This window comes from Chelon labrosus, assembly GCF_963514085.1.
Source record: "Chelon labrosus genome assembly, chromosome: 21".
Classification (NCBI taxonomy): Eukaryota; Metazoa; Chordata; class Actinopteri; order Mugiliformes; family Mugilidae; genus Chelon; species Chelon labrosus.
In genome coordinates this window covers 16,624,873-16,696,961 of record NC_140354.1, presented here as the reverse complement: position 1 = coordinate 16,696,961, position 72,089 = coordinate 16,624,873, and the positions used below count along the sequence as shown (strand labels likewise).

General features: G+C 40.3%; 2 protein-coding genes across 2 annotated transcripts; both read right to left on the bottom strand.

Moving 5' to 3' along the window:
• Positions 1-50,673: 50,673 nt before the first annotated feature.
• coa3b (cytochrome C oxidase assembly factor 3b) lies at positions 50,674-51,782 on the bottom strand. Its single transcript, XM_084569885.1, has 2 exons — positions 51,568-51,782; positions 50,674-50,898 (listed from the first exon to the last, which is right to left on the bottom strand). Exons 1-2 carry the CDS (start codon positions 51,734-51,736, stop codon positions 50,792-50,794), a joined length of 276 nt encoding a protein of 91 aa, XP_084426011.1. The 5' UTR covers positions 51,737-51,782; the 3' UTR covers positions 50,674-50,791.
• A 2,200-nt stretch (positions 51,783-53,982) lies between these two features.
• Positions 53,983-70,889, bottom strand: LOC311506070 (beta-1,4 N-acetylgalactosaminyltransferase 2-like). Its single transcript, XM_084569949.1, has 8 exons — positions 70,860-70,889; positions 58,487-58,553; positions 57,974-58,087; positions 57,678-57,764; positions 56,281-56,462; positions 55,583-55,726; positions 54,870-55,092; positions 53,983-54,777 (listed from the first exon to the last, which is right to left on the bottom strand). Exons 3-8 carry the CDS (start codon positions 58,074-58,076, stop codon positions 54,590-54,592), a joined length of 927 nt encoding a protein of 308 aa, XP_084426075.1. The 5' UTR covers positions 58,077-58,087; positions 58,487-58,553; positions 70,860-70,889; the 3' UTR covers positions 53,983-54,589.
• Positions 70,890-72,089: the final 1,200 nt, after the last annotated feature.

Sequence of the window (72,089 nt, the reverse complement as noted above, 5' to 3'; positions counted from 1 at the left end):
AACAGTACAATAAATGGAGTCCAGAAAAATTGTATTAAATGGCAAAACATGGACATGTTATGGACTTCTAAAGTGCAACATTTACAGTATTTCAAATACAGGAAAAGTATTGAATATTACACTGTGACACGTTTACGCACGTATTTTTGCATGATCATTGCATTTCATAAAATCCATGCTTATTGGGCAAACACTGGTTTTAAAATATGGCTTTCTTTAACAATGAAGAGGAGATGAGCTCCACCAAATGAAACAAAATAATTTATGACTCCACTACAGCTGCATTTTAAATGTATGTAACACTTAAAGTATTGGTAAAGTGATTTCTTGCAACACCTTTTAATTCTATGTATATATATACAGTATAGGCGGCCTACAACCCATTACTCAGTTACACAACTTATGTCAGGAGGAATGGACCAGAATTCCAGCAGACTATTGTGAGAAGCTTGTGAAAGGATACCCAAAAGGTTTGACCTAAGTCATACAGTTTAAAGGCAATGCTACCAAATACTAAGGAAATGTATGTAAACTTCTGACTTTGAAGAAAGTAAAACATTCTATAAGAAAATGTCTCTCTCATTATTGTGGCATTTAGCAAATAGAAATAATTTTGGTAATCCTAACTGACCTCAAACAGGAGAAGTTTAGTCTGATTTAACTTCAGACAGTGGGGAAAAAAGGTTTATGTGTCTTTTAACACAGTGTATGTAAACATTTGGTTTCAACTGTGTATATATATATATACATATATATATGTATAACTTTTAAAAAAACTTAAAAAAAATAAATATATATATATATATATATATATATTTTTTTTTTTTAATTTTTAATTTTCTTTTGCACTGTCTTGCCGTGGTTGCTGATTGCACTTGTCACTTGCACAATGATTAAAACAAATTACTCTGGAAAATGCCATTTGACAACTTTTAATGTATTTGCAAGTTTTCCACATAATACCGTATAACATCAATATGCAGCAGTCTTGAGGTTTGTGCAAAGCGCCAACTAATCACTTACAAATGGTACATGTTTGTTTGTTAAAAATCGTCAAATGAGGGCCACTGTTTCCAACAGCTGCCGCTCTTTAAATCTTCATCTTCTCTCTCCCTTTTTTTTTCCTTTGCCTCTCCCAGCCTGTCTGTGCCTGCCTCCAGCATACCGCAAGTTCCAGCCCACTTCTAACTTCTGATAGTTCCCCCCCCCCCCCCCCCCCCCTCTCTCTCTCTCTCTCTTAATCCATCTGATCTCCTTCCTGTAGGCTTTTTATGTTTTCTTCCCTTTGCAACCCCTCACCTGCCTTTTCTGAATTTATCCCTATTGGCACACATGATGGAAGCAAATTAAAATGATACCGTGAACACAACGACTCTCTGGAAATGGTTGCATTAATTTAAACGTACTTGTTAGACACAAGGCTCTGTGACCACCCAAGCTTTACACACACACACACACACACACACACACACACACCTGTAGACCCATTTAGTTACACTAGTTTGACCTCTGCCTATACAAACACATAAAGACATGCCTGGGCAGGTATGCTTCTGTGGATATAAGGTTTTTGTGTAGGACATGTTGACACAGGACAAGATATTAAGTTATTTAGGAATTTTTGTATTTTTAAATGAATTGAGTTATTCTCTTAAGCAAAAGTGAAGTACAATTCTGATATACCACTTGATAGGAATATATTTTTAGTTTTGATTACTTCGTAGATACAGTCAACATTATGGTGAATTTTATCGGGTTATGCAAAGACTTGGATAATCCCTGGGGACAAACCAACAGGCAAACTGATTCAAAGTAGCCAGAGCTACTAGCTGCAGTAAAAAACAAAAATGCATCATATATAACATATTTTAATCCAGCAATAGCAGTAATTGTGCAGGTGAAATGTCTAACCTATAGAATCAAAGAGCAGCCTGCAGAAAGCAACTTAACCCAGACATGGTCAAAATAGCTGGGTTGGGGATTTCAGTCTCACAGTTACTAAAATAATGGATATCACATTTTTCTCCACTGTTTCTATTTTATTTTTATTTTTTTTGTCTTTAAATAAAGCAGTACAGAAACAGCGGCGGGCCGTGTTACAATCACTCGAATACGAGCACTCGTAAAATCGTGAAATGCATCACTAAGCCTCTGAAATTACTCCTTTTGCTGCAGTAACATTTGGAAAGTCCAGAAAAGCTGTATAATTATTTTAGTTTTAGCCAGCTCACGTGCGCACAGAAGCCAACGGGAAGTTGGCCAGGTCGGCCTGGCCAGGAGTCTCGGAAACTCACTACTGGCAAGTGACAAGTATATTATACGAAACATGCTATACGGCTGGTACAAAAGTCAAACCAAGCACCTCTTCGTGTCTACCGGACAGATGGCAAATGGACCTCCCAAAATGAGATCTGCTCAAGGTTTTCTCCTATTAAAATGGTCTTTTCGTTCCTCTGTCACCTTAGTCTTAGTCTAGTTACTGATGCTTTGTGGATACATTTGATTTGAATTGAATATGGGAAATTTTGTAAACTTTTTATGCATATTTGCAACTGTTCAGTTCTTAATTCGTCCATTGGTGGTCCCCAGAAAAATAATCTTCTTTATATGAAATGTCATAACCAGAACAACTCGCAAAGATGAAAAAAAGGGGGACATCGTGTACCTGGTGGTGGAGTAGTATGGATACAAATAGAGAGAAGACATAGGCTGCCACAAAACCAGGACTATCACAGCAACTCAGTACATGTCTTAAGGTCAGAAAGCTTCACCATCATCACCAAATGTACAAATGAAGGTACAATCAAAGAAGTACATCTCAGAGACTTTTGTTAACATCCTTTTCAAGTCTCTGCATAAGTCAGTAGCCAACAATCTGATGTTACCATTTTCAAGGCAAACTGGTCTCCATGAGGTGAAAGTCCTGCTCATAAACACATTTGACCTGGACCTGGAGCTTCATGGGGTCATTTCCTTCCTTATTTTTTCAAGCAAATCACTCGGGAAATCTGTAAAAAAAAAAAGTTCTCTCCACTTTTGTACCTTGTTTTTTGCTTTATGCACTTTAGATTAGATGTTTTACTCCATACACATACAACTACAAGTCATATAGTTTTCTGTGTTTTCTGTTGTACATTGTGGGCTTTAAAAGAAAGACTGTGAGACCAAGTGGGCATGAGTGGGTGTATCTTAAAGGCCAGGTCTTGCAGCTGGATCGCTCATGGTGACCTCAATGTAAAGCGCCCTCTAGTGGATCACTGCTCACACCCACTGGTATACACGTGTACTGTTTTGTCCAGTTTGGGAAGCAGAAAGCAGCAGAGTTGGCTAACTAGCAGCTGGGTCGCCGCAGAAAGGAGGAGCTGAGAATTATGTGAGCTCCCAACATGGCGGTGGCCGTCTAACCAATCAGGTCACTTGGCAGCAGTCTGACTCTGTTTTCACTGGATGCGTTGTCGACCTCAGCCGTATAAACCCATCCGACTCCAGACCAGCCTCATGTAATTCTATGTTGCAGAAATGAGACACACAGTGAAGTATACTTTCAGTAACATGGAGTTTTAACTCTTGGCTGTGTCTTTATAGCTTTAATCTGGATTCAAATAAAACAACTCCCCTGATTTACAATGGAATAAAAAATGCACCTTCAGAGATTAATGAGAAATGTCATTGATAGTCTGCTATGTTATTGTGAAAAACAGTGGCAGTGGTAGTTTACGTCCTCCTGAAAACTGACTGGCCGCTCCCAGGGCCCACCAAACTAGAGTCAGTTAGTAAAGGAATTTAAATTTTTGTATGTGTATGTTGTAACTGAATAACTTTGTATTAACTACAAAGAGATACAAACAACTACAACGAGATACAAACTGACAACAAAGAGATACAAACAACTACAAAGAGATACAAACAACTACAAAGAGATACAAAATGACAACAAAGAGATACAAACAACTACAAAGAGATACATGATGACAACAAAGAGATACAAACAACTACAAAGGGATACAAACAACTACAAAGAGATACATAATGACAACAAAAAGATACAAACAACTACAAAGAGATACAAAATGACAACAAAGAGATACAAACAACTACAAAGAGATACAAAATTACAACAAAGAGATACAAACAACTACAAAGAGATACATAATGACAACAAAGAGATACAAACAACTACAAAGAGATACAAACAACTACAAAGAGATACATAATGACAACAAAGAGATACAAACAACTACAAAGGGATACAAAATGACAACAAAGAGATACAAGCAACTACAAAGAGATACAAACAACTACAAAGAGATACATAATGACAACAAAAAGATACAAACAACTACAAAGAGATACAAAATGACAACAAAGAGATACAAACAACTACAAAGAGATACAAAATTACAACAAAGAGATACAAACAACTACAAAGAGATACAAAATTACAACAAAGAGATACAAACAACTACAAAGGGATACAAAATGACAACAAAGAGATACAAGCAACTACAAAGAGACACAAAATGATAACAAATAGACACAAATTTCTACAAAGAGATAAAAAAAAAACAACGACAAAAGCTGGCGAAAAGCTGGGACACCAAATACCGCAGAGTGGCAAGCGACAAAAAATACTAAAGCCCATAAACACACGCTTTTGTCTCATAATCTGCCTGTGTCTATTTGTAGTTACAAATAGAAGCTATTTATTATTTCATACTGAAATTTTATATTTATTTGGCATTCATTTCCTGTTTTAAATAACATATGTCACTATTAATAATAATAATTTATCATTTGTCAAGAATCAGGGCTCTAAATATGAGTTCCTTTTTTGAAAACTCATGATTAAAAGTTCATTCCAGTATTTTCTGCAGAGATTTTAATGGACACGGAAAAAGAAATGTGTGTTTCATTCCACTGATGTGTGATTTAAGAGAAGAATCCTAGCACCCTCTGGTGACCATCTTGGAGCTAGTATACCATTTGGTTCCAGCACAACTGCCTTCAGTCAAACGGCTCGAAGACAAAGTGAAAGATAATCCCAAACCGTTGAGTTTTTGCAACAAACAGACAAGGATAGCTGCTGAACATTGTGTTCCTGTTTTATTTTTTTTTATTTTCATTGATACTTTTTTATACAAACTACATCGTATCATGACATCAAGCTACATTACAAGCAAAGTTGAGTGTCTAATGATTCCCTGTTTGCCATCTTCCAGAAATTCTAAATGTCACTTTCACATCTTTGTTGAGCTTTTGTACACTATCCAACTAGGAAAACATGACAAATTCTCAATTCAAATCCTCAACCGGATCTACCATGACCGATAGGGTCAAAAAACAACAATTTTGAGTATAACAACTAACTTTGCAATTGTTACTTCTGTTCTAGAGATGTGAGAAGACTACCTTTCTTGTAAAGTATTGCATCCAAAGAACAGGACCTGCACTGAAAATGTTCCTGTTATCACCCCAAAGCACTAGGACATAATCATGCCAAACCATTCCAATCCAATAGAGACATTCTTGTAACATATGAAGTTTCTTCTTTCGCTGCAGCTTCTTATCCCAAAGGGTGAAGTGCTGCTCTTCTCCAGAACTCCACAGAAACGGTCAGCCTCACAGCTTGGAATATTGTACTGCACCTCTTCTCCACTCACCCACAGCCACTCACTGGCCAGGAAACGCAGGCCCGTCCACACCTAGCAGCATTTACCAGAAACATAAGCATTCATATCAACACAGAGCATGAGTAGCTCAACAACACAAATAGCGGCACAGACAAGGTACCAACCTCGTCAGTGGTAGCTTTTTGCGCTTCATGTCGAACATAGTCGTGGTCAACTTTAGAGATCATTGTGACCAGGTCATAACTGTGGTTCTTATACAGAGAGGCTGGATTATTTGTGTCTGTTCGCTCGAGAGACCTGCAGTGGTCCAACGCCTCCTCCCAAGTCTTATCTTCTTTCACCAGGACCAGCAGCTCATCGTAACAGATAAAAGGAAAGGTATGGTCACAGTTGGCGTTAATCCACTTGGTTGTACCAGCAAACTTTAAAGCACAGTGCTCATGTGATTGTGGTTCTGTAAGAAGTAAAAGAAACAGCGATATGGACGCTCTTCGTCATCATGTTTTCCAATGGAGAATAAATCAGTTGTATTCCACATACAGGTGTCAGTTTAACAGAAAATAATATACTAGTGTTGCTTTAATACTTACCTGAGCTACATGCATCTTACCATTGTTATCCCAGTTGTAGTATTTGGCTATCTCGTCTCCACTGGACCACTTCCATGAACTCTCTGCATCATCTCTGTACAATCCAATCCAGCCGTATACTGACTGGTACTGCTTACTCTCAAGGCCGTTTCTGATTGTGACCAGGTCAGTGAAATGCTTCCTGCAGAAGGCCTGCCCCTGTTTCCAGGTCATCGGGTGAGAGACGGTGTACCCTTTAAATTTTAAGAGTGCATGTCCACACGGAGGGAAAATGAGGAGGAGCAGCAGTGTTGAAATAATGCACACCTTCCTCATCGTGTTTTATTCCAAAGGAGAAGTTACACTGCAAGATCCAAAAAAGAGAAAGAGATGATCAATAAGAGACAAATGGTGTACAAAGGTCTCATTGCATATACAGTAAATCTCTCTGAAGGACTGATTTAAAGTGACCCCGCCACTCGATCAGCTGTTAACACTGGCCATATCTGTATTTGCATTGAGAGACACTCACCTTTTTGAGACAAGAAGAGAGGAAGTCAGCTTAGAAAGTCTTCTCTTCAGCAAAGCCTGTTCAATACTCATTCCACAGACAAACACAGCCTTTTGACTCCAATGTCCAAGTCACAAGATCATGCAAAACCTGCAGCAGGACCATACGAGGTATGACACAGCCTAAGTTGCAAGACTTTACATTTGCTCGATCTCTTCCGAGTCATCTTTCCGGTGTGCCAACAGGTTGTAAAGCTAAATCATGCAAATGCACTGTCATGTGGAGGGAACTGGAGAATTTCATGTTGAAATACTTTTATAAAAGTTACAACACTACACTTTTGAAAAATAGTTTTATATATATATTTTTTTACATAATATTTGTACATTTTATTAGGAAAAACAGATAAACAGGTTTTGATGGAGTGAGTATTTTTAGCTAAATATAACATTGACATTTCCCTTAACCATACGTAAGACATGATCTCTGCGGACAAAAACATTCAAAAGTTCTGAATTCCAAAATGCATCCATTCAAATCCATAAAGCATCAGTGACCGACACAATCTATCTGACAAACAGATGTGTCTTTTCACGTGGTGGCCTTGTGTTGCTCTGCGACATGTTGTGTGTGTTTAAGTGTGTGTGCGGGGACGCCATGCGTCCATACCATAGACTGTATAAAGATGGACGACGGAACAGCTCCTCAGGAGTTTTAGTCAGTCATAGACGCTATAGAAACAGGATGTGACATCATGATGACTGACAGCTGTAGGAGCGTGAGAGTAGGAAAAAAAATAGAAAAATAAATAAATACAGTGTATAATTGCCTTTATTTCGTTATAACTGGTGGAGGTAGACATGAGCGCAGTTAGTTAATTGATAACTCCGCCATCCGTATCTCCCGGGAAAATAGTGTAAATTTGGCCAATTTAAGGGAGTGGGGACGCATGTCCATATTTATACAGTCTATGGTCCATACTCAGGATGGTTTTAGGCTTAGCAGTACATTGAGGATAGGATAAATGTTTCAGTTGTGATGTGCGGTAAAGGTCTAGGGCGGGCAAGACAGAATGCAAATGTATGCAATCTACAGAACGCATTTCTTTTTAGAATTTGAGCTCACGCGAAAGAAGGTCCCTCTCCATGAGGCTACAAGAAAAGACAGACTATTTTAGGTACATGATTGAAACGCAACTATTTTAATATTTGGTACAATTTATTTGCATAAAAATGCATTTTCTATTCCTTTAAACCTAGCGAGAAACATTACTTACAATGCATGACTTTATCTCATCTACCTTCCAGGCCATATCCAAAGCTGCCATGAGACTAGTTACAGTGTCAGGTTAATCAGAGTCACCTCTCTACCTATGTTTCTACACTGGCTTAACATTGCCACCTCTATAATCAGGCACTTTATATAATTTATTGTTTATGTGACAGTCTATTGGTTCACAAACATAACTTTGGATATAACACAACAGTGACAGTGACAACCTTACATGCTAAACCATTCCTATTCTATACAGAGGATTACTTTTTGAAATATGATGGTAGAAGTAATTTGTACTTAATTTCAGTACATTTAGTTACATGTGACTACATGTTTAAGGCTTCTTGTAACATATGAAGTTTCTTCTGTCATTGCAGTTCTTTATCCCAAAGGATGAATTGCTGTTCTTCTCCAGGACTCCACAGAACCGGTCAGCCTCGCAGCTTGAAATATTGTACTGCACCTCTTCTCCACTCACCCACAGCCACTCACCAGCCAGGAAACGCAGGCCCGTCCACACCTAGCAGCATTTATCAGAAACAAAAACATTCATATCAACACAGAGCATGAGTACTTAAATAGTGTTACAGGCAAGATACCAACCTCGTCAGAGGTAGCATTTTGCGCTTCACGTCGCAGATGGTTGTGGTCGACTTCAGAGATCATTGTGACCAGATCATAACTGTGGTTCTCACCCATAGAGGCTGGATTATTTGTGTCTGTTCGCCCGAGAGACCTGCAGTGGTCCAACGCCTCCTCCCACGTCTTATTCTCTTTCACCAGGACCAGCAGCTCATCGTAACAGATGAAAGGATGTGTACTGCCACAGTCGGCGTTACGCCACTTGGTTTTACCAGCAAACTTTAAAGCACAATGCTCATTTAATTGTGGTTCTATAAGAAGTAAAAGAAACAGCGATGTGGACCCTCTTCGTCATCATGTTTTCCAATGGAGAGTAAATCAGTTGTATCCCACAAACAGGTGTCAATTTAACAAAAATAATATACTAGTGTTGCTTTAATACTCACCTGAGCTACGTGCATCTTACCATTCATATCCCAGTTGAAGTAGCTGGCTATCTCATCTCCTCTGGACCACTTCCATGGACTATCTGCATCATCTCTGTACAGTCCAATCCAGCCTTGCACTGACGGGTTGAGCTGACTCTCAAGTTCGTTTCTGATTGTGACCAGGTCAGTGTGATTCTCCCTGCAGAAGGCCTGCGCCTCTTTCCAGGTCAGCAAACTGGACCCAGAGTAAACTTTAAAGTTTAAGAGTGCATGTCCACACAGAGGGAAAATGAGGAGGAGCAGCAGGGGGAATATAGTGCACATCTTCCTCATCGTGTGTTTCCACCGGAGAGTTTACACTGAAAGACAAAAAGGCATCCAAGAAAAAGAAAGAGATGATCAATAAGAGACAAATGGTGTACAAAAGTCTCATTGCATATACAGTAAATCTGTACGTGACCTGCCAGCTGTTAACACTGGCCATATCTGTATTTGCGTCGAGAGACGGAACTGGACGATTGGTTAAGAGAGATCTACTCTGTATAAACACTGTCAAATGCAGTTTATAAGGTTACCATAAACCTGCAGTCACATGCAGATGATGGTTAATTTATTCTAATAAAACATTCGATTTGAAAAAGTGTGAATTAGCAGTTGAGGCTGCCTCGCAAATCTGAAGTAATATCTGTCGCGATCAATCTCATTCGGCAAAAGTGAAAAACTGTTCCTATTAGTCAAAGTAAGGATTTATTTAATGCAACTTTGATTTTTTTCACATGGAATATGTTTAACAGTGACATGCATGATGGTATTTCCCTGCTCTACTTAACTTTCCACGCCGGTTTCTACAGCAGCACTCACCTTTTTCAGACAAGAGAAGAGGAGGGCAGCTCAGAAAGTCTTGGGCTTTCACGTAAGAATGCTCCTCGGTCAAACAGGCAAGAACTAATTTCATAGACAAACACAGCCTTAAGACTCTGATTCCCAGTCACAAGATCATGCAAAACCTGCGGAGTGACCTTGCCAGGAATAACACACACTAAGGTCCAAGATGTCACTCTTGCTTCCTTTTCCTCCCAAGAGTGCCAACAGGATGCAAAGCAGAAGCACGCAAATAGAGAATATTTGTGTGTGTTTGAATACTTCCAAAGTGAAAAGATTCTTGTCAGTACTTTAAAGCACATTTGTATATGTTTGGACACAATATTGTATTAGGCTCATGGGAAATAAAGAATGGTGTACATGCTTGAGAAGGATTTTTTGAACCTTTCCACAACTTAAGACTGTTTCATAACATTATGACCACCTTCCTAATATTGTGTAGGTCTCCCTTGTGCCTCCAAAACAGTTGTGAGTCATCAGGGAATGGACATGGACCTTCTGAGGGTGTCCTGTGGTGTCTGGTAACAGAATGTTGTTAGTGGGGGGGTCTTAGGGTCCTATAGGTTGAAGGGAGGGGCACAGATACTTGATCATTTTGGGATCTAGTGAATTTGGAGGCCAGGTCAACACCTTGTGCTGTTCTTCTTGTGTTTTTTTGGTTGTTCCTAAAGCGTTTTTGTGTGTGTGCCTGTGTCAGGCTGCATCCTGCTGGGGATGGCTGCTGCCATCAATCAGTGTCATTGCTATGGGGTGGGGGTGCCTGGTCTGGTGAAGGTGGGTGCTACATGTCTAAGGAACATCCACACCAATGAATGCCAGGTCCAAACATTTCCCAGCAGAACACTGAATTGTCAAAAGATGATCAATGTCATTCACTTCTCCTGTCAGTGGTCATAATGTTGGGGCTGATCAGTGTAGATACATGGTTGAGTTTCAGAATCAATCATTGTTTTTTTGTTGACTTAGAACAAAAGACATTTTTCAAGTGGATGACCTTTTAGTGGATAAACAAATATAGCAATCAGTGGTATTTAAATGCCCCACGCCACCAGAATTCAAAGCAGTATCATTCAAATGCATGGTCCTCTTTGGGTCTTGGAGAATTTTTATCTGAGGGGTTGTGTTAGTCGGTTCTTCTAGATTCTTAAACAGTCTCAAATTGCTACTTGTAGTGATAATCGAGTGGGAACATTTGCAGGACCTGAATTTTCCGCTTGAATTAAAAATCTGAAGGTAACGCTGCAACATGAGTCCTGTTGTAATTTATCTGTCAAAACTTCCACACAAGGTGAACGCTCACGTATTGTTTCGTATATAATTATTTTTATTTATGTGTAGTGACAAATCAGTGATGAGGATTACAAGAGTGAAGTCTTGATCGTTCAAGAGGTATTGAGCCACCGGTCATGAATAGCAGCAAGGGAGGGAAAACCCAAATGCAAGACACTAAGGGGAGGCATTAGCAGGCAACAAATTGACTTTGATAAAAACTCAAAACCAGAATTTAAGGTGCTGCAAACACACAAATCCAAAAGAAACTGGTCAAGACCAAAAACCAAGGATGGACACAAGGAAAAAAAACCAAAAAACATAACAGCACAGAGGAAACATAACAGACAGCTTGACAAAGAACAAAGAGAAAGGCAGGGTTATATAGACATGCTCACTCTAAGGGCTGATGGACTAATGAGAGACAGGTGAGACCAATGAGGGGAGGAGCATGCAAGGAGAAGCCAATCCAGCAAAGTGGTGAAAACACAGGAAGAAAAGCAAGACAAGAAACACCAAGGAAGAACTTTACAAAATAAAATCAGGAAACACAAGGAAAATCAAACAGGGTCACAGCAAATATTCAAAATTCAAAACCATGACACCTAACCCCTGACGGGATTAAAGAGGTGTTTCTCAAACGCTGATGTCTGCAAAGTTCCTGCTTTTAATGGCTACAATGAAATAAATCTTCATCAGAAGGGGTCAGTGTTTGAGAGGGATTCTTTGTCCCAATCTCTGTTTAAATGGGTTTTGATTGAGTGAGTATTTTTAGCTAAAAAAAACATTAACGTTTCCCTTGACCATACACAAGACATAATCTCTGTAGACAAAAACATTGGGTGCTCCGGTGCTCGAGCACCCACGGAAAATACTGAGCACCCACGTGTGCCAGACCAAGACAGGTGGCATTGATTCTTAATTTCCCACGAAGCTGATCGCGTTTAGTTCAACCTTTCATCTCCAATCCTATCTGTATTTTTGAAGAGTGGGCTGTCCTGAAAAATAGCCTACTTTACGGCTTTAGTATCGAGTCTATATGCGTGTGTGTTCGTGTCGGCCGCTGTCCATTTGCTAAGGTTCTGAAATGTGAAATGGCTGTTTTTTTTTGTTTTTTTTTAAAGGGCGTGCGCTCATGAGCACCCACGGAGGAAAACATAAATCGGCGCCTATGGCTGGCTGCAGTATAGCTCATAAGCCCCACCCCCTCCATGTTAGTGGGCGGGACTTGGGCCAAGCTAAAACACTAAAATACACGTCAAATGAAAAATTTCAAGGAAGGTTTCTGTCATTTTAGGTAGTTAATATAACGTTGATGAATGTTCAAGTGTCAATTTTTTGGATAAGTATCGCTTTAGTTTGTTAGTTATAGACGCTATAGAAACGGGATGTGACACAATGGCGACTATCATACTGCACTACTCCACAGCTCCCCCGCGAGTGAGTCTGGCGGAAGTGTGGTCGGGTCATCGATAACGCAACTCAGCGTCAGTTTGGCCAGTGCAAGGAAGTGGGGACGCATTGTCCATATTTATATACAGTCTATGCTTTAAACCTAGCAAGAAACATTACTTACATTGCATGACTTTATCTTTAATCAGAGTCACCTCTCTACCTATGTTTCTGCACTGGCTCCTATCTTACATATTAGAGCACACGGCCAGGCTGTTTGGTAAATTCTCCATTAAAAATTGAATGACCCCCACTGACAATGTTTCTATTATAACCTCAAAGCACTAGGAGTGGGTTACAGAAATAAACATGCCACTTCTGTAATCAGGCACTTCATTTGTCGTTTATACGACAGTCTATTGGCTCACAAACTTAACTTTGGATCTAACACAACAGTGACGGTAAATATAATCTTACATGCCAAACCCTTCCTATTCAATACAGAGGATTACTTTTTGAAATACTACATCTTTAAGGCTTCTTGTAACATATGAAGTTTCTTTTCTCGTGGCAGCTCCTTATCCCAAAGGGTGAAGTGCTGCTCTTCTCCAGGACACCACAGGACCGGTCAGCCTCGCATCTTGAAATATTGTACTGCACCATTGCTCCACTCACCCACAGCCACTCACCAGCCAGGAAACGCAGGCCCGTCCACACCTAGCAGCAGGTAGCAGAGAGAAAAACCTTAATATCAACACAGAGGACGGGTAGCTCAACAACACAACTACAATGTAGACAACGTCCGGACCTCGTCAGTGGTAGCTTGCTGCGCTTTATGCCATGCATATGCGTGGTCAGCCGGAGATGTGAGTGTGAGCAGGTCGTAGCTGTGGTTCCAGTTGGCAGAGGCTGGATTATTTGTGTCCACTCTCCCGAGAGACCTGCAGTGGTCCAGCGCCTCCTCCCACGTTTTATTCTCTTTCACCAGGACCTGAGGCTCATAGTAACATGCGAAAGAATGCTTGCGACTGCAGTTATGTGTCTTCCATGCTCCAAATGCATGTTTATAACTACAGTAATTGTTTGTGTATGGTTCTGCAAGAAGTAGAAAATACAGATATATGGGTGAGTTTCAGACTGAATTGTTTCTTTTGTTGACCTGAAGAAATGTATTAAGTGGATGTCCTGGTTGTGGATGTACAGATTGAATTCGTCTCGATCTAAGAACAGAACATCTACGTTTATCTTGTGTGCTATGACACTGACTTTGAACAGCTGAAGTTGCAAATAAATGGACAGAGTCTGGGCAACAATGACACTCTAATATGACCATGTAGGACGGTGGTAGTAGTCCATGGGAAAAATCTGACCTTCCATCAAAAATATCAGGCCCCACAAAGTGAACATGAGTTTCATTGGTATCAAGGCTTGTGTAAGAATCATAATAAGAATAAAATCAGTGGCATCTAAAACACAAGCAGGTGTTGCTTGAGGAAGGAAGAACTCACCACCGCTATTCCAAAGGGTGAAGTTTGCTTTCTCGTCCCCTGCGGACCACTTCCATGGACCCTCTGCGGCATCTTTGTACAATCCAATCCAGCCTAATACTGGCCCGTAGTGCTGACTCTCAGCTTCATTTCTGATTGTGACCAGGTCAGTGTGATGCGTCCTGCAGAAGGTCTGCGCCGCTTTCCAGGTCGTCATGTAAGAGCCGGTGTAAATTTTAAAGTTTAAGAGTGCATGTTCACACGGAGGGAGAATGAGGAGGAGCAGCAGGGGGGAAATAGTGCACGTCTTCCGCATCGTGTGTGTTTACACTGGAAGACAAGAAGGCATCCAAGAAAGAGAAAGAGAGAAGTCTGAATCAAAGCAAACGCTGATGCGCTGATCAATAACAGACAAATGCTGTACAAATGTCTCATTGCATATACAGTAAATCTCTCTGAAGGACAGATTTAAAGTGACCTGCCACTCGATCAGCTGTTAACACTGGCCATATCTGTATTTGCCTTGAGAGACGCAAATGGACATGTAGTTAAGAGAGATCTACTCTGTATAAACACTGTCAGATACAGTTTATAATGTTACCATAAACCTGCAGTTGATAAGCATTTATTCTAATAAAACACTAGATTTAAAAAAAAAAAAAGTGAAACAACGGTTGAAGCTACCTCGTAACCTGAACTAATATCCACGTGATCGGTCTCATTCGGCAGTGGTTTCCTCAGCAGAAATGCAAAACTGTTCCTAATGGTCAAAGTAAGGATTTACTTTATGTAAAGTTGATCATTTGGTGGCATGCTATCTTGAACAACATGGTTTAAATTACTAAAACATCGTCTAAACTAAATCAAATCAGGATAAATTGTTCATTATATTTTATCAGACTGATCAAACATCATAACACAGACTGTGATTTAATTGGAAATCACACGGCATCAGCCCCTGCAATGGTATTTCCATGTTCAACTTAACTTTCCACACCAGTTTCTACAGCAGCACTCACCTTTTTGAGACAACAAGAGAGGAAGTCAGCTTGGAAAGTCTTCTCCTCAGCCAAGTCTGTTAAATACTCATTCCACAGAAAAACATAGCCTTTAGACTCCAATGTCCAGTCACAAGATCATGCAAAACCTGCAGAGACACCTTGCTAGATGTGACACATCCTAAGTTGCAAGACTTTACATTAGCTTCCTCTCTTCCGAGTCATATTTCTGGCATGCCAACAGGTTGCAAAGCAGAATCATGCAAATGCACGGTCATGTGGAGGGAACTGGAAAATTACATGTTGAAATACTTTTATAAAAGTTACAACACTACACTTTTGAACATTTGTATCATTTTTTTTATATTGTATTTGTATATACTTGCACACCATGTGTTATTAGAAAACAAAATGCAATACAACAACGAGGTTTGAAAAGAGTTTTTAATAAGTACATGCCAAAACCAGATATATTTTACGATACTCCACTGACTGAAAATTACCCTCAACTGAAAATGTGACTATAGAAGGTACACTGTTAAGAATTTTCCTGTAAAATAACAGTAAAGAACTGGCAGCAGGGTTGCCATTTTGTTACTATAAACATATTTTTATTAACATATTTTTACTGTCACTAAAATTTACAGTTTTGTGCTGTTATTGAAAAATACAGCCTTTACTGTTTGTTAAGATTACTTTCATAATACTTTACAGTCAACTGGTTTATTTAAAAATACATTATCAGTCTTCACAAAATCTACAAACTATGTGCTTTGTGAAAGAACAGATCAGCATGTACATTCATTCATTCATTCATCTTCTGTAACCGCTTATTCCTATGAAGGGTTGCGGGGTCTGCTGGAGCCTATCCCAGCTGTCATCGGGCGAGAGACGGGGTACACCCTGGACAGGTCGCCAGTCTATCTCAGGGAGACAGACAAGCATTCACACTCACACCTACGGCCAATTTAGAATCACCAATTAACCTAACGAGCATGTCTTTGGACGTTGGGAGGAAGCTGGAGTGCCCGGAGAGAACCCACGCAGACACAGGGAGAACATGCAAACTCCACACAGAAAGGCCCAGTCGGCCCATGGATTCGAACCCCGGGACCTTCTCGCTGTGAGGCATCAGTGCTAACCACCTAACCACTGTGCAGCCCAAACAGATTCAGCTTCCCATAGTTCGGGTTAAATTTCCCAGAATGCAAAAAAATACATCATGATACCGTGATTTAGAAGGTTTGGATGAATGATTAGCGGTAAAATGCTGTATTTTAGGAAAACAGTATAGTTCTGTTAAAAGAACAGGAAATCACCAAAATTTCACAGTTTTTTGTTTGTATTAACAGTAGAGTGATGTATTCAAAAACAACAGGTTAATACTGTTGGAATTCTGCTGTAAATTAACAGCAATTTCTAACAGTTTAAGGGAAGCAACATATCACTGGTATAATCAGGCCTTTCATTACAGTAGACAGGTTTATAAATTCAACACTAGATAAAATGATGTCAAACCATTCCTATGTTTGGAGTATTATACAGAGGTTTACTTTCAGAATATAATAGTAGAACGGTACTATTATTCATGAAATGTAAAGACAAACAAAGACACCTTTAATTTGTACTCAAGTAAATGTATTTAACTACATGGATTCACTGGTTTGAAGCCTCTTGAGGCAAAAGAAGTTTCTTCTCTCGTTGCAGCTCCTTATCCCAAAGGATGAAGTGCCGCTCTTCTCCAGGACACCACAGAAACGGTCGGCCTCGCAGCTTGGAATATTGTAATTCACCTGTTCTCCACTCACCCACAGCCACTCACCAGCCAGGAAACGCAGGCCTGTCCAAACCTAGCAACATTTACCAGAGAAAAAAAGTCAATTTGAATACTGAGGATGAGTTGCTCAAATGCAGTGTAGAAATCTGCCCGACCTCATCAGTGGTAGCTTCTTGTGCTTCACTTCTTGCGTAGCTGTGGTCAAATTCAGAGGACAGTGTTACGAGGTCATAGCTGTGGTTCCAGTAGGCAGAGGTGTCCACTCTCCCGAGAGATCTGCAGTGGTCCAACGCCTCCTCCCACGTCTTCTTCTCTTTCACCAGGACCAGCAACTCATCGTAACACGTGAAGCTACGTCTATTATCACACAAAGCGTTCCACCATTCATTGTAAGAGGACCTCTTAAAAGCACAGTGTTGGCCTGGGTCTGGTTCTGTAAGAGTAGAAAAAGGAAATACATGGCCAGTTTCACAAACAATCTTTTGTTTCTTTTGACCTTGATCAAGTAGGCGTCCTGTTGGTAGCTGGTGACCTAAAAGGCAAAGAGATACTTAAATGCTCTAGGCCTCAGAACAGATCATTCACCTGTACTCTTGGTTCAAATGTACCTTGCAGGATTTGAACTGCTGAAGTTGCAAATAAATTGTCAGCCACCATGACAATAATATACTAATTCTGTAATATGGTAAGGAAATAGTAGTCCATGGGCCAACTTTGAACTTCCATCAAAAAATATTAGGTTCCACAATGAGAGCTGAAGTCGTCAACTTTTAGAATTGACTGTATTTTATCTCAAACACAAATATCATTGAACTTCAGCTTAAAAACTCTTTTATGTGTTGCTTACCATCAGGGCCCCACAAGGTGAAGTTGGCTTTCTTGTCTCCTCTGGACCACTTCCATGGGCTGTTGTCAGCCTCTCTGTGCAAACCAATCCATCCTCTGTATCCGTAAAGCTGCTGATTCTCTTCTTCATTTCTGATTGTAACCAGGTCAGTGTGGTGGGTCTTGCAGAAGGCCTGTGCCTTAATCCATGTTGTGCCATTGCCATAATATTTTGTAAAGCTTATAAGTGCTTGCTCACACAAAGGAACAATGACAAGAAGCAGGGACACAAGGATGAACATCTTCCTCATCATGTTTTCCACAGGAGAATTTACACTAGAAGAGACAAAAAGAATCCACGGAAAAAGAAGCTACAGGCAGATCTTCATAGACATAAAGAGGGAGATGTTTTGCTGATAGTGGCTGTGAAACATTTCAATCTCTAGTATCTTCTTTGAACATTAATGTGATCTAACATTCACTTTGCATCAATAGATTTAAGATTTTCTAGTATAATTATTTTCTATATTTCCAGAATACACAGTAGGTGGGTCATACGTCATCATACGGTCTGTGATTTACTGAGAAATCACATGGCATACATTTAACTAGTAAAATGAACAAGGCAAGTGCTTCCTATCACACACCATGCAGCCCTAGTGGGAAATAAACCCCAGCCCCTGCAATGGTATTTCCTTGCTCAACTTAACTTTCCACACCGGTTTCTACAGCAGCACTCACCTTTTTGAGACAAGAGGAGAGGAAGTCAGCTTAGAAAGTCTTCTCCTCAGCCAAGTCTGTTAAATACTCATTCCACAGACAAACACAGCCTTTAGACTCCAATGTCCAGTCACAAGGTCATGCAAAACCTGCAGAGACACCTTGCCAGGTACGACACATCCTAAGTTGCAAGACTTTACATTTGCTTGATCTCTTCCGAGTCATCTTTCCGGTGTGCCAAGATGTTGCAAAGCAGAATCATGTGGAGGGAACTGGAAAATTTAATGTTGAAATACTTTTATAAAAGTTACAACACTACATTTTAGAGAAATATTTTTAAAATCTTTTCATATTATATTTGTATATACTTGCACACCATGTTTTATTGGAAAAAAATGGAGTACAACAACTAGGCTTGAAAAGTGTTTTTAATAAATACAGGCCAAAACCAAGTGAATTGTAAAATACTCCACTGAATGAAAATGACCTCCACTGTGTCAGGACGGGTATCGGGGAAAGGAGATTTGGACCCAAATGCAGGACTTAGGAGGCAGGAGTAGGCAAAAGGGTTTTTAATAAATACAAGCCAAAACTAAGTAAATTTTAAGATATGCCACTGACTGAAAATGACCTCCACTGAAAATGCTACTTATATAATAATATACAGTAGAAGGTAACGGAAGCAACATATCACCGGTATAATCAGGCCTTTCATTACAGTAGACAGGTTTATAAATTCAACACTAGATAAAATGATGCCAAACCATTCCTACATTTGGAGTATTATATAGAGGTTTACTTTCAGAATATGATAATAGCAAGGTAGTTAGTGATGGCCCTCTGACACCCGAGGCTCCGACACATGCGCCGTAGCTCATGAAGCAATTGTATCGAACCACTGTGCCGAGGCGTGGTTCGGTCACGTGACTAGTGACGTTTGAAGCAGTTCAAGTGCTTCGAACGCTTCAGCGGCAACGAATCACCTGAGGGATTCGGTTTGTCATGTGAATCACCTGGTGGGATCGAGTGTGTTCAGGGATATCTCGGATATCCTATCCTTATTTAGTGAAGCTCATTTGAATGTTTCTTTGCATAATAGGTTGGTTTGTTGCTGTAGTTGGAGTTAGTTGCGTAATGCGTATTTTGTGGAGATAGATCGTAAGATTCAGATTGAAATAGATAAAATAGTTACACAGTTAGACAACACTAGATTTATAGATAGACATAGTTACATAGATAGTTCAAAATATCATTATATATAGATAAGATAGAGAGCGAGAGAGAGATAAGATATAGATATATAGTCAGAAGTGCGTGTATAGTTTTGGTTCGGACAAATCACGTGTTTTGTGACGTATGAACCGTTTCACTGCTTCATTCAGAAACCCTGTCACTGGTTTGGTTGTCTCGGCTCTTCGGGAGAGATGAGATGAGTCTTCGAAGCAAATAATGACTGAGTCAAGAGAGATTTGGTTTGACACTGTTTTAATCAGTACAAATATTCTCTAACACTACTAAACCATGATACCAAGAGCAAATGAAAATAGCTGATGTAAGCACTGAAACATAATCATTAGTGTAAGTTAGCAAAGGTTCATAGAGTGTAGCAGTGACGTAATCAAAATGGTCCTCCGACAACGGCGCTTCACTGATGAGGTTCGTGGTACACTGTGAAATCACCGGTCTTTCGTTAGCGAAACAAGTGTTCGATTCCCATGTGTTCTTTATTATTTATTTTATTGTTATATATATATAATTTTCTTATAATAAACTTTAAACCACATATCCATGTAATGTAGTCGAAAAGGAATGTGCATGGCAAATCAAGTCCCATACAAGCTAACCAGTATGACACGTCTCCATTGCACTACATTTTATTGTCCACTAGATGTCCTAATAGAGCACTGTGTCATTGAAGCTTCGAGTAATGAACCTTTTTTTGAATCACGTGTCGAGGCTTCAACAAAGCCTCGATTGCCCATCACTAAAGGTAGTATTGATGATGAAATGTAAAAAACTATGAAAAAACTAGAACAAGACATCAAAAAACTATGGCACGAAACACACGAAACAGGCAAACAAACAGTATGACACGACAAGGAACCCAGGGGAAGGCAGGGCTATATATACACAAACGAGGAACAATTGGGTGACGAGACACAGGTGAGGCAAATCAAGGAAACAAGACAAGGTGAAACCAATGACCTAAAACACATGGAGTTACACAAACAGGAAATCCAGAACTTAACAAAATAAAACAGGAAACAGAACAGAAAAACTAAACACTAACCATTACTATGAAAAACCAAGAACTTAACAAAATACAATAAACAGAAACACAAGAAACTAAACCATGACAGAAAACATGACACACTTAAAATGCCACTTTTATAACAATATAGAAGGTAAGGGAAGCAACATATCACGGGTACAATCAGGCCTTTCATTACAGTAGACAGGTTTATAAATTCAACACTAGATGAAATGATACCAAACCATTCCTATATTTGGAGTATTATACAGAGATTTACTTTTAGAATATAATAGTAGAACGGCACTATTTTTCATGGAATGTAAAGACAAAAAAAAGACACCTTTAATTTGTACTTAAGTACTCATTTAACAACATGGATTCACTGGTTTGAAGCCTCTTGAGGCAAAAGAAGTTTCTTCTCTCGTTGCAGCTCCTTATCCCAAAGGATGAAGTGCCGCTCTTCTCCAGGACACCACAGAAACGGTCAGCCTCGCAGTTTGGAATATTGTAATTCACCTGTTCTCCACTCACCCACAGCCACTCACCAGCCAGGAAGCGCAGGCCTGTCCACACCTAGCAACATTTATCAGAGAAAAAAAGCCAGTTTGAATACAGATGATGAGTTGCTCAACAACACAAATGCTAAACAACAAGAAAACTGCCCAACCTCATCAGTGGTAGCTTCTCGTGCTTCACTTCTTGCATAGATGTGGTCAAATTTAGAGGTCAGTGTGACCAGGTCGTAGCTGTGGTTCGAGTAGGCAGAGTCTAGGTTATTTGTGTCCACTCTCCCAAGAGACCTGCAGTGTTCCAACGCCTCCTCCCACGTCTTATTCTCTTTCACCAGGACCAGCAACTCATTGTAACAGATGAAATTCAATGTACGATTACAGTAAGTGGCATACCATTTCTGTGAATAGGCCCACTTAGTAACACAGTGTTGGTCTGGTTCTGCAAGAGGAAGAAAACAGAAAAAATATATCTCTTTTTTTTGTTGACCTTAATCAAGTGGGCATCCTGCTGGTGGAGGTAGTGACCCAAAAAGCAAAGAGATACTTAAATCCTCTAGACCTCAGAAGAGATCATTCACCTGTACTCCTGGTTTAAATGCACCTTGCAGGATTTCAACTGCTGAAGTTACATATAAATTGTCATGCACCCTGATAATACTATACTACAGTTATGTAATATGGTAAGGAAATAGTAGTCTATGGGCAAACTTTGAACTTCCATCAAATAATATTAGGTTCAACAATGAGATCTGAAGTCGTCAACTTTCATAATTGACTGTATTTCATCTCAAACACAAATATTCTGACAAAAATAATTAAAAAATAACTTTAAAAAAAAAGTATGTGTTGCTTACCACCAGGGGCCCACACGGTGAAGTTGGCTTTCTTGTCTCCTCTGGACCACTTCCATGTGCTGTTGTCATCCTCTCTGTGCAAACCGATCCATCCTCTGTATCCGTAAAGCTGCTGATTCTCTTCTTCATTCCTGATTGTAACTAGGTCAGTGTGGTTGGTCCTGCAGAAGGCCTGTGCCTCACTCCATGTCATGCCATTGCCATAATATATTGTATAACGTATAAATGCATGCTCACACAAAGGAACAATGACAAGAAGCAGGGGCACAAGGATGCACATCTTCCTCATCATGTTTTCCACAGGAGAATTTACACTGGAAGAGAAGAAAAGAATCCATGAAAAGAGAAGAGACAGGCAGATCTTCATAGACATAAAGAGGGAGATGTTTTGCCGATAGTGGCTGTGAAACAATCACTAGTATCTTCTATGAACATTAATGCAATCTAAAATTCACTTGATGAATGAACAAGGCAAGTGCTTCCTATCACAAACCATGCAGCACTAGTGGGAAATAAACCCCAGCCCCTGCAATGGTATTTCCTTGCTCAGCTTAACTTTCCACACCAGTTTCTACAGCAGCACTCACCTTTTTGAGACAAGAAGAGAGGAAGTCAGCTAAGAAAGTCTTCTCTTCAGCTAAGTCTGTTAAATACTCATACCACAGACAAACACAACCTTTAGACTCCAATGTCCAGTCACAAGATTATGCAAAACCTGCACATGCACCTTGCCAGGTATGACACATCCTGAGTTGCAAGACTTACATTTGCTTCCTCTCTACCAAGTCATCTTTCCGGCATGCGAACAGGTTGCAAAGCAGAATCATGCAAATGCACCGCCATGTGGAGTGAACTGGAAAATTTTATGTTGAAATACTTGTATGAAAGTTACAACAATGCATTTTTAAGAAATATTTTTATAATGTTTTTATATTATATTTGTATATACTTGCACACCATGTATTTTTGGAAACAAATGGAGTACAACAAGTAGGCCTCCACTGAAAATGCCACTTTTATAACAATATGGAATGTAAGGGAAACAACATATCACTGGTATAATCAGGCCTTTCATTACAGTGGACAGGTTTATAAATTCCACACTAGATAAAATGATGTCAAACCATTCCTATATTTGGACTATTACACAGAGGTTTACTTTCAGAATATGATAATAGCAAGGTACTATTGATGATGAAATGTAAAGACAAACAAAGACACCTTTAATTAGTACTAAAGTACTCAACTAAATGTATTTTACTACAAGGATTCACTGGTTTGAAACCTCTTGAGGCAAAAGAAGTTTCTTCTCTCGTTGCAGCCCCTTATCCCAAAGGATGAAGTGTCGTTCTTCTCCAGGACACCACAGAAACGGTCAGCCTCACAGCTTGGAATAGTGTAATTCACCTGTTCTCCACTCACCCACAGCCACTCACCAGCCAGGAAACGCAGGCCTGTCCACACCTAGCAACATTTACCAGAGAAAAAAAGTGAATTTGAATACAGAGGATGAGTTGCTCAAATGCAGAGTAGAAATCAGCCCGACCTCATCAGTGGTAGCTTCTTGTGCTTCAGTTCTTGCGTAGCTGTGGTCAAAATCAGAGGACAGTGTGACCAGGTCGTAGCTGTGGTTCCAGTAGGCAGAGGTGTCCACTCGCCCGAGAGACCTGCAGTGGTCCAACGCCTCCTCCCACGTCTTCTTCTCTTTCACCAGGACCAGCAACTCATCGTAACACGTGAAGCTACGTGGTTTATCACACCAAGTGCTGCGCCATTCGTTGTAAGAGGACTTCTTACGAACACAGTGTTGGTCTCGGTCTGGTTCTGTAAGAGTAGAAAAAAGAAATACATGGCTAAGTTTCACTATCAGTCTTTTCTTTCTTTTGACCTTGATCAAGTAGGCGTCCTGTTGGTAGCTGGTGACCCAAAAGGCAAAGGGATACTTAAATCCTCTAGACCTCAGAACAGATCATTCACCTGTACTACTGGTTCAAATGTACCTTGCAGAATTTGAACTGCTGAAGTTGCAAATAAATTGTCAGACACCATGAAATTAAAATATACTAGTTATGTAATGCGGTTAGTGACTAGTAGTCTATGGGCCAACTTTGAACTTCCATCAAAAATATTAGGTTCCACAATGAGATCTGAAGTCGTCAACTTTCATAATTGACTGTATTTCATCTCAAACACAAATATTCTGATAAAAATATCATTGAACTTCAGCTTAAAAACTCTTTTATGTGTGGCTTACCACCAGAGTCCCACAAGGTGAAGTTGGCTTCCTTGTCTTCTCTGGACCACTTCCATGGGCTGTTGTTGTCCTCTCTGTGCAAACCGATCCATCCTCTGTATCCGTAAAGCTGCTGATTCTCTTCTTCATTCCTGATTGTAACCAGGTCAGTGTGGTGGGTTCTGCAGAAGGCCTGTGCCTCATACCATGTCATGGCATTGCCATAATATTCTTTAAAGTTTATAAGTGCTTGCTCACACAAAGGAACGATGATAAGAAGCAGGGGCACAAGGATGCACATCTTACTCATCATGTTTTCCACAGGAGAATTTACACTGGAAGAGAAAAAAAAAGAATCCATGAAAAAAGAAGAGACAGGTAGATCTTCATAGACATAAAGAGGGAGATGTTTTGCCGATAGTGGCTGCGAAACGTTTCAACCACTGGTATCTTCTTTGAACATTGATGTGATCTAAAATTAACTGCATTAATAGATTCAAGTTTTTCTAGTATTACAGGAAATGATTTTCTATATTTCCAGAATACACAGTAGGTGGGTCATGCGTCATAATACAGGCTGTGATTTACTTGGAAATCACATGGCATACATTTAAGTAGTAAAATGAACAAGGCAAGTGTGTCCTATCACACACCATGCAGCCCTAGTGGGAAATAAACCCCAGCCCCTGCAATGGTATTTCCTTGCTCAACTTAACTTTCCACACCAGTTTGTACAGCAGCACTCACCTTTTTGAGACAAGAGAGGAAGTCAGCTTAGAAAGTCTTCTCCTCAGCCAAGTCTGTTAAATACTCATTCCACAGACAAACACAGCCTTTAGACTCCAATGTGCAATCACAACATCATGCAAAACCTGCAGAGATGCCTTGCCAGGTATGACACATCCTAAGTTGCAAGACTTTACATTTGCTTCCTCTCTTCCGAGTCATCTTTCCGGCATGCCAACAGGTTGCAAAGCAGAATCATGTGGAGGGAACTGGAAAATTTAATGTTGAAATACTTTTATAAAAGTTACAACACTACATTTTAGAGAAATATTTTTAAAATCTTTTCATATTATATTTGTATATACTTGCACACCATGTTTTATTGGAAAAAATGGAGTACAACAACTAGGCTTGAAAAGTGTTTTTAATAAATACAGGCCAAAACCAAGTGAATTGTAAAATACTCCACTGAATGAAAATGACCTCCACTGTGTCAGGACGGGTATCGGGGAAAGGAGATTTGGACCCAAATGCAGGACTTAGGAGGCAGGAGTAGGCAAAAGGGTTTTTAATAAATACAAGCCAAAACCAAGTAAATTTTAAGATATGCCACTGACTGAAAATGACCTCCACTGAAAATGCTACTTATATAATAATATACAGTAGAAGGTAAAGGAAGCAACATATCGCCGGTATAATCAGGCCTTTCATTACAGTAGACAGGTTTATAAATTGAACACTAGATAAAATGATGCCAAACCATTCCTACATTTGGAGTATTATATAGAGGTAGTGATGGCCGTCTGACACCCGAGGCTCCGACACATGCGCCGTAGCTCATGAAGCAATTGTATCGAACCACTGTGCCAGGCGTGGTTCGGTCACGTGACTAGTGACGTTCGAAGCACTTCAGTGACGTTCGAAGCAGTTCAAGTGCTTCGAATGCTTCAGCGGCAAACGAATCACCTGAGGGGTTCGGTGTGTCATGTGAATCACCTGGTGGGATCGAGTGTGTTCAGGGATATCTCGGATACCCTATCCCTATTTAGTGGTGCTCATTTGAATGTTTCTTTGCATAGTAGGTTGGTTTGTTGCTGTAGTTGGAGTTAGTTGCGTATTTTGTGGAGATAGATTCAGAGAGAAATAGATAAATTAGTTACATAGTTAGACAACACTAGATTTATAGATAGACATAGTTACATCGATAGTTCAAAATATCATTATATACAGATAAGATATAGACATATAATCAGAAGTGCGTGTATAGTTTTGGTTAGGACAAATCACGTGTTTTGTGACGTATGAACCATTTCATTGCTTCATTCAGAAACCCTGTCACTGGTTTGGTTGTCTCGGCTCTTCAGGAGAGATGAGATGAGTCTTCGAAGCAAATAATGACTGAGTCAAGAGAGATTTGGTTTGACACTGTTGCATTCAGTACAAATATTCTCCAACACTACTAAACCATGATACCAAGAGCAAAACAAAATAGTTGATGTAAGTGCTGAAACATAATCATTAGTGTAAATTAGCAACGGTTCATAGAGTGTAGCAGTGACGTAATCAAAATGGTCCACCGACAGCTGCGCATCACTCCTGAGGTTCGTGGTACACTGTGAAATCACCGGTCTTTCGTTAGCGAAACAAGGGTTCGATTCCCATTGGTTCTTTATTATTTATTTTATTGTTATATGTATATAGGTTTCTTATAATAAACTTTAAACCACATATCCATGTAATGTAGTCGAAAAGGAATGTGCATGGCAAATCAAGTCCCATACAAGCATGAACCAGTATGACACGTCTCCATTGCACTACATTTTATTGTCCACTAGATGTCCTAATAGAGCACTGTGTCACTGAAGCTTCGAGTAATGAACCTTTTTTTGAATCACGTGTCGAGGCTTCAACAAAGCCTCGATTGCCCATCACTATATAGAGGTTTACTTTCAGAATATGATAATAGCAAGGTAGTATTGATGATGAAATGTAAAAAACTATGAAAAAACTAGAACAAGACATCAAAAAACTATGGCACGAAACACACGAAATAGGCAAACAAACAGTATGACATGACAAGGAACACAGGGGAAGGCAGGGCTATATATACACAAACGAGGAACAATTGGGTGACGAGACACAGGTGAGGCAAATCAAGGAAACAAGACAAGGTGAAACCAATGACCTAAAACACATGGAGTTACACAAACAGGAAATCCAGAACTTAACAAAATAAAACAGGAAACAGAACAGAAAAACTAAACACTAACCATGACTATGAAAAACCAAGAACTTAACAAAATACAATAAAGAGAAACCCAAGAAAACAAACCATGACAGAAAACATTACACACTAAAAATGCTACTTTTATAATATTATAGAAGGTAAGGGAAGCAACATATCACTGGTACAATCAGGCCTTTCATTGCAGTAGACAGGTTTATAAATTCAACACTAGATAAAATGATTCCAAACCATTCCTATAGATGGAGTATTACACAGAGGTTTACTTTTAGAATATAATAGTAGAAAGGTACTATTTTTCATGACATGTAAAGACAAACAAAGACACCCTTAATTTGTACTAAAGTACTTGAGTAATCGTGTTTAGCTGCATGGATTCACTGGTTTGAAGCCTCTTGAGGCAAAAGAAGTTTCTTCTCTCGTTGCAGCTCCTTATCCCAAAGGATGAAGTGCCGCTCTTCTCCAGGACACCACAGAACCGGTCGGCCTCACAGCTTGGAATATTGTAATTCACCTGTTCTCCACTCACCCACAGCCACTCACCAGCCAGGAAACGCAGGCCTGTCCACACCTAGCAATATTTACCAGAGAAAAAAAGTGAATTTGAATACAGAGGATGAGTTGCTCAAATGCAGAGTGGAAATCTGCCCGACCTCATCAGTGGTAGCTTCTTGTGCTTCACTTCTTGCGTAGCTGTGGTCAAAACCAGAGGTCAGTGTGACCAGGTCATAATGGTGGTCTCTAGAGGTGTCCTCTCCCCCGAGAGATCTGCAGTGTTCCAACGCCTCCTCCCACGTCTTCTTCTCTTTCACCAGGACCAGCAACTCATCGTAACATGTGAAATTACGTGTTTTATCACAGAAAGTGCTCCGCCATTCGTTGCCAGAGGGCCTCTTAAAAGCACAGTGTTGGCCTGGGTCTGGTTCTGCAAGAGTAGAAAAAAACACATGGCTGAGTTTCACTGTCAGTCTTTTCTTTCTGTTGACCTTTGGCGTCCTGTTGGTAGCTGGTGACCCAAAAGGCAAAGAGATACTTAAATGCTCTAGGCCTCAGAACAGATCATTCACCTGTACTCCTTGTTCAAATGTACCTTGCAGAATTTAAACTGCTGAAGTTGCAAATAAATTGTCAGCCACCATGACAATAATACACTAGTTATACAATATGGTTAGTAAATAGTAGTCTATGGGTCAACTTTGAACTTCCATCAAAAAATATTAGGTTCCAAAATGAGAGCTGAAGTCTTCAGCTTTCATAATTGACCGTATTTCATCTCGAACACAAATATCATTGAACTTCAGCTTAAAAACTCTTTTATGTGTTGCTTACCATCAGAGTCCCACAAGGTAAAGTTGGCTTTCTTGTCTCCTCTGGACCACTTCCATGGGCTGTTGTCATCCTCTCTGTGCAAACCAATCCATCCTTTGAATCCGTAAAGCTGCTGATTCTCTTCTTCATTCCTGATTGTAACCAGGTCAGTGTGGTGGGTCTTGCAGATGGCCTGTGCCTTATACCATGTCGTGCCATTGCCATAATATTTTGTAAAGCTTATAAGTGCTTGCTCACACAAAGGAACAATGACAAGAAGCAGGGACACAAGGATGAACATCTTCCTCATCATGTTTTCCACAGGAGAATTTACACTAGAAGAGACAAAAAGAATCCACGGAAAAAGAAGCTACAGGCAGATCTTCATAGACATAAAGAGGGAGATGTTTTGCTGATAGTGGCTGTGAAACATTTCAATCTCTAGTATCTTCTTTGAACATTAATGTGATCTAACATTCACTTTGCATCAATAGATTTAAGATTTTCTAGTATAATTATTTTCTATATTTCCAGAATACACAGTAGGTGGGTCATACGTCATCATACGGTCTGTGATTTACTTAGAAATCACATGGCATACATTTAACTAGTAAAATGAACAAGGCAAGTGCTTCCTATCACACACCATGCAGCCCTAGTGGGAAATAAACCCCAGCCCCTGCAATGGTATTTCCTTGCTCAACTTAACTTTCCACACCGGTTTCTACAGCAGCACTCACCTTTTAGAGACAAGAAGAGAGGAAGTCAGCTTAGAAAGTCTTCTCCTCAGCCAGGTCTGTTAAATACTCATTCCACAGACAAACACAGCCTTTAGACTCCAATGTCCAGTCACAAGGTCATGCAAAACCTGCAGATGCACCTTGCCAGGTACGACACATCCTAAGTTGCAAGACTTTACATTTGCTTGATCTCTTCCGAGTCATCTTTACGGTGTGCCAAGATGTTGCAAAGCAGAATCATGCAAAGGCACGGTCATGTGGAGGGAACTGGAAAATTTTATGTTGAAACTATAGGATACATCTTCATTGATGCTACTTACTTAAGTCACATCTGCATGACTGTAACTGTCAGCCAGAAGAAGATGTCATCAGGTGGTATCCAATTATCATGTGGCATTTCGACCCTAAACCACAACATACTCAGATTGGCGGGTCAGCAGTGATGGCCAAACACTGCCCATCTCCTCCTAGCTCCCGGATCAACTCCTCTCTCCTATTCCAGATCCAACAAGATGCTCTTTCTGCTGCCTCCCCTAACCTACAGACAGCTGCCTTCCTCTCCCTTCCTGCTATTCCCAGAGCTGTGAGCATCTTCCACACAGACTGTGCCAACCCCTGCAACCAACCTTAACTGGGAATAGCCAGGTCTCCCTTCCTTTGTCACTGCACTCCTCGACGAGGTCCTGATACTTTGAGGCTTTCCTCTCGTGGGCCTCTTTGCATCCATCTGCCCACAGTCAGACCTCTGCGATGTTTGCACAACCTGGGGGAAGAGTGATCTCCTTCCCCGGTCAACCTTCATCTCCCACGATTGTGCTGCTTGGAGGAGGGCTTTCTGGGGGCTGCTGGTTTCTCCCCTTTCCTGATGAACTGTATAGATGGTGTTGGCCTCACATTGGTCTGACGTTTTTTCTGTTTTTCCTGCTCCATGATGTCGGCCATTGCACAGAGAACCTTGTCATGGCACCATCTGTATCTTCCCTGGCTGAGAGCTGTCTTGCATCCCAACAATATGTGCGCTATTGTTCCTCTCTCTCACATAGCCTGCACAGTGGGTCGTCCCTCATTCCCCATCTGTGGAGGTTCTTTGGTGATGGAAGGGTGTCGTACATTGATCAGAGGATTAAAAAGATGTGGAAGGGCTCCAGTCTCCAGAGTTCAGGCCACGTGATCAGAATCAGAATCAGAATCAGACTTTATTTCCAATTTGGCAAGTCCCACCTTGTCCAGGCCCCTTGTGAACCAAGTTCAACGGCCCTAGACCTGCGCCTTTCTTCCTCCATGTGTCGGACCTCGGCTTGGATCATGTCTCTCCTCTGTCTTGGGTCTGATTTTCCCCACTGCTGGAAGTGGGTGTATACGAGTCCTTGCCTCCTTGTGCATGACTTCCCAATGATGTCCTTCAGTTTCAGCGCACTTTCAGCTTGTGCCACTAATGTGTCAGCTGCCCATTTGCATCCTGATCTTGTAGTGACGCCTGCGCTTCAGCTTTGGAATACTTTTATAAAAGATATAAAACATTATATTTTTGAAAAATAGTTTTATTTTATCTATTATATTTCTATATATTTGGATATCATGTTTTATTAGGAAACAAAATGCAATAAAACAATTAGGCTTGAAAAGGGTTTTTAATAAATACAGGCCAAACTCAAGTATATTGTAAAATACTCCACTGAATGAAAATTACCTCCACTGACAATCCTACTTTTATAATAATACACAGTAGAAGGTAAGGGAAGCAACATATCACTGGTATAATCAGGCCTTTCATTACAGTAGACAGGTTTATAAATTCAACACTAGATAAAATGATGCCAAACCATTCCTATATTTGGAGTATTATACAGAGGTTTACTTTCAGAATATAATGATAGCAAGGTACTATTTTTCATGAAAAGTGAAGACAAACAAAGACGCCTTTAATTTGTACTAAAGTAGTCAGATAAATGTGTTTAGCTGCATCAATCTACTGGTTTAAAGCCTCTTGTGACAAAAGAAGTTTCTTTTCTCGTTGCAGCTCCTTAGCCCAAAGGATGAAGTGCCGCTCTTCTCCAGGACACCACAGAACCGGTCGGCCTCACAGCTTGGAATAGTGTAATTCACCTGTTCTCCACTCACCCACAGCCACTGACCAGCCAGGAAACGCAGGCCTGTCCACACCTAGCAACATTTACCAGAGAAAAAAAGTGAATTTGAATACAGAGGATGAGTTGCTCAAATGCAGAGTAGAAATCAGCCCGACCTCATCAGTGGTAGCTTCTTGTGCTTCAGTTCTTGCGTAGCTGTGGTCAAAATCAGAGGACAGTGTGACCAGGTCGTAGCTGTGGTTCCAGTAGGCAGAGGTGTCCACTCGCCCGAGAGACCTGCAGTGGTCCAACGCCTCCTCCCACGTCTTCTTCTCTCTCACCAGGACCAGCAACTCATTGTAACACGTGAAGCTACGTGGTTTATCACACCAAGTGTTCCGCCATTCATTGCAAGAGGACTTCTTACGAACACAGTGTTGGCCTGGGTCTGGTTCTGTAAGAGTAGAAAAAAGAAATACATGGCTAAGTTTCACTATCAGTCTTTTCTTTCTTTTGACCTTGATCAAGTGGGCGTCCTGTTGGTAGCTGGTGACCCAAAAGGCAAAGACATAATTAAATCCTCTAGACCTCAGAATAGATCATTCACCTGTACTCCTTGTTCAAATGTACCTTGCAGGATTTGAACTGCTAAAGTTGCAAATAAATTGTCAGCCACCATAACAGTAATATACTAGTTATGTAATATGGTTAGTAACTAGTAGTCTATGGGCCAACTTTGAACTTCCATCAAAAATATTAGGTTCCACAATGAGAGCTGAAGTCGTCAACTTTCATAATTGACTGTATTTCATCTCAAACACAAATATTCTGACAAAAATATCATTGAACTTCAGGTTAAAAACTCTTTTATGTCTTGCTTACCATCAAAGGCCCACGAGGTGAAGTTGGCTTTCTTGTCTCCTCTGGACCACTTCCATGTGCTGTTGTCATCCTCTCTGTGCAAACCGATCCATCCTCTGTAGCTGTAAAACTGCTGATTCTCTTCTTCATTCCTGATTGTAACCAGGTCAGTGTGGTTGGTCCTGCAGAAGGCCTGTGCCTTATACCATGTCGTGCCATTGCCATAATATTTTGTAATGCTTATAAGTGCTTGCTCACACAAAGGAACAATGATAAGAAGCAGGGGTACAAGGATGCACATTTTCCTCATCATGTTTTCCACAGGAGAATTTACACTGGAAGAGAAAAAAAAAGAATCCATGTAACAGAAGAGACAGGCAGATCTTCACAGACATAAAGAGGGAGATGTTTTGCTGATAGTGACTGCGAAACGTCTCGACCACTGGTATCTTCTTTGAACATTAATGCGATCTAAAATTAACTGCAATAATAGATTTAAGATTTTCTGGTATTACAGGCAATTATTTTCTATATTTCCAGAATACACAGTAGGTGGGTCATACGTCATAATACTGACTGTGATTTACTTGGAAATCACATGGCATACGTTTAGCTAGTAAAATGAACAAGGCAAGTGCTTCCTATCACACACCACGCAGCCCTAGTGGGAAATAAACCCCAGCCCCTGCAATATTATTTCCTTGCTCAACTTAACTTTCCACACCAGTTTCTACAGCAGCACTCACCTTTTTGAGACAAGAGGAGAGGAAGTCAGCTTAGAAAGTCTTCTCCTCAGCCAAGTCTGTTAAATACTCATACCACAGACAAACACAACCTTAAGACTCCAATGTCCAGTCACAAGATTATGCAAAACCTGCACATGCACCTTGCCCGGTATGACACATCCTAAGTTGCAAGCCTTTACATTTGCTTCCACTCTACCAAGTCATCTTTCCGGCATGCCAACAGGTTGCAAAGCAGAATCATGCAAATGCACGGTCATGTGGAGGGAACTGGAAAATTTTATGTTGAAATACTTTTATGAAAGTTACAACACTGCATTTTTAAGAAATATTTTTATAATTTTTTTATATTATATTTGTATGTACTTGCACACCATGTATTATTGGAAACAAATGGAGTACAACAAGTAGGCTTGAAAAGGGTTTGTAATGAATACAAGCCAAAACCATGTGAATTGTATAATATTCCACTGAAATGAAAATGACCTCCACTGAAAATGCCACTTTTATAACAATATAGAATGTAAGGGAAGCAACATATCACTGGTATAATCAGGCCTTTCATTACAGTGGACAGGTTTATAAATTCAACACTAGATGAAATGATGCCAAACCATTCCTGTATTTGGAGTATTATACAGAGGTTTACTTTCAAAATATGATAATAGCAAGGTACTATTGATGATGAAATGTAAAGACAAACAAAGACACCTTTAATTTGTACTAAAGTACTCAACTAAATGTATTTTACTACATGGATTCACTGGTTTGAAGCCTCTTGAGGCAAAAGAAGTTTCTTCTCTCGTTGCAGCTCCTTATCCCAAAGGATGAAGTGGCGTTCTTCTCCAGGACACCACAGAAACGGTCAGCCTCGCAGCTTGAAATATTGTAATTCACCTGTTCTCCACTCACCCACAGCCACTCACCAGCCAGGAAACGCAGGCCTGTCCATACCTAGCAACATTTACCAGAGAAAAATAGTCAATTTGAATACAGACAATGAGTTGCACAAATGCAGAGTAGAAATCTGCTCGACCTCATGAGTGGTAGCTTCTTGTGCTTCAGTTCTTGCGTAGCTGTGGTCAAAATCAGAGGTCAGTGTGACCAGGTCGTAGCTGTGGTTCCAGTAGGCAGAGGTGTCCTCTCCCCCGAGAGACCTGCAGTGATCCAATGCCTCCTCCCACGTCTTCTTCTCTTTCACCAGGACCAGCAACTCATCGTAACATGTGAATTTATGTCTATTATCACACAAAGCGTTCCTCCATTCGTTTTTAGAGGGCCTCTTAAAAGCACAGTGTTGGCCTGGGTCTGGTTCTGCAAGAGCAGAAAAAAGAAATACATGGCTAAGTTTCACTATTAGTCTTTTCTTTTTTTTGAGCTTGATCAAGTAGGCGTCCTGTTGGTAGCTGGTGACCCAAAAGGCAAAGAGATACTTAAATCCTCTAGACCTCAGAACAGATCATTCACCTGTACTCCTTGTTCAAATGCACCTTGTAGAATTTGAACTGCTGAAGTTGCAAATAAATTGTCAGCCACCATGACAATAATACACTAGTTATGTAATATTATTAGTAAGTAGTAGTCTATGGGCCAACTTTGAACTTCCATCAAAAATATTAGGTTCCACAATGAGATCTGAAGTCGTCAACTTTCATAATTGACTGTATTTCATCTCAAAAACAAATATTCTGACAAAAATATCATTGAACTTCAGCTTAAAAACTCTTTTATGTGTTGCTCACCACCAGTGGCCCACAAGGTGAAGTTGGCTTTCTTGTCTCCTCTGGACCACTTCCACGGGCTGTTGTCATCCTCTCTGTGCAAACCGATCCATCCTTTGATTGTGTAAAGCTGCTGATTCTCTTCTTCATTCCTGATTGTAACCAGGTCAGTGTGGTGGGTCCTGCAGAAGTCCTGTGCCTTATACCAAGTCATGGCATTGCCATAATTTATTGTATTACGTATAAGTGCTTGCTCACACAAAGGAACAATGATAAGAAGCAGGGACACAAGGATGCACATCTTCCTCATCATGTTTTCCACAGGAGAATTTACACTGGAAGAGAAAAAAAAAAAAAGAATCCACAAAAAAAGAAGAGACAGGTAGATCTTCATAGACATAGAGAGGCAAATAATTCGCTGATAGTGACTGTGAAATGTCTCGACTACTGGTATCTTCTTTGAACATTAATGCGATCCAAAATTAACTGCATTAATACATTCAAGATTTTCTGGTATTACAGGCAATTATTTTCTATATTTCCAGAATACACAGTCGGTGGGTCATACATCATAATACGGGCTGTGATTTACTTAGAAATCACATGGCATACGTTTAACTAGTAAAATGAACAAGGCAAGTGCTTCCTATCACACACCATGCAGCCCTAGTGGGAAATAAACCCCAGCCCCTGCAATGGTATTTCCTTGCTCAACTTAACTTTCCACACCAGTTTGTACAGCAGCACTCACCTTTTTGAGACAAGAGGAGAGGAAGTCAGCTTAGAAAGTCTTCTCCTCAGCCAAGTCTGTTAAATACTCATACCACAGACAAACACAGCCTTTAGACTCCAATGTGCAATCACAACATCATGCAAAACCTGCAGATGCACCTTGCCAGGTATGACACATCCTAAGTTGCAAGACTTTACATTTGCTTCGTCTCTTCCGAGTCATCTTTCCGGCATGCCAACAGGTTGCAAAGCAGAATCATGTGGAGGGAACTGGAAAACTTAATGCTGAAATACTTTTATAAAAGTTACAACACTGCATTTTTGATAAAAATATTTTCATAATTTTTTTTATATTATATTTGTATATACTTGCACACCATGTTTAATTGGGAAAAAATGGAGTACAAGTAGGCTTGAAAAGTGTTTTTAATGAATACAAGCCAAAGCCAAGTGAACTGTAAAATACTCCAGTGAATGAAAATGACCTCCACTAAAAATGTGACTTTTATAATAATATAGAAGGTAAAGGAAGCAACATATCACTGGTACAATCAGGCCTTTCATTACAGTAGACAGGTTCATAAATTCAACACTAGATAAAAGTATTTTACAGAGGTTTACTTTCAGAATATAATGATAGCAAGGTACTATATTTCATGAAATGTAAAGATAAACAAAGACACCTTTATCTTATCCTAAAGTATTCAGGTAATTGTGTTTAGCTGCGTCAGTCTACTAGTTTAAAACCTCTTGTGACAAAAGAAGTTTCTTCTCTCGTTGCAGCTCCTTATCCCAAAGGATGAAGTACCGTTCTTCTCCAGGACACCACAGAAACGGTCAGCCTCACAGCTTGGAATATTGTAATTCACCTGTTCTCCACTCACCCACAGCCACTCACCAGCCAGGAAACGCAGGCCTGTCCACACCTAGCAACATTTACCAGAGAAAAAAAGTCAATTTGAATACAGACAATGAGTTGCTCAAATGCAGAGTAGAAATCTTCCCGACCTCATCAGTGGTAGCTTCTTGTGCTTCAGTTCTTGCGTAGCTGTGTTCAAAATCAGAGGTCAGTGTGACCAGGTCGTAACGGTGGTCCCTGTAGGTAGAGGTGTCCACTCGCCCGAGAGACCTGCAGTGGTCCAATGCCTCCTCCCATGTCTTGTTCTCTTTCACCAGGACCAGCAACTCGTCGTAACAGATGTAGGAACGATCACTATCACATGCAAAGTTCTGCCATATGTCTAAATGGGTGGACTTAGAAGCACAGTGTTCATCTGGGTCTGGTTCTGCAAGAAGTAAAAATAAAAAATACATGGCTAAGTTTCATTATCAGTCTTTTTTTTTTTTGTTGTTGACCTTGATCAAGTAGGTGTCCTGTCGGTAGCTGGTGACCCAAAAGGCAAAGAGATACTTAAATCCTTTAGAACTCAGAACAGATCATTCACCTGTACTTCTTTTTCAAATGTACCTTGTAGAAGTTGAACTGCTGAAGTTGCAAATAAATTGTCAGCCACGCTGATAACACTATACTACAGCTATGTAATATGGTTAACAAAATAGTAGTGTATGGGCCAACTTTGAACCTACATCAAAAATATTAGGTTCCACAATGAGAGCTGAAGTTGTCAACTTTTAGAATTGACTGTATTTCATCTCAAATATTCTGACAAAAATATCATTGAACTTCAGCTGAAAAACTCTTTTATGTGTCGCTTACCACCATGACCCCACAAGGTGAAGTTGGCTCTCTTGTCTCCTCTGGACCACTTCCATGGGCTGTTTTCATCCTCTCTGTGCAAACCGATCCATCCTCCGTATCCGTAAAGCTTCTGATTCTCCACTTCATTTCTGAGTGTAACCAGGTCAGTGTGGTGGGTCCTGCAGAAGGCCTGTGCCTCACTCCATGTCGTGGTACCGTAACTATATATTGTATAGATTACAACTGCTTGCTCACACAATGGAACAATCACGAGAAGCAGGGGGACAAGAATGCACATCTTTCTCATCATGTTTTCCACAGGAGAATTTACACTGGAAGAAAAAAAAAAGAATCTATGAAAAAAGAAGAGACAGAAATCTTAAAGAGGAAGATGTTTTATATCTTCTTTGAACATTAATGTGATCTAAAATACACTTTGCAAATATAGATTTCAGATTTTCTGGTATTACAGGCAATGCTTTTGGATATTTCCAGAATATACAGAAGGTGAGTTATATTATAACAAAATGACATATTATGCAATTCATCCAGCCCCAGTGGGTAAAAGCTGCAGCGCCCCCATGCAAGATAAGTGTTTTACTTAAATTTCCAAAACTTGTTTCTGAAGCAGCACTCACCTTGTAGAGAAGTCAGGAGGGAAGCCAGCTGTGAACCTCCAGGTATTCTGGTAAAGGTGTTCCTCAGTCTAGCACGTCAAATATTCATTTCTGGTAGACTGCACTGGTCATATAAACTCAGATGGCCAATCATAGCATCATGCAAAACCTTGGCAAATATGCAGAGTAATGCCACATGATATATTTCAAGACGTCTCCCTTGCTTTCTACCTTCCAGGTTGTGCCAACAGAAGGCAAAGCAGTAGCATGCAAATGCAAGTTCCTTTTGGGGTCTTGGAGAATTTTCACAGGTGGGCCTGGGTCAGTTGACTCCTCTAGATACTACAGAGTCTGTGATTGCTACTTTTAATGATAATCAAGTGGGAACATTTACATCATCTGGAGTTGATTTCTCTGACTTTTTTATTCCCCGTAGGGCATCAAATAGAGAGCTACAGACTTTAAAAGTTGCCTCCAGGCTTTCCATTTCTTCTTGACACTGACACATCTATATTTTTTATTTCAGCCGTTTAGCAAAATACTTCCATGTCATGATTGTATTTACATACAAATTAGAGGAGTGGTTTTCGGAATGACGTGGTATTAATATGTGGCTCCCTTTTTGGCAGGGGCACATATTCCGTCATTATTTCTTCTATATGTTAAAGGTCTGGTGTTGGTTGTGTGTAATTTGCATATGGCAAACTAAAGTGAACCCACGGCATGGGTTACACTTAGGCTGCAAATATAAAACAAATCAATCAGAAAAAAAATACATGCCATTCGTATTTTGACGTTCCTGCTGTCAATGCAAATCCCAAAAAGGAGCGTGCAGGTGCATTTGGCAAGCTTCAATGAGGGGTTGTCAGCTGCAACTGTCTATCACAGCTGTCTGTCACTATTTCACTTCCTGTTTTTGTTGGATCAAAGAAATAAAATTAAACTTATCAGAAAAATGGACCCTTGCACATGCATTAGCATTATATTAACCATACAAAAGAACAGAAACTATCTTTAAAGGAACAGTATGTAAGAAATGTATTTCAATTAATCATAAAATGGCCCTGATATGTCACTAGACATGAAGAAATCATGTTCATTTCAAATACTTATATCACTGACAACAGTGGTCCGGCCAGGATATTGTCATTTGAAAGTGAGAGTTGCAGCCCTCAACTGATGTTATTGTTGTCATTTTGTGTTTTGGTCTGAGGCGCCACCCTCCACCTATCTGCCAATCACGAAGTCAGTAGAGTTTCGTCTTCCAGGTTGCCAGCTCTGCTCTAGTTACCGCAGCTGCAGCTACGAACGTGTCGGATAAAACATGTATAACGTTACGAAACCTAAGACCTCGTTATGAATCCGAACTACGTCGTGACAAAGTCCGAAATAAAACAAGGATTTGTATAGGAGATGCCTTTGAAAGATGGAGACGGCTGAAAACGGAGAAGAATTTGAAGACAGACGCCAACGTTGCTAATTTTCTCCTGGCTAACTTACTTGTACATAATGTAAATGGACATTTAAAATATTCACGACAGTCGAACAAAGTTATGCATGTTCGTGCAAAGTAACGTTACGTTAGCGCATACAGAGGAGGTGGGTCATCGAATTGAAAAGGTGAGGAATTGTTTGGGAAATAAAAACGGCGAGTCGTCATTGCTAACATTAGCAATGCATTATGAGCCCGTTTCTCTGTCATTATGCTGAAACGCCGAGGAAAACAACATTAGCACGTCGATTATGGCAATGTGAAACGTAATTGAGACTATTGAGTAGCCTAACGTTACCTCGGTAACCTGGCAACCTCGAGTCAGGGGGGAGGTTGGAGGGGATACACCGTTCTACAGTATTTTGAAAGTGATTGCAGTACCAGTTTTGGCCAGTTTTGGCCAGAATCTTACATACTGTTCCTTTAACTAGATGATCACAAGCCATCATAAAGGGGTCTATGCCGTGGTGGAGCATTTTTAAAGCTTTTACTCACTTTACACAACCCATCCATTACCAATTTGGCACACAATAAGGAAAAGTGAATAATTAAAAGAAAACGGAGTTCAATAAAATACAAAAAATAAAAATAAATAAAAATACAACTCAAATCTCACATCTCACAGATCAATGAACCAGTAACTCAAATTTCAATGTAAGAATCAGTGTCTTTGTCCACAGGGTGCAGGTGAGTTTTGCAGAACAGTGATCCTCCAAGTCTCTCTCCAATGGGTGGTTTCGCCATCTTTCTTTCCGCAGCTCCAGGTGGCTTCACCTTTTCAACCAGGCTTTTAATTGATTCTCTTACCCATTTTACAGTTTTAGTTTCAGTCCCTCAGTTTTTAGCAATTTTTAGTTTTTAGTAGTTTTTATCAGACTTTTTATCATTTCCTTTTCTATTTTTATTTTAATTATATGTTATAACTACATGTTTTAATTTTATGAGCTGAAAAGCATTTTATCTATATTGGTCATTTTTGTCCTATTTTACAGTTTTAGTCCTCGGTTTTTAGCCCCAGTGTTTCCTCATGGGGGCCGACCACACTGGGAGTTGCTTCTGGTCTACTGACGGGGGTGCTGTCCTGTGGGCGGCTCTGGCCCTGGTGGCTGGAGGGCTCTGCACCTTTGGTGTGGGGCCTCCTGTCTGCCCGGGTCGGGGCTGTCTCTATGGCGGTGCTCCCTGCAGTCGTGGGCTGGAGGCCCTCTCGGTGTGGTCGGCCCCCAAAGGTGGCTTTCTCCAGGTCTCGGTGCCCGGCCATGTCTCTCTCGTGTGGGTGTGTGTGTGTGTGTGTGTGTGTGTGTGTTGGGGGGGGGGGGGGGGGGGGGGGGGGGGGGGGGTATGTGTGTGTCTCGTGTCTCTGTGTTTTTATGGGGGTGGGAGGGTTGGATTTTTTGTTTGGTTTTGTTTTTGCTGTTTTTAGCCTTTGTATTGCTTTTAAAAGGCATGAAAAGTGCCATATAAATAAATTTGATTTGATTCACCAGCGATCCTAACTGAAAAACCTGGCCTGTCATACAACAAGGCAACGCTCATGCAGGCATTTTAGCTTCAGATATATCAGTAAAATAAATGAAATTAAAGTACCAGCACTGAATTATCATTCAACTATTAATTCAAGTTCCAACCGCGACCTAAAATGGCGGCTCAGCTCTCGCTTTTCACTCAGGAGGCAAACTTCAACGTGTATGCTTCTTTTTTAACGTTTAGCTACACATTGCACAACAAACACATTGTGTTTAAGTTTGGTTAATTATGTGTTTTGTTTGCTGAAGTGGAAGGAGCCCAACAGTTTTCGACTGTGCTCGAGTTTATTTTTTCAACCATTTTGTTTTCATTATAACCAAAGGCACCGTCACTAGAAATAAAAGGACATTCTAAGTAAATCACGGAAAACGGACTATTGGTTTATTATTTTCTTTTAAACTGAGTACACGTCCCAACACAGCTTCCTATCAGCCCACTATCAGCCGGTAGCGGCTCAGTACAAAACTAGCCACTACAATATATTTTGATGTGTCACTTGCTTTATTTTTTCTATTCATTCTAGCCCACCCCCAAATATATTATTACATGTCAAACCAGTCCTACAGAATATAGAGCATTACTTTATGAGATGTAATGGCAGATGCATTTCACCATAAAATCCAAAGAGAAGCACAGATACCTCAAACCTGTCCTTAAATTCAGTACAAATGCATTTTAGCTACATGTCACCACTAGTTTAAGACCTCTTGTGACAAAAGAATTTTCTTCTCTCGTTGCAGCTCCTTAGCCCAAAGTGTAACTCGCCTTTCTTCTCCAGGACACCACAGAAACGGTCAGCCTCACAGCTTGGAATATTGTAATTCACCTGTTCTCCACTCACCCACAGCCACTCACCAGCCAGGAATCGCAGGCCTGTCCACACCTAGCAACATTTACCAGATAAAAAAAGTGAATCTGAACACAGAGGATGAGTTGCTCAACAACACATATGCTAAACAACAAGAAAACTGTCCAACCTCATCAGTGGTAGCTTCTTGTGCTTCAGTTCTTGCATAGCTGTGGTCAAATTCAGAGGTCATTGTGATCAGGTCGTAGCTGTGGTTCCAGTAGGCAGAGGCTAGATTATTTGTGTCCACTCTCCCGAGAGACCTGCAGTGGTCCAGTGCCTCCTCCCACGTCTTGTTCTCTTTCACCAGGACCAGCCTCTCATCGTAACAGATGAAATCCTCTGCACGATGACAGTCAATGGCATACCATCGCCTTGAATAGGCCCACCTAGCGACACAGTGTCGGTTTGAGACTGGTTCTGCAAGAAAACAGAAAAAATACATATTTTTTTTTGTTTTATTTATTTATTTTTTTTATTATTTTTTTTTTGGACCTTGATCAAGTGGGTGTTCTGTTGGTAGCTAGTGACCCAAAAGGCAAAGAGATACTTAAATCTTCTAGACCTCAGAACAGATCATTCACCAGTACTCCTGGTTCAAATGTACCTTGCAGAATTTGAACTGCTGAAGTTGTAAATTAATTGTTATCCACCCTGATAATACTATACTACAACTATGTAATATGGCAAGGAATTTCCATCAAAAAATATTAGGTTCCACAATGACAGCTAAAGTCTTCAACTTTCAAAATTGACTGTATTCCATCTCAAACACAAATAGTCTGACAAAAATATCATTGAACTTTAACTTAAAAACTCTTATGTGATACGTAAAGGGCACCATAAAAGAGGTGGATTATCCCTCCCTGGGCTACGAATACAAGGATTTAGGGGTGGGACTCGATTAAAAAAATTAATCTAATTAATGAGAGGCTTTGTAATAAATTAATCTCGATTAATCACATCTTAATCTCATAACAATATTTGCCCCAAAAAACAACATTTTTTTTAATTTAAATGGATTTTAGTGGACGACTGAATCAAATAATAGACACAGACTTGAATTTAATTTAATTTAATTTAGTTTATTTGATAATATATTGTATATATTGTATATTGTATATATTGTAAACTCAAGCACTTTTAACGTCTGGAAAAGTGCATTTAATTGCATTTCAATTCAAAACAGTAGAAAAAGAAAGAAAATATCCCTGGCCAAAACTGAACAGACCTAAAGTTAAAGTGCCATTTTAAGTACTTAAGTACATGTCTTGTCCATACTCAGACCGGGACTGTTAGCGCTAACAGCTCCTTCAGTTTCTGTGCTCACTGCAACATGCTTTGCATTTACATGGCACGGTAGGGTTTCAGTGCTTCGGTGGTACACTTTTTTTTTTTTTTTTTTTTTGCAAAATTTTTCACAAAACTCCGCTTTCATGTGGGCTTCCATCAGTTAGTTTTTTTTTTTTTTTAATATATATAATATTTAATATATATATATAATATATATTTCTTAAATATTCCCCTATCTGAGCCTATATCCAAATATACCCAAAATCCGACTGTAAAACGTTCTTTTAAAATCGGGTCACAATTTAGGAGACTTTTTTTCACTAACTGAACCTTCCATCTATGCTCCTATAGTGAAAAATCACCTTTAATAATAGAGGGTGCTTTTAGTGCTTGGCTCAGAAGAGGGATCACTTCAATAATATTGTTGTATCCTTTGATGAGCTACTGTCGAAGTTCAATATCCCTCGCTCTCATTTCTTTGAATTTTTGCTTTGTATCAGCATTCTTCTTTACTTCCTTTCCATCGCAACCACAGAGCTCTCTCTTAGACTCCACTTTGAAACTCAATCCATACTCCAAAGGATGTATTGGAATGATCTATTCATTTCTAAATCCTGATAAGTTAAGATAAGAGGAGGACTTGGGGATGACACTCCCTGATGATGTTGAAAGAAAGCATAGATAGGATACATTCTTCATCAATATGGAAGGAAGTTCAAGGTTGTGCATCGCCTTAAACTAACCAAACTAACCAAATTTATCCCTAATGCAGAACCTTTGCGTGATCGATGTAGGCAAGCACCAGCCACACATGTTCTGGTTTTGTTCAAAGCTAGGTCCCTTCTGGCAGTCAATATATCGGGTGTCTTGAAGGTACCCATACAACCCTCAGGTATAACAACAATATGTGGAGTAGCCCCACGAGATACACGCTTGTAACCACCGACAAAACGTAACCACTGAATTTGTTTATTTTGTTTATTGTGAAAAATCTCTTTAAAAAAAAGCTTTTATGTGTTGCTTACCACCAGGGCCCCACAAGGTGAAGTTGACTTTCTTGTCTCCTCTGGACCACTTCCATGGGCTATTGTCATCCTCTCTGTGCATACCGATCCATCCTCTGTATCTGGAAAGCTGCTGATTCTCTTCTTCATTTCTGAGCGTAACCAGGTCAGTGTGGTGGGTCCTGCAGAAGGCCTGTGCCTCACTCCATGTCATGATACCGGTATTATATGATGTTATGTTCTGAAGTGCTTGCTCACACAAAGGAACAAGGACGAGAAGCAGGGGGACAAGAATGCACATCTTCCTCATCATGTTTTCCACAGGAGAATTTACACTGGAAGAGACAAAAGGATAGACAGAAATCTTAAAGAGGGAGATGTTTTATATCTTCTTTCAACTTTAATGTGATCTAAAATACACTTTGCATACATAGATTTCAGATTTTCTGGTATTACAGACAATTCTTTTGGATATGTCCATTTACCGAACATTTACAGCATCTGGAGTTGATTTCTCTTATCCCCCCCCCCCCCCTTTAGGGCATCAAATAGAGGTCTACAAACTTTAAAAGTTGCCTCCAGGCTTTTCAGTTCTTCCTGACACTGACACATTTTTTTTTTTATTTCAGCCATTTACCGAAATACCTTCATGTTATGATTGTATTTAGATGCAAAGAGAAGAAGAGGAGAGGTCTGCTATTCTCTCATGATGTTTTTGACTGATACATTTTTATTTTTTTTATTTTTTATTTTTATTTTATTATTGTGTCATGCATTAACATGCCCAGCCCACAAGGGCTTACAAGACACCATTATAAAACATAGACAGACCAAAAACCAAAAGTAGATGCTAAACAATATTAACATTAACGATACAAACTATCCTGATGTTTCATCCAGGCTTTAGTAACAAAAGAGGCTAACTTATAAACATTAAAAGTAAACAAACATTCCATCCTGACATCATCATTACTCCAGAATATTCTTAGTTCATCATAGAAGGGACAGTATAAAAGAAAATGTGATTCATTCTCCACTTCTCGTAAATCACAAAATTCATAAAGTCTCTGTTCCTCTGGGATATTTTTAAATCTGCCGACCTCAAGTGCCAGGGGAAGAATTCCCATTCTTAATTGGGCAATCAAGGATCTCTGATTTCTTCGTAAATTTGTTTTAACATATAATTCTGTTTCATAATTATGCTTGATACAATCTTCAGCAAAACACAAGCAGTGTACAAATGCCGCTTTGCACGTGTGGATTTCGATCGCTTACTAGTTTTCAGGTAACCTGCATGTGCATTTTTCAGGTCATCCATTCACGTCCAGAAGAATTATTGTTTTTAGAGAGTTTTGCTAGCGTAGGCAACTCCACTTGGATGTAAGGTGAGCTATATCACATTTTTGGCATACAGGCGGTTAATTTAAATACGTCCAGAATGTAGTTGAGTTAAAACAAAAAAAATGGCATGCAGAAGGCAGAGGTTTTTATCAGGAAAGACTCTCATTACACAGTCCCAGCGTAATAAATCATTCTACTTTTCAAGCCAAGTTGAGCTCATCCATCAAACTATGTGCTATATAGCCTGTGATTTATCCATTTAACAAAACAATATAATATTTTGTGCAATGAATGCAGCCCCGGTGGGTAATATCCTGGCCTCATTCTTGGTTCTATTTAATATTCCAAACTTGTTTCTACAGCAGCACTCACCTTGTCGGAGGTTAGGAGGGAAGTCACCTTCGCAACTCTTTCTGGTTTTCTGGTAAGGTTCCTCCTCAGTCAAGTCTGTGGCATCATCGTCTCAGACAGACGGTGCCAGTCAAAGCTCAAAAAGAGGGCCGTTTACAGCAGAATGCAAAACCCCAACAGAGTAATCCTGTCGGCAATGTGATCTATGTCATTGTAAGGTGACTCTTGCTCATGCCTTCCTTCAAGTGATTTTAAATTTTCCACCTTGGCAAAAGGATCCAAGCAGTAGCAAACTTTCTTTCAAATGTGCTTCTCCATGACTGATCTCTTTGCAATGTGAAAACTCGCAGATTTGGCAGCACGGTGGCACAGTGGGTAGCGTTGGTGCCTCACAGCAAGAAGGTCGCTAGTTCAAATCACCGGGGCGGAGGCCTTTCTGTGTGGAGTTTGCATGTTCTCCCCGTGTCTGCGTGGGTTTTCTCCGGGCACTCCGGTTTCCTCCCATCATCAAAACATGCTAGGTGTTAGGCACCGGTCAGGTTGGGCCACAGTGGCTGCGCGCGCGAGTGCAGCGGCTCAGGACCAACCCTCCATGTCTGACCATGCAATCTCGTTATAGATACTTGTATAATATAATGTCAAATAAAGGCTCTTTATCTTTATCTCTTTATCTCTTTTATCTTTATGTCCCACGTTCTGCTAAAATGTTGCTTGCACACTGCTGAGGTGATTGCAGAATGAGAGTGCAAGATCCATACCCCCTGTGACCGAAAGGGTATTTATCAAACCTTCCTATCTGCAAGGTTCTAGATGCGCTGGCTACAGATGAGAAGGACTCTGTTTGAGAGGGACTCTGTCCTGTACTGAAGACCTGTAGCAAAGCCCATGACACACTTTATGACGTCCTATATTTTTACACTTGCACAATGAGTAACACAGAATCAGTTTGGCCTTCTCCCATTTAATACGAGTGCTATGTTGGATTGAGATCAGGTGACAGGGGAGGCCTGTGATTACAATGAAGTCAAGAAACCAGACTGAGATCATATTATCTATGTGGTATACAGTGAACCATGTCCATCGTCATAAAGCCATGGACATGATCAGCAAGTAGGTTGCGGCATCTAAACCATTCTCAATTTGTACTAAGGGGCCCAAAGGTGAGAGCTGTGGAGTAGTGGATAGAGGTGCAGCTTGGTTCGCCTCCTACTGTGTCCATGGCTGTGGTGCCCTGAGCAAGCATCTAACCCCCACTGCTCCAACTGGATGGATCCAAATGGATGGGTCAAACAGGAACTGCAATTTCCCCTCTGATTCATTCAACTTCTGTAACTGCTTGCCCTGTGAAGGGTCGCGGGGGTGCTGGAGCCTATCCCAGCTGTCATCGGGGGGTACATGATGGGGTACACCATCGACAGGTCACCAGTCTATCGCAGGGCTAACACAGAGAGACAGACAACCAATGCCCATTTAGACAGTGGGAGGAAGCCGGAGTACCCAGAGAGAACCCATGCAGACACAGGGAGAACACGCCCACACAGAAAGGCCCAGTCAGCCCATGGATTCGAACCCGAAACCTTCTTGCTGTGAGGCATCAGCGCTAACCTGTGCCGCCCCATTGCGGGACAATTAAAGGTTAAATTATTTATTTAGGTGGGCCAAGAAAGCAGCCTGAACCTGTTGATACAAGGCAGGAAGGATCCAAGCAAATCACGATGCAAATCAAGACAAATGAGAACCAGGCAACAACTTTCCAACCTTCTACTGTGTGTTTTTTTTTGGGTCCTGTTCTTAACAGACAGTGCCACCTGGAGCGTCTTCAGTTGCTGTAGGTTGACATGTGCGTTCAGATATGGACCTCTGCATACCTCAGTTGTAACAAGCGGCACAACGAGGCACTTTAACCTAGAGAACTACTGCTACCTTGGATATTTTTTTCTCTTTCCCAGACCATCCTCCGCAAACCCTGGAGATGGCTGTGTGTTAAAATCCCACAAGTTGAGCAGAAATACTCAGATCAGCCCATCTGGCAACAACAGACATGCCATGCTCTTCTCCATTCTGATGCTAGGTTTGAGTGGCAGAAGATCGTCCTGACCATGTCCACACATCTAAATACACCCAGTTGCTGACATGTGTTTGGCTGATTAGATATTTGTAAGTCCTTGCAAATTGAAGAACCCAGTTTCCTGTTCTTAACAGACAGTGCCACCGAGAGGGTCTTCAGTTGCTGTAGTTTGACGTGTGTTCAGAAATGCTCCTCTGCATACCTCAGTTGTAACAAGTGGCACAACGAGGCGCTTTTACCCAGAGAACTGCTCCCAGGTTTGAGTGGAAGAAGATCGTCCTGACCATGACCACACATCTAAATGCACCCAGCTGCTGCCATGTGTTTGGCTGATTAGATATTTGCATCAATGAGCTGTTAAACCCAACTTATACACAATTAACTGTTTGTTAAGTGTACACTAGTACAACAGCTTGCATCGGTAAGATCTAGTCTAGAGGCTTATTTAAGGTACTGCCGGACTAGACCCCATAACCTACGCACGTAGATGACAACAGTGCGAGCCATTTATTCTTGTGCGCTCATCAGACTGGCTGGCTCTGTAAAGACGCTAGTAGGTGTTTTTGTTTCTTCCTGCTTCACTTTCAACAATGGCAACTGAAACTTTCGCTGAAATTTCCGCAAAATTTGCCGAAGATGAGTTCAACAATTGTTTGTATCTCCGAACCTCCTCAGTTAACCTTTCCTCGATGTGTTCCATCTTTTTTGATCCAAAACAGTCAATTAGAAAATTGCGGAGATGGAGAAGCAGCTGGAAATACTAAAGCAGAAACTACCAAGCAGACCAACAGCTCTTGCTGTTTCTGCGAGAGGTGCACATCAGGCTACGGCGTTAGGGTCTACGGCATCAGATTGACGGAGAAGCCTAAACCGCCTATAAGGTGGTGTATTTGAAGTCAAAGGTCAGAATACCAGGTGCGTCAAACTCATTTTAGTTCAGGGGCCAGATCGTTGGGGCCAGATCGGGGCCAGATCATTGTCTCTCAGCTGAATCTGTTAAAATTCCCTAGAGATGATGGGGGTGATAGTGAGTAGATGGGTTGTGCAATTGTCGGTTTACTAAATTTTTACTTTACACTATGTTTGGTATAAAGATTAACACATTACCTATTTTGAGCCATTTTTCTTCTTCTTACATTCCAAGTAAGCATTTTCTGTAATCTTGTTTCTGTTCTGATGTTGCCTTTAGTCTTAACAACAGCATTCCTGGAAGGGCTGGGCTCTTGTTTTGAATGTTATGCTCTCACAACGCACCCATTCAAATACATCACGGATCAGTGACAGACAAAACAATCCATCTGACAAACAGATGTGTCTTGTCACGTAGTGACATTGTCTTGCGACATTGTCTTGCTCTCTGACAGGATGTGCGTGCATTTCCGTGCGTGTGTGCATGTGTTTTATACACTGCCCGGCCAAAAAAGAAGCCACCACCAAAAAAAAGTCACACACTCCAATATTTCGTTGGACCAACTTTAGCTTTGATCACAGCACGTATTTGCTGTGGCATTGTTCAGATAAACTTTTGCAATGTCACAAGATTTATTTCCATCCAGTGTGGCATTCACTTTTCACTAAGATCTTGTATTGATAATGGGAGAGTCTGACCACTGCACAAAGCCTTCTCCAGCACATCCCAAAGATTCTGAATGGGGTTAAGGTCTGGAGTCTGTGGTGGCCAATCCATGTGTGAAAATGATGTCTCATGCTCTCTGAACCACTCTTTCACAATCTGAGCCCCATGAATCCTGGCATTGTCATCTTGGAATATGCCCGTGAACATCAGGGAAGAAAAAATCCATTGATGGAATAACCTGGTCATTCAGTATATTCAGGTAGTCAGCTGACCTCATTCTTTGGGCACATAATGTTGCTGAACCTAGACCCGAGCAACTGCAGCAACCCCAGATCATAGCAATGCCCCCAAAGGCTTGTACAGCAGGCACTAGGCATGATGGGTGCATCACTTAATCTGCCTCTCCTCTTACCCTGATGTGCTGGTTCCCCACCATCCTTACAGTTTTTAATAATGTGTTGGACAGTTCTTAACCCTATTTAGTAGTTTCTAAAATCTCCTTAGATATTTTCTCTGCTTGATGCATGCCAATGATTTGACCCTTCCCAAACAAACATCTTTTCCACGACCACAGGATGTGTCTTTAGACATGGTTGTTAAAGAAATGAGAAGCTACTCATTGCATCAGTTGGGGTTAAATAGCTTGTTGCCAGCTGAAAGATAATCACCCATGCAGTAATTATCCAATAGGAGGCTCGTACCTATTTGCTTAGTTAAATCCAGGCGGCGACCTTTTTTGTGTGTATTGTATATGTACTGTATACCATGTGTGCCATGTTCTTTTCATGTCTTGATGGATTTAACTCAACTACAGGCACTTGTTTAATATCATCCTCTTTCGTATATTTTTCAATAACCTTTCCTTTTTGGTGTGTTCATTTGTCTTTCTTGCGAGGACTACTGGTTAACCAGTGACTGGACCCTGAGACACACTAACTGCACTCAGGTGATGTCAATTTCTGTAACTACACTGATTGAGTTGACAGCACCGGCTGTTCTGGACTTCATCTGAATTATGTAGTTCAAATTAAAGGGTGTGGATACTTATAAAATGTAAATTAAGTGATTGCATATTTTAATTAACTGACATTACTTTGCAGAAATCTTTTTTTCACACTGACAGACTTTTTTGTAAGTTCTTGTACAAAGAAAAGCAAATTAATATTGATTGTGATCATACTTATAAGAGCAGTAAGAGGGAAAAACATCCAAGTGGGTGAATACATTTTAAAGGGACTGTGTTCTGCATGCCAGTTTTGCTACGTGTATGGCTGGAAGGGCTTTTTCTTTGTGGAAGTTTTATTTATACCCGTGTTAAATAAATATGAGATATAGCAGCAATTAATTCACTGGAAAATAACTAGTCAAAGTCTGTCTTCAGTTTTCCTGTAACTAGACTCATTCTGAGAAAATTATTATTATATAAAGGAAATGCTTCAGAAATCTTTTGAGTGCGGTCTTGAAAGCAGGCATCACTGTTCAGTCCATAACAAGTTAAGACTATACTTGATTCCAAGGCTCTTTCAACAACAAGTTTTATGTATTTCCAAACATAAAGCGACAATGAAAACATGATAACATCCTTAAATATATATGTATATTTTCTGTGATTCTTTAAGTCCAGAGGAGTTTGTGTTCAGGAGTTGGCACCAGTCCGTGGCCCTCGCATAATGTGGATCCTGGCTTCCTCATCCAGCTCCTCCACGATTCTCTCCTGCTTGACAGACAGGATGGTGTAGGTAACTGGACAACTACAGGTTAAAGAAAAGAACACAATAAAACAGCCATAGGCATAACATTATGACCACCTTCCTAATATTGTGTAGGTCTCCCTTGTGCCTCCAAAACAGTTGTGACTCATCAGAGAATGGACATGGGCCTTCCGAGGGTGTCCTGTGGTGTCCGGCAACAGAATATTGTTAGTGGGGGGCCTTTGAGGGGAGGGTCATCCCACAGATACTTGATTAGTTTGGGATCTAGTGAATTTTCAAGGCCAGGTCAACACCTTGTTCTGTTCTTCATGTTTTTTTTGTTGAGTTGTTCCTAAACCAACATGTCTGTCCGGCCAGCATTTGGGTGGCGTTGTTACAGAGCGAGCCAGACTGACGAGCGCACAAGAATAAATGGTGTAGCATAAATTAAGCTTAACTGCTTGTAAAGTTGTTAAGTTTGCTAAACCTGCTTTTGGTTTTGAACTACAGGACTCATGCACCTTTTAGTCCCGGTAGGCTGCTTAGATCACCAATATTACACGTTTAACTTGTAGCATATTTACAGTGTTTCAATTATAAAGCCTTTTTATATTACCTACAAAGTTGAGTTACAATATTTCGCAGCAGCATGAACTTTACATATAAATGAATAGCAGTGTCATCTACTGTCAGACAGTGACCCCCCTTCAGTGAAGGATACACATGCCGACCACAAACGCTCCGATAGTCAGGCCGGTCAGCAGGTTCCGGGTCCGGAGCCGCGCCGCATTCTTCTTCCAGTAGTCGAGCTCCCGTCGCTGGTGCTGAAGTTGCTTCTGCGCCGCCGTTAGTGCCGGTTTAGCGGCTGCGTCTCCTCCCGTTTCCACCATGACTTCTTGTTATGAAATCTGTCGACCGGAAGTTCCGCCTCACGTGACCCGGAATACCGGAAACAAATACACACCGCCACCGTATGTTTATGCCTCCACCTACTGTATGGGAGCCTCCTTCTGCTTCTTCTTTTTTTTTGTTTTTAATGGCGGTTGGAAAACCACCTTAAATAGATAGATATACTTTATTAAATTAAATTATTCCCCTTATGGAATGAACTTCAAATATTAAATTAATATTAAATTATTATTATAATAACTAAAGTATTAAAACGTTTACTGGAAACCCCCTGGCCAAGGAACTGAATGCACTTTTCATGACCTGGTCTAGCCCCCTCTGCTGTAATATACTTTACTGTATTTTATTTTATTTAGCCATTTGTTTAATTTAATTATTTTTGTACAGCTATTGTAACCATTATTGTATTTTTTATTTTTTTGTAATATCTTTTTATTTCTCAAAAGAAAGTCATTCAGATAACATACAGAAATACTGCTCCTCGGTCATACAGTTTACAATTTTCCTTTGAGCATTATTCCCACCCCCCACCCTTAGAGGGATAACCCAACAAAACACACAAACGTAAAAGTACAAATATTACTGGAAATAAAAATGGCATTATTGTAATTTTAATTATATGTCTGGCCTGACTTTTTTTATTTAGCCAGTGTATGTTCTGGTATGTTCAATAAAGTTTAGAGGAAAAAAACAACAACTGTGTGGGAAAAGCATGTTTGTTTTTTTAAATAAAGCTTTATTAGTGCATTTTATAAACATGAAACCCTTCAGAACAGCAAGGTCGGAGTGACAAAAGTCAACACAAACCAGAAATAGAATTATGAATATATATACTTTTTCCCCACAAATTTTTGTTGTACAGATTATTTTATTTTAAACCCTTAAATCCCATATTTGACAATATGAAGGTTTGCTTATCAAAAATAATTAATCCCATTTCCATTACTTGTTTTGAGAATCAAAACTGATCACCAAAAACCTTTTTCCTTTCTTTTTTTCCACCCCCAAACTTTATTAGTGCATTATATGCAGGGTTAAAGTGACAACAGTAAACAGAGAATATTATATAAATTTCTTTACATTATTTAGTTACCCACATAATAATTAATTAGTCAACGAATCAACAGAGGTGCCATTAGCAAACTTCACAGTATTAATCACAACTAACAGATGGAACCCGTAAGAACCCAAACATAAGGTATGTGTCATTTAATCAAGCAAACATCTGAGCTATACATGGCACTATTCCATATTGTTCAGAAATCCGTACCATGTGCGTGGAGGCCCATTTCAAATACTGCAGGGAGCTCCATTAATTAAATTACCAAAACCCAAAGTGAATCTGGGGCTTTAGAATCCTTGGTGGTCCTGCACCCTTGTGCTGTTGCCCATACTGCCCAGTTGGTTACTCTGTATTTCATCCCAATTTATCATTAACTAAAATGAATCAATTATCCAGATCCAACACAAGCTTAAACAGTGACGTACAAGTGTAGAATATGGCCTTGGTAAATGGCCTTGCTTTTATATAGCGCTTTTCTACCTATTGGTACTCAAAGCGCTTTACAGTCACAGACTCATCTGCCCATTCGCTCACACAAGCACACACCAGTGCCACGCACTGGGAGCAACTGGAGGTTCAGTGTCTTGCTCAAGGACACTTCGGCATGTGGCACATTCCAGGGTTCAAACCGCTAAGCCTCTGGTTCGTGGACAAACCGCTCTACCTACTGAGCCACAGCCGCCCCTACAGAATATGAATGTAATCATTTCACATTGCATTTATGAAACTTTTATGAATTGTATTTGTATTCTTGAAGTGAAAACAATGAGATTTTGTGTTTGATCTCAAACTTTATACAACCTGAGAACTTTGATGTTGGCATTTGCTTTGAGATCCCTGAGTGTTGACTTCCCTTTGAACGCTCTGGCAAAGCTTACGTTCTGATGAAAGACTGAGGATCTAAAGTCATCCTGGCTGTGAGGCTGCAATGTTAAAACCTATCCTACTCATTTTAAAAGGGTGATTTTTAGCCTTGCAGAGGTCGGGAACTTCAACAGGAAAAACATTTTGTTTCTACAAGAGGAACTTCATTTATGGAGGTAGCAAACTTATCCATGGGAGAAAGTGACATTAGTGATATTGGCATGGTTAGGCAAAAAAAAAATAAAATCCTTCAGCTGACAGCAAAATAATGTGTGTGTCTTAATATTATATACCAATCTATACTCTTCTGTTAGCCCTCCCTTACATTTTCTCACAAGTGCTTGCATAATCATGTCTGGTTACAAATGATAGTAACTGGTCTAACACATCTACTAATCAAGTTAGCTTGCTATATTTTGAATTTCTCAGTTCTCTTTAACGGTCACCCTCCAACTAGTTTGTCATTCATCCATTGTACATATTATATATTGAAAAGCATACATGGCTATTCTTAACACCTGTATGTGAACCCAATAATCCCACCGACTCCACTGGAATGAATTTTAAATGCTTGTGCCATAATGAATGGCCTCTAATCTTCTAGGACAAACATGAATATAATTTTTTTGTTTTGTTTTTTAGAGTGACCAATAACATTTTCAGTGTCCAAATAAGATGAGGGTATAACTGATAGACTTTAATACTTGATTTTGACTTTCAAATCTCACCAACAAGGACCAGGTGCTGTTTTCATCAAATCAAGCTACTATAGTGGATCGTCAGCATTTATGCTAACTATGTGGTGTGATATTTTCCTGGTTATTATTTTGTCATGCTGCATTCTTATCATAACATTGTATATTGCACAAGTGCCATCTGTAAATCCAACCGATGACCTCGATGTCCTCTACCCATACTTGACACACTTGAGGTGGTTTTTGAAGAAGTGAAGCTGCAGTTTTAACTCACTGTCACTTCGTGTAGGGTTTCTGAAGCCGCGGTAGCTGGTGTTCTTGGCTGATTTGGGTTGATGGCCAATGGACACATCGCCACATGTAGCAATCATCAAGGAACCCAGGCCATCCATAAAGAACTCTGGAGTCAGAGGCAGACATTTACACTTGGCTAAGGAAAACCGAAAAGGCTTTGGACTTGGAAACTGAAATCATGTCGAAGTCTGGACCTACCTGAGTGCGCTACACGCTTGAGCTTTGGGTCAAATCCGACCCTCTGTACGGCATCTGTACGTGCCAGGAAGAAGTTGACCACCCCACTGGCCAGAGAACATTGTGGATATTCAGGGAGAGAGTGGTACTTCCCATTAGACTTCCTGTACATGCAGCCACCATCCTTTCCTTCGTCATAGTGAAGAGAGAAGTGAAACTTGTTTCCTTGAACTGACCCCCCAACCTGATAAGATCAGAGAGACCAGGTACCTGGTTATGATGTGGCTTACTTTCCACTTGTTCGATACATGCTGAGGTAGCATCAAACAGAAACTTCTCTCTCTCATGGTCTATACCTCAGAAACTAAGTCCTGTTCTATCAACCAAAGTAAGAAAGTAATATTGTAAAAAAACAACACAGCAACATTGAGACCGAAATTAACTTCCACACCTGATTACAGAAATAGTGTAACCAGGAGTGATATATCCTCCTGAGACCCTGCATCCTCATATGGGGACATCATTTCAACTACTTCCTGTTCAGAGATGATGCTTATTTTTTATACTTCTTAGATCCTACTATTCCCAAATACAGAACCTTGATAAAATTAAAAATGCAAACAAAAGCTCGGGTCTCAGGAGGATTTGGCTTATGTCATATAACATTTGTCTCAAAAAATTACACCCACCTCAAAAAAGAAAAAGGAAAAAAAAGCCAGCTGTTTTATCCTTACTATGTCCAGTTCAGGAACTGCCTCCATCACCTCCACTAACGTCTCTATCTTCGTATTCTTCGTAAACACAAAGTCGTCATCCACCCACAGAAAGTACTTAGTGGTAACCTGGGAGACAGCCAGATTCCTGCCAGCAAACCAGCCCTGATGGAGAAACATGGTTACAGTGCAATGTAGGGCACTGACAGATGATGAGAAATAACTTCACATTTTGATGTCTTCAAAAAAGTTTAAACAAATGGATGTTTTCCAAGATAGAATCGTAGATCATCTGCAAATAAAGTGACGTAATCTGAACGTATGGCATAAAATTATTGATTTTTTTTAAAAATAATATCATTTACTTGCTTTTTTTACTAACAAAATGAACCTTAACAACCAACAAACTACACATTGCGTGTCCATGTATCTTGTACCATGCCATACAATGTATTCATAAGAATAGTGGAAGTCAACTAAACAATGGATACAGTATGTATTAAACATGGTAGCATTCATGCTATTCTATCAAATATCATTTTGGTTAATCATTTATTTCAAAATGTAAAATAAGTCTGAAGTTTAGTTTGATATGATGATGACACAATGTCTTTGTTTTTTTGTACATGGAATTTTTGTTCAAAATATTAGATAACTCTGTAGAAAATTGTAATGTCCGACATTTAAATGTGTGTTAACATAAGTTACAGTGTGTATACCTGGGCTGGGGGCATGATGTAATGCAGGATGTTTTCTCCAGTAATGGGCTCTGGTTTTAAGCTGTCATCTGCAATAATGACTGTTATGTTGCTATAGAAATCCCGGATGCTTTTCAACAGCACCTTCAGCTCTGCATAGCGCAGGAAAGTCTTGGTGATGACAGTGACTTGAGAGTTGATGTCTGACAAAAAGAAATAAAAAATGCCAGAAAGAAGAATGAATTGTCTGGGGTTTGACATGATGGCTAGTATAAGTAGTACTTTTCAGGATTAAGCAATTCAGGTGGTTTGCACATCCGTAGATGCTCAAAAACACTAGGTGTCCTAGTTTTGGCAACTAATAAAAACAATTGTCATAGATACGTGTCAACAAAAGCTCTACACTGGAATGCTTGAAGACACGTTGGTCTAAACCAAACAATGTCTGACCACAAAATAGTTTGTTCCATAATTTCTTTGGGTGGCTTTGATAGCCACTTTGCACACTCTCTCATCTGGCTTCATGAGGTTGTTGCCTGAAGTATTTCCAACACCCTTGAAGGAGTTCTCATTTATCCTGGGTTAGAGTTATGCTGGCTGCTTTACCTTTCACTCTGCGGTCCAACTCATCCCTCAGTCAGGTTTAGGTTGGGTTTCTCGTGGAGGCTAGACCACGTGTCGCTTTACTTTTGTATTTTTTGGTTCAGTAGTCCTTACATAGTCTTTGTGTCTTTATGCTGTGGTATTCTAGTAAAATGTGCATGAATTTAGCGCACAGTTTAACTGGTCTACTGTTTTGTTGGCATTCTTTGAATTGGTTTTGAGAAAATTGACGCAATTACAGTTGATGTAGAGATATACCCGCTACATGAACTCTGAAGCTCTTTTGTGGGCTCTAAACTGAGTCTCTGATAAACATTAATTTTTGAGGCTGGTAGGTATAATGAACTGGTCTTTGTTCAATGGGGTGGCACTCATGAAAGAAAGATTTTTTATAGCACTGGATAATTTTTGCCACTGAAATTGGAATTTTCCATATGGACTGACTTTTATGTCTTAAAGCAATGATTGGCTGTAATTTCTTTTTACTTATCTGAGCAAAACTTTTAATAATGCTGATTACTACAGCAACTAAATAGCAATTTGCTGTGTATCAATGGCCATGGCACAACAGCACTAATGCCTTCAGTAAATAGGCAAGACATGTTATCCGATATTCGATAATGAAAACCCTTCCGTGAAACTAAGTTTATTGCATAATTTCATAAGCTTCTTTAGATTTGGATGTTTTCAGTGTTGTTCCACATTGAAGATACTTAAATAACAATAAATGTTAATGAAAAGCTTGGTTCAAAAGAGAATTTATGTCTGGATTTAAAAGCAGAAAAAGACTATTTGCGAATTATAATTGTGAGTACCTTTTCCCATGTCATACAGGACTGGGGGCTGAGGCTGTTTGATGACAATGGGAAACATAGCTTCATGTTCCTCAAACTGGAAGGAAACTACAAAAAGTATAGAAAAAATACAATTTATGTAAGGAATACAACTATATGCCTACATTTCCTTATTCTTTCAGAAAGAAACAATAAAATGTGCTCATTCCTTTTGATTACTTTTACTTAATCAAGACTTGTACATTTCACTGTGTGCACTTTATTCCTCACATAACGATTATGATATCTAGCTTACTTGTCATTTCTTAAACACATACCAAGGTCAGCAGTATTCACATGATAGACAGTGCTAGTGTAGGTCACTTTGGCCAGAAGCTTGTTGAGGAGGTCCAGGTTGCTAGACTCGATAGTCAGTCCCATCTTACCAGCCCCTGTCATGTACAACCACAGTCAAACATTAAATCTTTGTTTAATATTTACATACAGTATCACATAGCCGTACATTCATATTCATGTAAATTGGAAATGAGCAAGATAAGCTTGCTTTGCATGTCTTCCATTGACGTAACCTGTGGAATATATTTGTATGCAATATGAAAATAAACTAAAACCTAAAACTAAAACACATTCAAATATCAGAAAGAGCATAGACAGACAAGAGCAATGCTGAGATCCCCAAACTGTAATAAATGGGCTGAAACCACACAAAATCAGTTGTATGGCTCAGTTTGCATTGGTCTAGTTATTATGGCTCAAAAGTGTAATTTGCTTAACAAAATCAGACTATCTCGTAAGTGTAAGAGAAGAAACTCTAAGAGGTATAACAAAACCTTCGACAGTCGCCTCTTCTGCTGGGATCTCGGTGGTCAGGGTGCCTTTGGAAACATTCAAAAACACCTAGGAGAGAAACAGGATCTGAAAAACTTGACGAAGCCCTGTGTGATTTTGAGACATAAGCGGTGTAACACTGCAGAAATTGTGATGCCACACATTAATACAATACGAGAAAGCAATGAGGTGCATAGTCTATAGTCTTGTGGTAACAAGAGGATGATGTCCCATGCAGATGTCGCAAGGACAGAGAAGCCAAAGCTGCCACATGAGAAATCATTGGTTCCGTAGCAGTCCTACGTAAGCCAGTTGACAGGCCTACTCATGTAGACTTGAATCACTTGTCAGAACAGCTGCCAAGAATGTCCACAGAACACCTCATTAAAACAGTTTCAGAACATTACTATATCAATTATGATAGTGATTGCATAGATATTAAACAGATATCATATTATGTCACATAATTGTGGGTGTGTGATATTTACAAGCCTACAAAGCCACTTGCTAAGCAAACTGGTTTCATATGACACACTTAAACTCCTCCATAAGCTATCCCTTTCTTTGCTTCTCAAGCATCCTGAGTATACAGGGTAAGAGTCGTCCCAAGGTCAACATGTCTGGGCTGCAGAAATATTCCTTTCCCTGAAAGATGGCCAGGGCTGCACCCAGGGTCGAAATTTCACGTGGTGCACGAGGGCCATGGCCCTCATATGAGGCAATTTGGCCTTGTGCCCTTGAAAAAAATATCTGCCCTAAGGCCACGATGGCCTTGATGCCCCGCCTGCACTGCCCCAGTTGGTTTTGCGGTTTTCTAGTCTGCCTCTTTCCTGTTAACACAGCTTTGACACCTGCGTCTTTTGAGAAAAAAAAGCAGGTTTTGATGACATTCATCATCAGTGGTGGGTTTGATTCGAGCCTGGCATGAACCGCTCGGACAGGCTAGAATGACACAAATCTATCACCGGCCAAGGAGACTTCATCAAACGCACCCCACCCCCACCCTCTTCTGTCCGCGTCCGCGAGGCTGTGACATTGGGTCTGAGACTGAACTGAAGAGAGGGAAAAAGTCCCCGGGACTGAGGTAAGACAGTGTGATAAATTAGCGAACGAATAAGATAGGAATTTCAACATATAAGTTAGTCAACGTTAAATTGCTTGTACAGTAGCGTTCAGTACATATACTGAACATATCAGTACAACGTTGGCCCAGTTTTAACGTGCCGACCACAGCCTGTAATATTAACGTCAACAAACGCTTGCTAGCTTGCTGTCAAGTTTTTGTTTGCTTGTTCCTGCCATAATGTGTAATTTTTATGTATTTATGATCTTGGTGTTGCTACTTTGGTAAGTTACAGTTGTTTGATGTTGGCTGTTCATAGTTGCTTTTTTAATCTATGTTTGCTGTTTAACCGACGTGTAACTGCTGTCGTCTTGGCCAGATCACCATCGCAAAAGAGATTTTATCTCAATGGGTTTTTTTCTGGTTAAATAAAAATTAAGACAGGTAGGCTAACACCGGTGGCTGGCTACATTACAACATTAACATTTATTCATTTACCCCCAGCAATAATTATGCCAAGCAAGCAACGGAGGGAGAGGTGCCTTAAAAAAAGCTTTGACGATACAGCTACAAACTGCAAAACAATCGAGGTGAGTGGTCAGTTATGTTTGAAGAGGCAACGATACACTGTAGCTTGTTTGATTGTTAGCTATCTAACCTACCCCAACCTGTTACACCTCATAAAAATGGGCAGCTAACATCAACAAAAAGAGGCCAAACATTCATCCATATGGTCCAAGGAACCCCAAAACATGCACTGCAAATCTCCCCGACTCCCCATCCTCATCTTCAAACAAAGGACCCAGCATGACACAGGTATCATGGCGTTTCAGTGTTTCACAGCCAGGTGTCATGGTGTTTCAATGTTTTGCAAGTGACATGAGAGTGCTATTTTTAAAAATAAAAAGTCAAATGTTTTCTTTGTTGTCTATTTAGTTTATTTTATCTCCTCCATAATTTTCCTTGATTGAGAAATCGGTCTGGGCTCTTATGGGTTAATCAGTAGCCTATATGCTAGTATATGTTTACAGTACCATTTACAGTCAAACATTTTGATGCACTGTAGGCTCAATTGTGATCAATCAGAAATCTGTGTAGTAGTTTTTTGAGGACAGTCTGAAGATGCTCTTGCCTGAAGATGCTCTTGCACATTTGGTGTCAATTGAGCAAAAATTGTGGGTGGAGATTGGTTTAATAAGTTTTACAGTTTTTGAAGTGAGTGATGGACTTCATAATTTCCTGTGTACTTCAGTTCAGTTGCTTTTAATGTCCCCTAAGGGAAACTTGGCTTGCAGACAGGTTACAAAATAGACAACTATAAAAACATAATAAAAAAACATAATCACATGTAAAAACAAGACAGACAAATCACAAGCAACAATCAGATTGATACGGTTCATTTTGTATTCTTTTTAGAGATAGTTTCTTAGTTTCTTATCTTAATAATAATAATAATAATAATACATTTTATTTAAAAGCGCTTTTCAAGATACTCAAAGACACTACATAAAAAGGACATCAAATTAGCAAAACAATGTGAAATATAACATCAAAAACACAATAAACTGAGCTAAACATTAAAAGCAATTTTAAAAAGGTGTGTTTTTGTCAGAGATTTGAAGGTAGGAAGGTCGGTACAGTCGCGGATGTGTTTGGGGAGAGAGTTCCAGAGGGAGGGGGCAGCTGCAGAGAAGGCTCTGTCGCCCCAGGTTCGATGCTTGGTCTTGAGTGGTGAAGTAAGGAGGTTTGCGTCACATGAACAGAGGCTGCGGGATGGATTGTGGCGATGGAGCAGGTCAGTGAGATAGGAAGGGGCCTGGTTATGGAGGGCTTTGTGTGTGAGGAGGAGGATTTTGAACTGAATACGCTGTGGAACTGGGAGCCAGTGGAGTTTCTGGAGGACAGGAATGATGTGATCATGGGAGCGGGTGTGGGTGAGCAGATGTGCAGCAGAATTTTGGATGTACTGAAGTTTATTTAAAGTTTTGGATGGTGTGCCATAGAGGATGCTGTTGCAGTCGTCAATTCTGGAAGTGATGAAGGCGTGAATGAGGGTTTCAGCAGCAGAGAAGGAGAGTGATGGACGGAGTCGGGCAATGTTCTTGAGGTGGAAGAAGGCAGTTCTGGTGATTTGATTGATGTGATGATCAAAGGAGAGGTTACTGTCAAAGATGACTCCGAGGTTGCGGCTGTTGGGGGATGGAGACAGTGTGGAGTTGTCGATGGTGAGGCGGAAACTGTCTGTGGTGTTGTTGAGGGATTTGGGGCTGATAATGATTAGGTCTGATTTGTCACAATTTAGTTTGAGGAAGTTGATCTGCATCCAGGATTTGATGTCAGCGAGGCAATTGGAGAGAGTGGAAAGAGTGGCGGGAGTGATGGAGTTGGTGGAGATATAAAGCTGGACGTCATCAGCATAACAGTGGAAATGGAGACCGTGGTGGCGAATGATGTTGCCAAGGGGGAGCAGGTAAAGTATGAAGAGGAGAGGACCAAGCACCGAACCCTGGGGGACACCTTGGGACAGAGGAACAGTGGAGGAGGTGCAGTTGTTGATGTGGATGAATTGTTGTCGGTCTGAGAGGTATGATTTGAGCCAGGAGAGTGCAGTGCCAGTGATGCCGAGGGAGGACTCAAGGCGGGAGAGGAGAATGGTGTGATTTATGGTGTCCAAAGCTGCAGTGAGGTCCAGGAGGATGAGGATGGTGAGCTGGCCGGAGTCTGCGGAGAGGAGGATGTCATTGGTGACTTTCAGGAGGGCTGTTTCGGTGCTGTGTTGGGGACGGAAACCGGATTGAAATGGTTCGAACAGGTCATTTGAGCAGAGGTGGGCTTTGAGTTGTGTGGCGACAATACGCTCCAGTATTTTGGACAGAAAGGGGAGATTGGAGATGGGCCGGAAGTTCGACAAGATGTCAGGGTTGAGTCCAGGTTTTTTGAGGATGGGGGTGATAGCAGCCAGTTTGAGTGAACAGGGGACTGAGCCAGACCTGAGGGAGGAGTTGATGATTTCTGTGATGAGTGTGGAGATGGCTGGTAAAGAGTCCTTAATGAGGTGAGATGGGATGGGATCCAGAACACATGTAGAGGTTTTCATGCCTATCATGATTTTGGGCAGCTCCCCTGGTGACATGGGGGAGAACTGAGACAGAGGCTGAGAGGTGAGGAGGGGAGGAGCAGGTGGGGGAGTGGGAGTGCAGGCCGTGGGGGCAGGAGAGGGGGACAAGTTGTTATAAATGGTGTCGATTTTTGTTTGGAAGAATGAGAGAAAGGAGTTGCATTTGTCAGTGGTGAATGAGTTGGAGGTACTGTCGCTGGGCTTGAGGAGTTTATTTACTGTAGAACACAGAGCCTTGGGGTTGGTGGAGCCAGAGTGAATGAGGTGAGAGTAGTAGGTGGATCGGGCAGTACTGAGAGCATTCTTGTACTGCTGAAGGTAATCTGTATAGGCTTGTAGATGGACAGTTAAACCGGTTTTCTTGTGAAGTCTTTCAAGCTGTCGTTTTTGTGATTTCATTCAGACATAAAAAAGTATAGGAGATGTTTATTTACCTGCTTGACAGTTTCGACTGAGACTCCAATCTTCCACAGAAGCGTCATTAGTCCTTACATTAAATTCATTATGGATGTGGACTTAAAATCATTGTTTTATTTTATGGCCTTGGTGCCCTGGCTTTTGGCCTTTGTGCCCTCAAAAAATTGACAAGACAAAAGGCCAAGTGGCCTTGACCCTAAAATGACGAAATTCCAGGCCTGGCTGCACCATTTGCATTTCTTGACTTTATCTGATTTATTCCTGACTGCTGAATTGTTGCACAGCTGTTGTATCAAAGGGAATCAAAAGGGACCATTTTCTGGTTGCCATGACTCTGTGGAAGACATAACACTACACTGGTTTCGCGGGTGTGGTGGCACCTTTGCACACAAATACTGCATCAGCTATTTTCCAGGGGACATGAGACTTCCATGAGAATCAGAGCAAGTAAGGGTAAACCCTGCAGGATACACAAGAAAGATTGGAAAGCTAAATGCAGGGCAAAGACAACAAGAAAATGGAAAGCAGGCATACTGCTAAGCCCAACAGTTAGGTATCACTGATTAAAAGCTTGGTCACAACAGCAAGCAGCATAATGAAATGCTGAAATGACCAAGCCTTTTAAGTTTTAGAAAGACTTTGCTGATTCCGTTTGTCACAATCTGCCATCCCTTAGCAAAAAGTAGTATACTTGAAGTTCATTTTATTAAGTACCATATTTTCCGGACTATAAGGCGCACCTGAATATAAGCCGCACCAGCTAAATTTTGGGGAAACTACAGATTGGGCCATATATAAGCCGCACCGACTATAAGCCGCACCCGACTATAAACCGCTGGTGTTTTAATGTTTAATTACCGTAAGGGTTTCTTCTACCACGGAGGGGATTGTCGGGACAGAAATGACTGTTTGGAAACGCAAAGCTACTATACCAGAAAAGTCAGTTCTTAATCCTCGTGTCATCGTCTATGACATGATAGTGCGCCCCTGGTGACCGTTAGCTGTAAAAATCCATCCGCCGTTGTATAAGCCGCAGGGTCCAAAGCAAGTGACAAAAGTAGCGGCTTATAGTCCGGAATTTACGGTATACTTGGGTATAAGTATAAGTATAGTAAGTATACTACAGACCATGTACTTGTAGTGTACTAGAAAGTATACTAATTTAATACTTCTTTTGGCTAAATTGGAAGCAGTTTAAAGATGAGTGTACTTGTAGTATACTTAGAGCTTGCTAAGGGTAAGTATGAACTTAGAATTACTAAAACTGAAAAACAATTTTTTGGTATTTTACTAGTTTACTTGTCGTTATACTACAAGTACACTTGTAAGTTTGCTTAGCATATCACTTGTAGCATACTATTTATATACTTGAAATATACTTCTTAAAGTATTCTTAAAGTTAACCCATACTGTGTGTACACTAGACTGCAATGTATTTACAAAATCACAAGACAGAATGTTGAGAACAAGTTTGATATATTTATAGAACATTTTAAAACATACCATACAGTGTATTTACAAATACCTGCTGAAATATGTGCAGGTATGTCCTCCTTTGCTGTTCACATTTACATGTAAAAATGTAAACAAAAATGTCTCCAACTGAGAATTGAAGTCCTTCCTTGTCAAAAGAAAAAGGTAAAAGAAAAGTGCTCGTCTTTGGAACCAAAAATAATAAATACCTTGACAGAAACAAAAACGTTACTTTTATAACTTCTTTTCAGCTGCTTGCTTGGCATAGCTTATATTGTTGCATTTCTTTCTTCTGATTGGTCTCACATCTTGCATGGTGGTGTCAGGGAACTTGGCCTGGACATGGACTGTGAGGGAAAAAACACAAAACATTACTTCAGTGTTATTTTTATTCACCATCCACAATAAAGATAAGATAAGATAATACTTTATTGTCTGTTACACAAGGTTACAGAAAATTGTCTTTGACAAGGCTCCAGTCACAAGAAAAACATTCACACAGACATATACAAACAGGACATGGGGTGTTGAGGTATCAGCTGACTGTGGTGTTCATGTTGTGCTGTTCAGTATGGCTATTGCAGAGGGGATGAAGGATTTCTTGTAGATGTTTTTACGGGCCAGTGGTACAATAAAACGCCTGCCTGATGGTAGTAGCTGGAAGGAGTGATGGAGGGGGTGGGAGGGATCCTCTGTGATCAGGTTGGCTTTCCTGATCACAGAGCGGCTGTACAGCTCAGATAGGGGGAGATGGGGGGAGCCAGTTATTTTGGCAGCATGATTCACTATGCGTGACAGTCTTGTTTTGTGTTTGATGGTGAGTTGGTTGTACCAGGAAGAGATATTGAAAGTGAGAACTGATTCGATGTGGGAGCGGTAAACCAAGTTTAACACCTCCTTGCTGACCTGAAAAGTTCTGAGTTTCCTGAGCAGGTGGAGACGTTGTTGTGCTTTTTTGTATGTTGTGTCTGTGTGTTGTGAAAAGGACAGGGAAGTGTCTATTTCTGTGCCCAGGTACCTGAATACTTGCACTTGTTCCACTGGCTGACCCTGGATGCTAATTGGCTGAAACAGAGGTGATGCCTTGTCTCTGCCCCCACAGCATAGTTCTTTTGTTTTTGCGATGTTGAGCTCCAAGGAGAGCTCAACAAAAGTTTGAGATAGGTTATGTACTACCTGCTGGTAGCAAGTTAGGGCATCAATATTGGGCACGTGTGCAACTAGAGCAATGTCGTCTGCATATTTAAAAAGTGCCATACCTTCACTGTTACATGTGATGTTGTTGGTGTACACAGAGAAGAGGATTGGGGATAAAACACAACCTTGGGGGAGTCCAGTATTTAAAATAAGCTTTGTTGATTTAACGCCATTAAAAGACACCTGTTAGGTGTAACTTTTAGTCCACAGGGTCAGTGTTGGGTGAACCTGAAGATCAGAGAGGGGATGTAAAAGTTTATCAATGCTCACAGTGTTAAAAGCTGAGGAAAAGTCCATGAATAAAATCCTGGTGTGTGGATGTGCTGAGTCCAAGTTCTTGGTGACAGTGTCTAAAAGTGTGAGGCTTGCATCCTCCACACCACGTCTTGCTCTGTAAGCAAACTGGAATGGGTCCAGCTTGTCTGAGACCATGCCTGATAGGAGGTTGCAGACCACTTGTTAAAGAGGCATGAAGGATGGTTTATCAGGTACATGTCTGAACTTAAATGCAATCAGGAAAAAAAAACTCTATAGAGGGAATGCACATACATCACACATCAATCAGCTAGACCAGGGATGGGCAACTTAAATGATGGAGGGAGCCACAATTTTTCATCGACACTACCAGAGGGCCACATAGGACCGCACACTTAACCATATATGATAAAACTGCCATTTTAAATATGTGTGTGTGTGTGTGTGTATATATATATATATATATATATATATGTGTGTGTGTTAATTGAAGCAAACAAAAATAACCACTTAGTTATTTTTTTTAGTGCAAAGGGCTCATGAAAATAAAACATACAAATCACCATCCTCTTCAAGGATGTCAGAAACCTGCAGAACATTAGACAAACATTAATTGCAAGAACTAATTTGTGCATTTTTACACCAAGAAAGAGTTTAACATTTCCCCTGTATACCCACTCTACCTCACCACTACCAGCAGTGGGCACTGTTAAAAAGTCACTGTTGTTTGTGTACTTTTGATTTAGGGTCCGCTATGATAGCAGCCCTTGCAGCTTCAGTATACGTCTCGTATTTAGCTTTGTGCAACGTGTTGTAGCGTCAACTTAAATTGAAATCTTTCATGGCAGATAACGTCTCTAAACAGACTAAGCACATAGGTTTGCTTTTAAATTCTGTGAACAGATGATCTTCTTCCCATTTCACCTGAAACACACACACTATTTTCTCGATCAAGTTTTCTCTCTCCTCTGCTCTTAGCCACGGCGCAACGTCTCTTCTTCACTGGTGGAGAAGACCCGGTGGAAGCGTCGGCATCTGCATTAGAGGCCATCTAGTGGCCAGCTGTGTCATTACAACTGATTCAGTGCACCGCAGAGGACACATTTTTATAATTATCAAAAATTAATCTAAGGGCCACTTCGAGTGAGGTCGCGGGCCGCCAGTTGTCTATCCCTGATCTAGACTGAATATGACAGAGTCATAACTGATGGAAAACAATGAGCAGCATGCCAGCGGTGACGTCACGTGCAAACAACTGGGCTATGACAAAGCGACAGATTAAATCAGTGCTATCAAGGTAACTGGGAAGAAATAAAATGCAACAACTTACCACCAAACATTAAAACCTTTGCTGGGAAAAAGGCTGGACCGTCTGACTTTTCTCTGCCTTTAATGTTCCACTTCACCTCCATGTCGTTTCCTCCTTCTTTCCTTGTTGAGAACGGGACCGTTGGTTTTTCTTTGGAGAACAAGATCGTTACCTGCAGCGGTGGACGCCAGTTTGAAATTAGGCTCCCATTGGCTGCCAGGTAGGGAGGCGGGAACATGGACCGTAAGTGCAAAGCGCGACCGTACAGTTTATGTGCGCGACACTGTGACAGCGAGAGCTGGAGAAGCTTCTGAATTAGCTCATTAGAGCTAACATCGAGAAACATCATAGACCTTATAAAAGACATTTGGAGGATTACACAGCAGAGATTCCAAGGACTACCAAGTACAGATGGAAAGTAAAAGTAAGTAACAGTGAATTAAGACTGTTATGATTTCATGATGTCTAAGATCAGAACACACACACAGAGCTCCTCCACACCTAGGCTTTTGGATACTGCCTTTCAACAGGTAAATACGCAATGACAGTTTGTCCAAGTTATTACAGACATCCAATCTTGAAATATGTCAGGACATCTTCTGTTGCCAGGATACATGCCCCCATGTATCTGGGTAACTTTCTTATCCTGCTTGATTCAGTTTTAAGAATCTTCCCTAAACTGTGCTGTCAGCTCCCCTGGTAGGTATAATCATTACCACATGTCATATGCCACGTCACTGATTTATATAATATTCATCAGAGGGCTTCCAGTGACACCCTCAAAAAGTGTCAACAGTGCACACATGTAGTTTACTGTACATGTAGTTAGAGGTTTGCTGTAATAGTTGAGTGCATTCATACCATCTAACGGACAGTTTATCTTAATTGTGGTACATTTTGACCTATCCTCTAGTCTAAGTGTAGACGAATGACAACATTGTCAGCACAACGCAAAAGCTACAGCAAACCACCTGCACAATTTCAGTCATTGTTTTATTAACTACATTTTTCATTCTCTTTCCTTGGTTCACATGTAGAATGATAATAAAGATAACCAAATCAACACAGAAGAACACTGGAGTAACACTTCCAACAGTGAAGATGAAGATGATGAAGTCAACACTGAGAACCCTACCACAAGCAAACTGGATGTGGACATTTCAGACTAAAGAAGAGATACAACAGTGCTTTATGCTTGAAAGATGATACATTTAGTTTAATTAATGACTTGGTTATTTTTAAACAAACGTGTTGACATCAAATTTCTGCTTTTTGTTCATGTGCCAAACTATGTTGTGTTTTAGTTGAGGTACTTACTGAATCAGACAGGCCTGTATGTAAAGATTCACAATACAAAGTACTTTATATATGAGAATAAAAAAAAAACCTGTTAATGCTGTGTGGCCTGACGTGATTAAAACTAAATGTGTTCTTGTTGAAACAGATGATGATGTGTACATGACACCATTGTCAAACTCCTATGAAAGGGACTAGAACTTGATCAATAAAGCCAAGTCAATGTTTCTGTTTTTGTGTATGTTTTTAAGGTACATAAAGATAATGCTAGTGAACACACATACGATTTACTGTAAACTTTTAAAGTCCAGCACTATATGATCTTGAGTTTCTAACAGGGGTAATATCACAAATAAATTGTGTTGTGGAAAAACATTTTTATTCTGCTAAATTAAATATATGCACAAGTCAATGACTTGATCTTATTATATACTTGGACTAAGATATACTAAGTATTAGTACTTTGTGGCAGAAAGTAGTAAAAAGTATACCAAAGTACAAGTATAAGCTTTAGTCTTAAAGTATAAGTGTAAGTCTTAGTATATATATATACTTAGTCTAAGACTTTTCTTTATACTTTTCAGTATAAGCTAAGTATACTTCACTATACTATTCTTAAGTATATGAAATATAGTATACCTCAATTTTAGTATAAAGTAAGTATACTTGTAGTACACTTGAATAAACTTCTTTTTGCTAAGGGATGGTATTCCGTACTTTCTTTGCGCAACACTTTTGAAAATCCACCTTTTGCAGCATTTTCAGGACCTGAACGCAACAGATGCAGTGAGGTTTCTGCCCCTTACACCAAGACTGACACCAAAATGGCTGCTCAACAATGACTCATGTCAAATGTTCACCTTCGACTGAGTTCATATGGTGCCAATAAAGTGCTCACCTTCAATTGAGTTTATATGGTGCCAATAAAGTGTTCACCTTCAATTGAGTTTATATGGTGCAATTGACAAAAACAATAAAAAAGTCACCTAAGCCAGCCTTAACTTTATTCTTTATAAAAATGGAAAGCTTAATCTTATAATTTTAAAAGTGGAGAGGAGAGGGTGTCTGCCCCCCAACCACTACTGGTTCCACAGCTGAAGGCTTTGTCTCCCATACTCCCTTTGGAAACTAGAAGAACCACAACAAGGCCTGTATTCTGAGAGCGAAGTGTTCTTATAGTACCATATAGGAACTATATATAATGTTCTGAAACTGTTTTAATGAGGTGTTCTCTGGACACTCTTGGCACCTTATCTGACAAGTGATACAGGTCTACATGAGTAGACCTTTCAACTGGCTTATGTAGGACTGCTACGGAACCAATGACTGCGTTTACATGGTCTTTAGTATCCCGATTTTGAGGCTTATCCCGGCTTTGAGCATATCCGGGATATGGTGTTTACATGGAACACAGAGAAACCCGGTTATTCATATCCCCGTATACATGATAAATACCAGTAACCCGTTTTCTGATCACTGTATCCTATCTGCGCATGCGTGTTTCACGTCTTTTTCAATGTTTTCCAACGTGACCTAACTTGTTCAACGGAGCCAGGTGGAAAACCAGCGTCACGTAGCTTTTCCGCAACAGATTTGAATACATAAGCATTTCTGTGTTTTCTGCCATCTAAACACGTCGTTATGTTTAGTTCTTTCATTACTTTAAGGGAAAATTCTGTCTCTTCGTCGCTCCAAAAGTGAGAAGTTCTCATTGCTGCCATGTTGTTTGTATATCTAGTGCGTCACTTGGCGTCACTCGCGCCTGTGCAGACAGTGGGCAGCCGTCAGAAATCGGGATAAGGTGTATACATGCTCCAGTATCCCGGCTTCTATCAGAGTACTCCAGGTAGCAAAACCGGGTTTCTTGAAATCGGGAAATGAGCATATCCTGATTTATGAATTTGGGATATGGTGTTTACTTGGACAAACACGAAAACAGGATACTTCAAAAACCCGATCAAAATCGGGATACTAAAGACCATGTAAACATGGTCAATGATTACTCATGTGGCAGCTTTGGCTTCTCTGTCCTTGCAACATCTGCATGGGACGTCATCCGCTTGTTACCACTTCAGACGCACCTCATTGCTTTCTCGTACTGTAGTACCATATAGGAATCAAGGGAATCAAGAAAAACCTGAAATGTATCACCATTCATCAGCCGTCGTTTTAACCAATCAAAACCAACTGTCCAGGCAGATCTGAGCGATAACGACCAGCCAACTTGATCTATGAGATCTCACTAACCTTGTAGTTGCTTCTTTTCCCTGTGCACAGCTCTAAACCTGTAATTAAAATGATGCAACACTGATCATTACACTGTCCTTTTACAGAAAGAAACACATGTTGGAAAACTGGCCATTACAACATGTAAATTCTACAAGGAATTTACCCACCCTGCCCTGTTATTATCTGATCTATGGGCTGCAGAAGGATGAGCATACAAGGTATGAGGGTGGGACGCAAAGGCTGTACTATATAACCCTGGATAGGGTACTGCAGGGGAGAGTTGGGCAAAGCAAACAGCAGTCTGGATAATACAGATGATGTCCTGTTGAGGAGATCATGTGATTTAAGCAAACAAGGAAGCAAAGCTATGCATTTAGAGACATAAAGTGTGAGTTACTGCAGACGTTTTAGTTGCTAAATGAATAGTGTGTACTCTAAAGTTAAAGCTTTAGGCTGAGCATTATTAATGCAAACACAAATAATACATAAAAACAAGTATGCACATGAGTGGAAATCAATGAAGCTGGTAAATATAAAATGAAATGAAAGCACTGCGCAGCCAAAAACAATTATATTTTCAACTTTTTCTGTATGGTAAGTAAAAAAGAACAATGAGTTTATTTTTGTTTTCTCTGTATTTGAACATACATTTGCTACTGTACACATAAATATAGTGTTTGCTAGCATGTGTGTATTGTGTGTCTCTAACAGGCTTCTAGACTGCTTTGCTACAAGACTTATTATAAGACTTATTCAGAAGTAGAATGCTGGTGTGAACGAGGCCATAGTGGGCGGTCATGAAGAAAGTTGTAGTGAGATTATAAAACCTTCCCCCTGGATCCACCCACTACCTGGCTTTGTGCTGCTGGAGCTCCTTAGCCCGGCGTTGCATCACCTCCTCATATTGCTCCTTGGGGATGTGGTCTTTCAGGATCACTGAGCCCCCAGGACAGGTGCATTCAGCAGGTGGGGGGAGGTGAATGGGGAACTGTGACCTGGAAGGAAAGAGTCATTCTAGTCTCCATCGTATGCGTCTACAGTTTTACATCAGTATGGAGGCTGTGTCCATCAGAAGCCAAACCAAACAATCCTTTTCATGACATCTTATTGCTAAGGAGACTGTTGCGGAGGAGCCTACCTGCTCTACCCAATAAGCAGGGAAATTGTTCTGCCTCTTGATCACTCACACAGCTAAATGTCCTGCTTTGATTCACCGCTTACTGTACAAAGTAAAGCTCTAATCCAAAT

What these genes read in the sequence shown, in the direction of transcription:
- coa3b (XM_084569885.1), bottom strand. Translation starts at nt 51,736, where the DNA reads ATGGTGGAAACGGGAGGAGACGCAGCCGCTAAACCGGCACTAACGGCG. An exon ending in AGCGTTTGTGGTCGGCATGT is followed by an intron (nt 50,899 to 51,567) that starts GTATCCTTCACT and finishes GTAGTTGTCCAG; the next exon opens with TTACCTACACCATCCTGTCT.
- LOC311506070 (XM_084569949.1), bottom strand. Translation starts at nt 58,076, where the DNA reads ATGGGACTGACTATCGAGTCTAGCAACCTGGACCTCCTCAACAAGCTT. An exon ending in TGTGAATACTGCTGACCTTG is followed by an intron (nt 57,765 to 57,973) that starts GTATGTGTTTAA and finishes TACTTTTTGTAG; the next exon opens with TTTCCTTCCAGTTTGAGGAA. An exon ending in CAGTTCCTGAACTGGACATA is followed by an intron (nt 55,093 to 55,582) that starts GTAAGGATAAAA and finishes TGATCTTATCAG; the next exon opens with GTTGGGGGGTCAGTTCAAGG.